The sequence below is a fragment of the Gossypium arboreum genome, chromosome 7 (genome assembly GCF_025698485.1).
Source record: "Gossypium arboreum isolate Shixiya-1 chromosome 7, ASM2569848v2, whole genome shotgun sequence".
Taxonomy (NCBI): Eukaryota; Viridiplantae; Streptophyta; class Magnoliopsida; order Malvales; family Malvaceae; genus Gossypium; species Gossypium arboreum.
The window spans coordinates 76,682,755-76,754,843 of NC_069076.1; the positions used below are offsets into that span (position 1 = coordinate 76,682,755).

Sequence of the window (72,089 nt, forward strand, 5' to 3'; positions counted from 1 at the left end):
GACACCGATCGCATCTGCCGAGCCTCACATTTAAGAAGCGTATCAACAAGACGTTGAAACGGCAATGGAGTAGAAGAGAGAGACGCAATCGAAACAACAACATCAAATTCGGAAGATAAGCCGGTGAGTAAAACAGCCGTCCTCTCTGACTCCGAGATCGGTGAACCAGAAGCTGCAAGCAGAGCACACAGAATTTTGATTTTATCAACATAAGCACGAATGGAAAGGCTACCTTTCTTGAGGGAGTGCAGTTCGTGATGTAGATGTGACTGTTTTGCGCTAGTATCGGCTGCAAACAGACTGCTAGCCATCATCCACACATCACATGCGGATCGAACATCAGTAAACGATGACAAAAAAGAGGAACTGATCGTAGACAATAACCACGAGGTGAGAAGATTATCTTGCTGAGTGAAGATCGTGGCAGATGGATTCGCAACAAGGGAGCCATCGGTGTCATGAACATATCTCGCCGGAGCAGATAAAGTCCCGTCAAGAAACCCGAACAAGTCATAACCAGTAAGAATAAATCGTACCTGCTGCTGCCATTGAAGAAAGGTGCCCTCATCAAGCCTCACCACATCATGCCTAGGGAAGGAAGTAACAATCCGATCACCAGTAAACACCGAGCCACCAGGTTCAACAGAGTCAGAATCCGGAGAATGCGTGATAGCCATGCCCACGGATCACCGAGCGACTGATACCATGATAGAAACTACAAGAAATGTTAAACAATCCAAGAGAAATATCTAAAAGTAAACTCTTTTTTTTAATTCTTTAGCTACCTTCCAGTATACATGCTTAGAGTATTTATACACTAAGGAAAGATCTAACTGCTGAAAACAACCTGTAACAATAAAACTAATTCCATAACCACTTTACTAATATTTAACACGTGCATATTTATACACTATAACACTTCCTAACATCTTAAGAACCAAAGAGGTTGACATTTCCTTCTCCAATAATTGATAAACTCTCTCCGAAAAATCAATGGAAGGAACCCCATCAATAAAATACTTCTTGACAACCTGCTCTGTAAGAGCAAAAGTATCAGCAAAATGCAGACCATCATTCTTTTTGTTTAGATCAAAATTTTCCTTTCCCACTAGCATATCCTTCCAAGATAGCGAAGGCTGAAATATTGGATCCACAACTATCACATCATTAGGAGACGCTTTTGATGCCTTAAATCGAACCTTCTTAGTGCTGGAGTCATCAGGATTAAAGATATCATCTTCATTCCCGTGAGCAATATCAAACGAAGGAGACGAGAGCATTTTTCTATTTTTAATTCTTTTTTATTATTAGTATAAAAGCAAAATTATCGAGTGGAAATAGGTAACAATTTAAATTACTAATTAATAATCCATCATATTAATTATCTTATCCAAGATCTCTCATTTTCCACTCTAATTTGTTTTATTTATTGATTTTAGTTTAATTGATATTATTATTATTCTAAAAATTAAAATAACATTTTTTTCTAATTTAAGAAGTTTAAAAGAATTATAAATAAAAAAAGTAAACTTTATATTAAAAAAATTCTTTTCAAGTGTATAAGGTTTTACCACTAATAACCAGAATTAAATAGGTTTCAAAGGTTATTTAGGAGATATAATTTTATTATTGTATTTGAATGAAGAAAGGAAAGAAAGAAAAATCAATGTCTTTGTGGATTTATTATTTTTCCTATCATAACAATATTTAAAATATTATAAATTTTGTCATAATATTTTATTTCTTGTATATTTTTATAGAACAATGTATTCCTATTTTTTCATACTTTAATGATTTGAATAATTTGACTCATATTGTATAATTTAATTTACCACAAGTCAAAATTTTTATATCAATATATGATGATCAAAATTAATAATTTATTTTGTATAGATTTTAATAATTTGATATATTTATAACATGTTATATTTTAATTAATTTTTGAAAATTTGTATTCATATCACATCTCAATTCATATAATATTTTCTATAATTTATTATAGTAGTTCAATTGAATTAAGTCGTTTTACTTAAACAAGATATCATTGCACACATTAACATAAAATATTATTAGGCCGATCTCAGCCGATTCTAGACTATTTATTAAACTTATAACACTTTTAATGTTGATTAAACAAAATGAGGTTTGAAGTTTTAATTTTTCAATTTTGTCCAAATAGTTGGAGAGGTTTTGATAATGTGATTTAATATAAAGTATAATCCATAACTAAAAGAATGCAATTGTATCTATTTAAAGTAATAAAAATAAAACCAAAACAATCTTATACTGATTCAAAATTTTGAATAATTTTTAATTCTATTACAAAAATAGATTCCATTGTAACTATTACTTAGTAGTTAGTAGTAGAGTAGTGATAATATATTTTCTCATAGATAAGGTTAAGGCGTCTAGTGGTTTAATGGTCGAAAAGTTGCAATTTCTTCATATCCTGCAAGTTTCACACCACAATTATTTCAACTTATGAGTTGTGGCCCCACTATTTTGACTCCATTCATTTCAATTATTCCCTTTTGGCTGCTCCTTCCACTATTTACTTTTTTTACTTTTTTTTTTTAAATTTTTTATGTTGCTGATTGTTTTTAACAATGGTATTTTTTAAGATTTTAATCAGTGTTATTCCCTTAGACATGTAATAAATTTTACTACTAATATCCAACATTTTTTTATGCTTCATCTCTATATTTTTTCAAGGGATTTCAACCCTCTCTGGATCGAGGCTTTGCTATCATTGAAGCACTTTCCCTTGCAAGAGATTATAGTTTTAGATGCACGATGTTATGCTTTTGTGACTAAATTAAACATTTGGTTTAATTTTTTGTATGGATAAATCGTCGACGAGATCCTCCAACATTACTTTTTTTTATCTTGATTGCCCAATGGAGTAGCTCGTGTACTTACTTATTAGTAGGGGCGTAGGAAAAGGGGGCATAGTGGCCTTCCCCCTCCCTTAAATGGTAGATTTATGTTAAAGTATGTAAATAATAGGTTGTTAGTATGTTAACAAAGTCTGGTATATTGTTAGTGGATCAGTTAGCAACAATTAATCATTCCTTGTCATTATATAAATTCTATCTTTGTACTGTTAAAGCATACAATGAATACAAAATAGTCCAGTCTTTCAGTATTTCCTTTTACTTCATTATTTCTCTCTTTTATTCAATTTTATAGAGTTACTTACATTGTAATGACTTATTTTCAGTGAAATCGAAATAGTAATTTTATGACCACAAATCTGAGTTAGAAAGAAAATTTATTTTAATATTGTGGTATGGTCTATATTATGATAGGAAGGTTGCATGAAAATTTTGATAAGAAAAGTTTATTGATTATACGGTTAAATTGATTTAAAAGTATCAAATTAAAAAAATGCATTCCTGGGACTCCGCTCCGGTAAATCAGATTTGTAAATATTTATTATAAATATTTACGAATTTAATTGTGTGTCTAATTAAGTTTTGATTAGGTGAATTTGACTTAATTAAAAGTAATTAAGAAAAGGATTAGATTGAAATAAGTGTGAAAGTTTAATTATAGATTAAAGAAAGTAAAAGGACTAAATAGGAAATATGCCATTATTATAAATTGAGGCGGTTTAACATTGAAAAATCTAAGATATTTTTAATATATATTATATTTACTTAATTAATAAGCATGTTATTATAATATTATATATATATATATATATATATATAAAACAAAAGAAAGAATAGAAATAAGAAAGAAACAGAATCGAAACAGAAAGAGTAGGGAGAAAGAAAGAAGAAAGAAAAAGAAAATTTGGGATTTCTTCAAACTTAAATTGGTAAGTCAATTTAATTACTTTTCTTATAATTTTAAGTTTTATGATCCTAGAACAAAATACTATTAGGTATATATTGAAATTTTGAAAGTTAGTAGATTTTTAAAGTAGTTTATATTGAATTAATGGATGAATTAGAGATTGAATTGATGGAAATTCAAATTAGAATTGGGAAAAAGGATTAAATTGTGAAATAAGTTATAAGTAGAATTTAAGTAAAAATAAGGTATAGATTGTGATAGAAATAGAAATAATTTTAGTTATGGATTAAATTGAAATGTGAGCTAAGGTAAGAAATGATGAACTTATTATATCATACATGTTTATTTTTATTAATTAGTATATGAAAGCCATTTGATTGTTTTTCTCTAATATATAAATGTTATATGTTTTATATGAAATTGAAGAGAAAGAAAAGAAATGAGAGGATCTAATTGAAGAAAAAGGAAAAGAGAAGGCCAAGGAGTGAAGGAAGACATCATCTCAACCTTTTGTTGTAAGTACTACAAGATTTTTAAATTATTTTTATTTAAATGCTTATATTGTAGTATAGAATTATTTAGAAATAAAATGTAATATATATATATATATTTAAATTTGTAAATAAAAAAAATAAAACAATAGATTATGAAACTATGAAATTTGTAAAGAAAATTATAGATGGAGAATATAAGATGGCATATTGTTTGAACATTAAGTAATAATGTTGTGACAAAAGTATATATGTGAAAAAGGTGTGATATTTGTGAATTTTGAAATGTGCACTAAATTGTAATGATGGAGAATGAGAAATTTTTTTTGAAATATTTTTATAAAGTATTTAAATGTATGAAATTCAGTTTTAATGCTCAAGTAGATGGAATTTAGAACTACTAGGATATTAGTGGCATGTCATTAAGGAACCTTAGCGTGCTCTCTGATATGTGCTCTTTGATTATTAGCACGTTAGTGCTCTCTGATTAGCACATCTGTGCTCTTTGTTCATTAGTGCATAATAATGCACCTCTGTATTTATTTCGTATATCTGGTGTACTCTATAAAATCTACTTTGGGCTAAGAATATGAGTTGTGAACAAAAGCGAATCATCAACATGTTAAGGTAAGTTTTATAACTTACAAAAAGATATATTAAATTTTAATTAATATATAGCATAGCTAAAGAAACTTATATGTATGTAAATATGTATTAACGAAATGAGTTTAAAATATTTTATAAGGATTTATTTACCTATTTATTCTTGTAGTGCTTACTAAGCCTTCGCCGGCTTAACGCATTTAATTTTAACGCGTAGGTACAGTTAGACTCGAAGAGGTAGAGTCAGATTAGAAGATCTCTCATCTCATCACATCCTCAAGAGCTTCAAAAGTAGGTACCATATTCTGAATTAAAATGACATGTACATAGGCAGTTCAGATGTATTCCCATGTATTAGGGACTAAAATGTAAACTCTTGAAATTCTATCTATTTTGAGTTACTTGAAGTATTTTTGGTATATATGAAATGAATTAGTGAAACTATAAGTATGTTTGCAAATATGGTTTCTAAATTAAAATAATATGCACAAATGTTTTAATTAAACAATATCTAGCCATAACCGTTTTGGCATCAAATGTAATAGTCTTATACCGAGTCTGTACGATTGCACCGGGTATAGGGTTGTTACATACATGGTATCAGTCGCCGTGATTCTAGAGACCTGATTTTCAGTTTGCTTTCATGACTACCACCGCTTCTCCTGACTCTGCCTCAATCGAGCATGGCTGTCCGGCGTTCACTGGTGCTCAGATCATCAACTCCTTCCCTCGCCATGACACTGTTAAATTGGCTAATGGCAATTTTGTTTAGTGGCAGTAGCATGTTCGTCTGATTATTGAAGGTTACAAACTGACCAGACTTTTAGAGGGCACGTTACGTGCTTTGCCGCATTTTGTGCAGTCGTCGGAGGGATTTCTCATTCCAAATAAGGATGCCTCGGCATTCGTTCAACAAGATCGGTTGCTTGTATCATGGTTACTTTCCACCATTAATCATTTTCTGTTACCTTCGTTTACGGATGCTCGAACGGCCTGTGATGTTTGGAACATGACCATTCGACTATTTGTTGCAGTCACAAGTGCGAAATTATCTCGTATACGTCACAATCTCCATTCTCTTAAGAAAGATAACCTTTCAATCACCGAATATGTAGCAAAAATTCAAAACATATGTGCCTTGATTGAGGCCTCTAGATTTCAAATCTCGGAGGCAGAAAAAGTTGAGGTTGTTATTACAGGCTTACTTCCAGAATTTGATGTTGTTCTTACCTTAGCACCCTTCTCCACTAAAACTCTGTCCTTTTAACATTTAGTGGACATGTTGTTGGAATATGAGACGTGACAAAACCGTGCGGTTCAAGAGCTTCTGATTCAGGTCAACCTTGTGGAGTCCATTCCGACCTCATCGATGGTGGATCTTGATTGTGGTGGCCGTTAGCTGTTTAGTGGTCGTGGCACAGGTTTTCGAAACAGCATTCAATGTTAGATTTGCATCCAATTTGGGCATTTAGCCCAACAGTGTTATTACCATTTTGATCGCGATTATGGTGGCATGTCTGCTCCAAACACGGATCAGACCATGGCATCGTCTAGAAGTGTTGGTCACAGACCGCGCAATGACACACTTGGCGAGCCTAGATAGTAGTCGACTTGTGGTATTCAGGTCTAGCTTGGTGGACAAGGTGGTCCGGTCTCTTTCAGTGGTCCTAGGAGGTGCATCGACCCTTCGATGGTGGCCCCGATGGTATGCCTATCTGGCTTTGCGTGAGTATATCTGTACCATGGTGTGCCTGTGCCGTTTCAGCCTTCTGTTAGGGTTTCTAACCCTTTCTCAATACATACTAATGATGCAGGCCACACGGTTGGGCCCATCGATGAACCAGCCCTACACTGTGCTCATTTTATGTCTTTAATGCCGCCAATTATAGATTCCCAAATTGGGACGCATGATTTTAGGTGCTATGATGCGTCTAGGCCACATAGTTCAGGCCATGGATTTGGGCCTTATATTAGATCGAATGACGTAGACCCAATTGCTAGCCAGAATAATGGGCCAAGTGCAAATCTTGTTGGACTTGAGGCCACTAGTAATACTCTCGTACAAAATCGTGGTGTGCTATGGCGAACTAAACCGAGGGCATATGTAACAGTCTAGTTTAGACCCTAGTAAGAACAGTGATTTCGGGACCACGAATCCGAGTAAAAAAATATTTTAATATTATTTTTGTGTTTAAAGTATGTGAATTGATATGTGAAATTTTAAATGAAACTTTTATCGTTGTGTGCTTGATTTAATAAAAGGACTAAATCGGGTAAAACGTAAAAGTTGCATGCTATTAGTTAAAGGTGTCAATTGGCCTTGGCTTTTTAATATGATGGCCTTAAATGATAAATAGCCCATTTATAAGATAGTGGATGATATTTGGTTTGCCATTTGTGTATATATGAATTTAGTTTAATGGTAAAAGGGTAAAATGTTAAAAAAAAATTCAATTAAATAAATCAAAAGCCATGTGTTTTTGTCTTTTTATGCTATCATCTTTCTCCATAGCCGAATGTGAAAAGAAAAAGATGAGTTTGGAAGCTTTGAATATTCGGCACTTTGAAAGCTTATTTCGGGTATGTGTTTTACTCGGTTTTTTTATAATTTTTATGTTTTTGAGATCGTTGCTTCGAGTACTAGTAAACTCACGCCTTAATTTTTGGATTTAATGAAGAATTTGAGATTTTCCATTGTTTATTATGTGATGAAATTTTTGTTTGATGATGATTAATAAATCTTTGATGTTTGATTTTCATGTTTAATTAAGTGATTTTTTTTGATAAAAATGTGTATTAAGGACTAAATTTAGAAATTTGTAAATTGAGGGGTCAAAACGTGAAATAAATAAAATATATGGGTTGCTAGAGACCTAAGGTAAATTCGGCCTAACGGGGGTTTGATGAAATTTTGAGTAATTTGTGTTATTTTGAAATAGGGATTAAATTGTAAAAATGTGAAATGTTAGGGAATAAAATGAAAAATGCCCAAATTATGTGTCTATAGATAAAATTTAATGAAATATTGAATAAGTGAGTTAATTTTGATATTAATTAGATTGGCAAAAGTGGAATTCGGATTTGGATCGGGGGGAAAATCAAAGTGGTCGATTAGTCGTCTCGTTCCGATTATCGTTGTCCGAGGTAAGTCCTTAAGTAATTAAATTTGATTTGCTGCGCGCTTAAGATTATATAAAATGATAAGTAATTATTTGACCTTTACAAGTTCGATTTGCAATAAGTAAATTGTATTTAGGCTATAAAGCGAATATGAAATGGATGATTTATGTATATAATGTGGCGAATGACTATTAAGTCTTGATGTGAAAGTGTGTAATATGTGTATAAAATTTTATTGTACTTGTTTGTATAAAGTCGAATGTGAATTGAATGGTATATATGTGGTGACCGAATAGCTATTATGAAACAAAGTCAAAGAATGGGATATTTGTATAATAGATGAATTGTGACTATTGTTCCTACTTGATCGAGGTTGTGTGTGAAATAATTTGTGAATATGGCCTATAGCCGAGAATGGTTATTAAAAGTGAAACTGGATAGTGAAAAGATTATGTGTTCCTTGTGTATGATTATTGAACCGAAAGTTAAAGGGTAGGTGTACATTTTGTGCTTATATTCGAATGAAGCAATTGAATTGCTAATGTGATATGTTATGTGAAATGTGTTTACATGTGAATAAATATGCAAGACACTAGAAATGTATCCGGGATAAAGTCCCACAAAGCTTCGTCTTTGAAATGTATCCGCCTAAAGTCCCATGAAGCTTCGTCTTTGAAATGTATCCGAGCTAAAGTCCCGAGCTTTGTCTTTGGTAATACAATTTCGGGTTTTATACTTAGCAGGGCAAGTGCCGATGAATTTGATAAAAGTATACAATTACAAGATCCTACACTAAGTTGACAAATTGAAAGTGCATTACATATTAATTTGGCCAGGTATGTATCATGTACTCATATGCGATTTTGATTTGAATTAAATTATAAATATATAAAGTGATGCATCTGTGAATAAGTGTTATGACTATAAATGTGATCGTGATATATTCGGTAAATGTGTGAAGTTATGTGAAGTGATTCTATGTTTATATTCAAATATAAACACTTGGTCCTTGTGGAAAGGTTTGTGGAAGTATATGATTTTATTTTTAGGTGATTACGATCATGGAAAATTAAATGTGAATATGATATTGTATTTTATTCGTTTCAATTGAACTAAAGCTGATAGTGAAGCATTTTAATGCCTATGTTATATGAGTTCGATCTTGAATGACATTATATACATGTTTAGATAATTTGAATGCAAGGAATGTGTGAAAGAGCAAATTTGTAATAAATCTGCTTGGGACAGCAACAGTAGCGTGATTTTGGAAAATCACCATAAATTGTGTAAATTGAATTAGAAGCTGAATAAATTATGTAATTAAATCTTAATGAGTCTAGTTTCTTATAAAAGAAATCGTGTAAACAAAATAATTGTAGATAATGATATATTTGAAGTGGCGTGAGATAGAGTCAAAATGACTTTGAAATCCCCTGTTTTGTTTTTAGAAAATCATTGTAAATTGTACAATGATGATTATAAGATAAAATTTATATTCTTAGACTCATTAATGAGTCTAGTTTCAAATGAAATAAACGATAACATATTTCGAATTCTGTATAATGAGAAAATTGATTCGTAGTGAAGAGTGGTCAGATTAGTCAAACAGTGAAACAGGGGAAACTTCAATAAAAATCTGGTATTGATTGGTTAAACCAAAAATTTTAAAAATTTTATGGATGGAAGATATATGAGCCTATCTTCAGGGAAAATTAACGGCACTTGATTTGGAGTTTCTTAGCTCCAGTTATAAATAAATTAGTGACTATTGCTCAGGAAGACAGCTTGTAGTGAATTTGTGATTTTGTTGCAAACATGGTTAAAACTAGTTAATGAGATGCTTTTCGTGTTCTTATATCTTATTTGTGATTTTAATATTTGGTTTTAATTGAGTTCAGATTCAAGTGAGGTGAATTTGCTAAAAATGCATTATGTTCATGGATACTTGGCCAAAATGGCAATTATCTAGGAATGATTTCTTGAAAATTTGAAATAATCGATCTATAAGTAAATTAATTGTTTGCATTGCTTAAAACTTACTAAGCATTGAAGCTTACTCCGTGTTCTCTTTTCCATTTCTTATAGGTTTATACTTTAGCTCGAGTTGGAAGAGCCGGAGATATCATCACACTATCGAGTCATTATGTGAGTTGAGAAGATTGTATATCATCATGGTTTAAGGCATGTATAGGATAGACTATAGGTAGAATGATATTTCGACTTTGTATACTTTATAGCCATGCGAAGATGGCTTGCTCATTTTGTTTAGAGAAGCCTTATAATTGAACTAATATGTTGAAATGTTTTAGTTATAACTTGATAGTAGTTAATTTGTTATTAGATATTCGGTTATGTTTTGATAGTGAGTCATTTTGGAAATTTATAAGAGCTCTTATGGAAAATCAATGAGATAGGTTTGCATTGTTGATAATTTATGTCTGGTAAGTATCTTTGACCTTATAGAAGTTTTGTTCAGTCAAGTAATATCTCATAACCTTATTTCGGCAACGGATAAGGGTTAGGAGTGTTACAGCATAGGTTCATGATGTTGATGCCTCACTTGCGTTGGTTTGCCTCGTATTCCTAATGTTAATGCCTCTGATTTTTTTACCACTTCTAGGTCCAATGCCAATGCCAATCAATATGGGTCTAATTTTGATAATGAAAATTCTTATGTTCCTATGCCTGTAGGGACCACATCCTGTTGTCCTGATTTAGGAGCTACACACTATGTCTATCGAGAGGACACGGTTTTGCATGGGTTCATGCCATACTCAGGTACATCTCATTTTTTTATGGTTGATGGAACACCTACAAAAATATCGTGTATTGGGAATTTTAATTTACTTACAATGAGTAAAGTACTTCATTTGTCTAATGTTCCGTGCGTGCCAAATATCCAGAAGAATTTGTTGTCAGTATCTAAGTTTGATAAGGAAAATAATGTGTTTTTTGAATTTCATCCATCGTATTGTGTTGTTAAGGACATCCTGACTTGGGAAATTTTGCTGCGGGGCCACACTTGTAATGGGCTCTATTATTTTTTCACTAGCTACTTCTGACTCTTCTGTCAGTGATCCGTCTGTCCTCAACACTAGCTTTCAGCCCCTCGGTAATGGTGATGATATGTTTGCTTTATGGCATCGCAGACTTGGTCATCTGCCTGCTTCAATTGTTAAAAGTGTTCTTGATAAATATAAAATTGTTTCTAATAAATTGTGCATTGATAATATATGTACTGCATGTCAAAAGTGGAAATCGTATAAACTGTCTTTTTCCTGTTATACTACTGAATATAAAGATTTTTTTAACTTGGTTGTCTCCGACTTATGGGGCCCAACATCAGTTCCATGTAGCAATAATTTGTATTATATTTCATTCATCGACATGTATAGTTGATTTACTTGCATTTATCTCATTCAGCATAAGTCTCAAGTAGAGGAATGTTTTCTTCATTTTCAAAAAATGGTTCAAACTCAGTTTGGGAAATGCATTAAAAGGTTTTAAAGTGGTTGGGCGGTAAGTATCATGCTTTCACGACAGTTCTGAATAATCTTCGGCTACTTCATCATTTATCCTGCCCACATACGTCAAAGCAGAACACAGTAGCTGAGCAAAAACATAGACACATTGTTGAGAATGGGCTTACTCTCTTAGTCCAAGCCAATCTGACTATGGATTATTGGGTTTATGCCTTTTGTAGTGCCGTTCATCTCAAAAATCGTCTACCTATTCCAATTTTGAAAGGGCAGTCTCCTTATCAGATCCTTCATGATCATGAACCTACATATGATCATTTACGGGTATTTGGATACTGCTGTTTTCCGTATCTGCATCCATTTACACGCCACAAGTTGGATTTTTGTTCTCAGTCGTGCACATTTTTGGGATATAGCTCTTAACATAAAGGGTATTATTATCTCACACTAGATGGTAAGGTCATTATTTCTCGACATGTTATCTTTGATGAACGACAGTTTTTGTTTCCTTCATCTACCATAGCTTCAGTTAGTACTAGTTCGGCTGTCTCCATGTATGTTCCTCTTGTTAAATCTATTATTGTCTGTCCTGCTACAACTAGTGAGGAAACCACTGATGTTTTGCCGTCTCATCCTCACTCTAATTCCATACAATCCCTTTCAAGTGATTCTTCAATCGCATTAGGTACTACTCATGGAGATTTTCGACTCTCGGGCTCAACTGATACTGGTGGTTCTTCTGTTCAGGGATCTGCTCCGAATCTGGGCTTCTCGGCTCCTCCGTCTGTTCTACTGGGTAATACTCATAATATGGGTACTAGGTCTAAAGTTGGGATTTTTACACCCAAGGCCCTGAAAATAGAGGCCATTGACTATGAACCATGCACGGTTGAAGAGGCGTTTGTTGATCTAGAATGGAAACTTGCAGTTCAAGTAGAATTTGATACATCTATGGCTAAATCCATTTGGGAACTTGTATCTCTACCCCATGGACGAAAAGTGATAGGGTGTAAGTGGCTCTTCAAGATAAAGAAAAATGCTGATGGAGTAGTTACTCGGCAAAAGCCTAGGCTAGTCTCGAAAGGGTGTTTGGAGGTTCCTGGGTGTGATTTCAAGGAAACGTTTAGCCAGTTGTAAAACCTGTGACTATTCGAACCATATTTATGGTTGTTGTTTCTTGTGGTTGGCAACTTCACCGAGTAGATGTTAATAATGCTTTTTTAAATGGTGATCTCATTGATGAAGTTTTCATGCAACAACCTCTGGGTTATGTTCAGACTGGTCCTACTAGATGCAATTGGTGTGTCAATTGGCAAAGGCATTGTACGGGCTGTGTCAAGCACCACATGTATGGTTTAACAAATTGAAGCAATTTCTTGTGTCTACCAAATTTTTCGTGTCCAAGTCTGATGCATCTCTGTTTGTTCGTGTACTAACCGAATTTTTTATTTATGTTCTGGTTTATATGGATGATATTATTATTATAGGGAGTACGACTGACAATATAAATAGTTTCATTCAGCTGTTACATAATGAGTTTTCCCTAAAGAACATGGGGGATCTTCATTACTTCTTGGGTATTGAAGTCACTCAATCTGCCACTGGAAGTCTACACTTATGCCAACACAAGTACATCAAAGAACTTCTTGATAGGAGTTCCTTGACTAATGCAAAGAGTGTTCATACACCAATGATTAGTTCGTCTACGTTGTCAAAAGATGAGGGCGAGTGTCTTGTTGATCCTACGGAGTATCGCATTCTTGTTGGTGCTCTTCAATATAAAGTACTGACAGGGCTTAATATTGCTTATGCTATAAATTGTGTGTGTCAATTTATGCATGCACCTATTTCAGTTCATTTAGTGGCTTTGAAAAGAATCTTACGGTATTTACGTGGGACTATTGATCGTAGCTTAATTTTTCGTCTATCTGACAGGCTATATCTCGTTGGTTATGCAGATGCCAATTTGGGATTGGATTTTGATGATCGCTAGTTTACGACAAGATTTTGTGTGTATTTCGGTGATAGGCCCATATCGTGGTGTTCGAAAAAGCAACAAGTTGTTTCTCGGTCGACAGCAAAAGTAAAATATCGAAGTTTTGCTGCCACCACCAGTGATATTACATGGTTAGTCTCTCTGCTAATGGAGTTACGGATTCACTCTGCCGATTCCCCTGCTATTTGGTATGACAATTCTAGTGCCGTTGCGGTTGCTGCCAATCTAGTCTTACACTTCAAGTTCAAACATGTTGAACTTGATTTATTTTTTGTCCGTGAAAAGGTAGTTGACGGTTCGCTTGTTGTTGGTGAAGTACCAGCATGTGACCAGATTGCTGACATTTTTACAAAACCATTGTCCGTCTCTTTGTTTACTTGGTTTCGTTCTTTACTTCGGGTCTTACCTATTGAGAAGCTGGGTGAATGTTAAAGTATGTAAATAATAGGTTCTGTTAACAAAGTCTGGTATATTGTTAGTGGATTAGTTAGCAACAGTTAGTCATTCCTTGTCATTTATATAAGTTCTATCTTTGTACTGTTAAAGCATACAATGAATACAAAATAGTTCAATCTTTCAGTATTTCCTTTTACTTCAGTATTTCTCTGTTTTATTCAATTTTATAGAGTTACTTACAATTTATTATTTAGTCTTTTAAAATTTTATGAAATTACATAGTAATTTAATGATAAAATTACACTTTAATCTCCTAAAAAATATAATTAATCTTTAGCTCCTCTAAAATAATTTCTTGGCTTTATCTTGCTGATTGGTCAATTCATGGAGATATTTTTTTTTTGTATTTTTTTATTTGGACTAACCGGATGTCATTCACCAACTTATAATGGATGGTGTCATAGCTTTTTAATTAATGTTTGCTCTTACAAGTTTTTCTTTAAAATAATGTCTATATCATATTTGGTTTTTAAAATATATTTATTTTTCTCACATTGTTACTTAATTTTTCATTCTATATAATTACCTAAACTATCATTTTTATAATTTTTTCATCTAAAACTTAATGATGTTAAAGAAAAAAATAAGGATAAACTATACAGATAGTCATCGAAATATAAAAAATTTTCATTTTAAATACCCAAAATAAAAAGTTTGTAACTTAAACACTCACATTACATATTTTGGTCATATTGGCCACTCTTGTTAAAATAAAAAACGACAAGTTGACGTGGGTTTTTTATTTTATATTTTAATTTTCCACATAATTAAGGCTCCATTTGGTAACCTGTAAAAGCTTTTCCGTAAATGCTTTTCAAGTTTTTCTGATGTTTGGTTTGTTGAAAATGATTTCCTACTGTAAAATATTTTACAAAATATGGGAAAATGATGTCTTTTTTTAGGAAAATTCTTCGCTGGGTCTTGGCTTCCATCTTCAAAAACTCAAAGCTAGCAATCCCCAAAGCATTCTTCTCCACCCAGGCTGTAAAACAGAACCCTATTTCCATCTTTCAAAGCCGCGAAATCTGCCATAATAACCAAGAAGAGCCTTGAAAAGCTAGCGAAAATCTTCAAACAATGTTCCCATTTGCCTACTTTCCTCCACCACCGCCTCATCTACCACCTCTCCATCCGCAAGCTAGCCTATGCCAACCGCCTTGACCTCGTCGACCAGCTCCTCGAGACCCAAAAGCTCAATTCTCAATACACCCTTGCGCTCAAATCCGAAGGTTTTTGGATTCGTCTCATTATGCTTTACTCAAACGCTGGGATGGTTCCACAAGCACTCTAAACGCTCGACGATTTGTCTAGAAACAGGTATTGTAATATATCTGAAAAATCCCTTTGTGCTATTCTCACACTTTATCTAAACAATAGTATGTTTGAGTAAATTCACGATTGTTTCAAGACTCTTCCTAAAAAGCGTGGCGTTAAGCCAAAAGCAGTATCACATAACTTGGTATTAAAAGCATTTGTAAAAGAAAATAAGATTGAATCTGCCTGTGAATGGGTTGAGAAAATGGATGTTAATCCAAATATTAAAAACTTATAACATATTGCTAGGGGCTTACTTGAAGAATAGGGACCAAAATGGATTTGGTGGGCTTATGAAAGAGGTTATAAATAAAAGGATTGAAGGCAATTTGGCTACTTATAATCATAGGATTTCAAAGTTGTACAAGAGTAAGGAATGTACTAGGTCTAAGAAGTTGTTAGATGAGATGGTTTCAAAAGGGTTGAAACCAAATTCAACTAGCTATAATACTATCACTGATGGGTTTTATAGGATAGGGGATTTAGAATTGGCTAAGAAGGTTTTGGATAAGATGCTGAGTGATGGGTATGTTTTGCCTTGTTCTTTTGCTTATTATAGCTTGATTAGGAGTATGGTGAATGAATGAGAGTTGGATATGGCTTTGGAAATAAGCAAGGAAATCATAAAGAGGGAATGGGTTCCACCGTTTGAGGCGATGGAAGGCCTGGTTAAAGGGTTGGTAGAAAGGTCGAGATCATAGAAAGCTAAGCAAGTTGTTGAGAAGATGAAAAAGAGGTTTAAAGGTACTGCTTTAGAATCATAAAGCAAAATTGAAGCTGCTCTTCCTCTATAAATGATATTGAAGCAATAATGAGGTCTGGTTAAAGCTTTGGAGGGTTGCTCTTTCTTCATAGAAGTAAATGCATGGTCGTGCAACTTGATCTTCCTCCATTGAGTTATCACAAGATATGCTCATTTCTATTTGGTGAAATGACATATTATGCTTCTGAATTTTAATAATTTTGTTGCATCTGATAAATCTTGTGATTTTATGTTTTGAGGGGAAAAAATGATTATTTAGTAATAATTATTGGAATCTTATACTGGTTTTGAGTATTTCGTCATATTTGGTTTTTGATTTTAGCTTGATCATATTTTAGGTCTGACAATATGCATAACAATCATATTGCACATGCCTAAACCAAGTATCAGAAAGATGATATTAACCGAATCATTTCAGTGTTGTGTACGGAGGAGGGTCCTAACATTCATCGAATGTCTATTATTTACATGCCATAACCTCTCAAGGTGAAATTGATTCAGCAGCTTTGAATAAGCACAAAAGTTCCTTTTAGAGTTAGAATTTCATTTTTATTTTCAAATTCAATTACGTATGTTTCGAAATAGATAAGGTTAATTTGCCCATTTTCAGTAGAGGGATTGAAATGCATTCCACCCCTAGGGACAGGGGCTTCCCTGATACTTTTTCCAGAGAACCGATAAAAGAACAGCCGAACTAACTAAAAAACCGTTTCACTAGCTTTCATTCAGCAGCATAAATAGTACCCTGATACGTTTGTTTCACTAGCTTTCATTCAGCAGAATAATCAGTTCCTCACCTTTAATTGCTCCCTTCTCCATCGCCTTTTCTAGTGCACTTAATCACCCCTCATCTGTAATTGAAGACTTTGCTCCTCTGCACAGTATTGCCAAAATTAAAACCACATTTACAAGAGATGAAATTACTAAGTATACTTTGATGCTATCATTTATTTGTCTGAAGTTGCAGTTTTCCTATGCAGCTTACCTTATTAGTAGATGCTTTGCCAATGAGTTGTTCCCTAGTGCAACGCAATGGTGCAAATGAGTCCTGCTATGAAAGTCGCGCATATTTATATCAGCACCAAACTGCAGCAGCAGCTCAAGCATCACACAATTCCCACATTGGCATGCCTGATGCAACAATGAACAACCTTGTAGACAGTTCCCCGGGTCATTTGAATCCTTGATTCTCTGACAGTCCAATGGATCATGCTGTCCCTTTCCTCTTTCTGGTTTTCAAGAGACGAGTCTTGTGCATCAACAACATTATGTGGTGTACTATTAGTTATGCCCTTGGACAATGTTGTTGTTATTATGTGGTGTACTACTAATTATGTATTTGGAATAATATTATTAATTTCTAGTATTAATTGTGGTTTGGAGGCTATTTTATAATTATTCAATCCTTGTTTTTTATTTTTTTATAACACAATTACAAATAATTTATTTGACTTGGTTGTTTTCAATTTATGACGGTTAATATTCTAGCTTAATAATTGAGTATTATTATATATTTAATTTGATTTATTTATTTATAAATAAATAAATCATTACAATATATGTAAAAATAATTTAAAATATAAATTTATTAATATATATAAATTTATTAATATATGTAAAAAACTTTTTCAGAAAATATTTTAGAAATTTACCAAACAACAGAAAATATTTTACACAGATTCATCCAAACACTAAAAAGTAAATTATTTTCAAAAAAGTAAATCATTTTCTAGAAACTATTTTCCGGAAAATATTTTACTGGTAAACAAACGGAGCCTAAAGTAAAAATCATGTCAATATTATTCATTAAAGAATTATCAATTTAGTCCCCTAACTTTTAATTTAATTTAAATGAGGTATACAACCCTAAAAAAAATTATGTAATAAAATATCATTTTAGTCCAAAACCAAAAGAATCCGTCTCATGCCTCGTTCATTGTTGGGGTCAATTTCAATTCTCGCCTTTTGTGCTTACTTCACTACCAACTCCATCAATCCCTTAGCAGCAAACATCCATTAATTCAATGACAAAAACGTTGAGGGTAGTCACGACAGTCCTAATAAGCACTCGAAATTGAATGGCTACCATCTCTGACTTCATTGAAATTCATAGCCTTGCTCATTCTCACAAGCAATCCTCCAATAAGAAGTGAATTTTCTGGAAAGTAAGATGAAGCTCAAAGAAGCAAAGCACAACTAATTTGGGAAGAACAAAAAACCTAAGTTGCGAGCAATCCTCGCCCCCCCTCCCCCACTACACACTCTGGCAACCATCAAACTAAAAATTGAAAAGAGCAAATAAAAAATCAAAAAGCCTATATAGCAAAAAAAGAATGAAAAGAAAATCAAGCAAAAAAATGTGAGCAAGAAGCAAAGAAAAAAATTAGAGAAAGAATAAAAAAGGAAAAAAACATAAAGGGAGAACTCATCTTTTAGGGCTTCTCATTTCTTTAAGCATCAGAGTTCTATTCAATAATCCAAACAATAAAGGTAGAGAAAAGGTTGAGGAAAACAACATATCTCGAGCTTGCGGGATCCAATTATGGATGCCTATGGATCAGAGTTTTTAGCATTGAACCTTTGCTTGAGGTTTTGTAAGTTTTGATCATATTTTGGGAAAATCTAAATCAAAGGACGAATAGAAGGTGTGGAGAGACCTGTTGTTTAGTGGTGGTTTTGTGCCTGTCAAAGCACTGATGGTTGAAAGGCTATAGCTAGGGTTAGAAGAAGGAAGAGAAGAAAAAAGGAAAAAAAGAATAAAAAAAAACCCAATTTCAAAAGAAAAATGACATGTCAAATTTTTGTTTGAGATTTTAACAGGAGTGACTAAAAATGATTAAATTATATAACATAAGTGCTTAAATTATAAACTTTTTATATTAATTATCTAAAATGGAAAACATATAATTAGGTGACTTTCTGTGTGGTTTACCCAAAATACAAATGACACATATAGCCAATGAGAACAAGTCATATTGTATTCCTTTACATATAACAATTGATGACGTGAAATCCTTTAAAAATTATCCAAAATTCAAAAGATAAATATAATGTGTAATATATATAATTCAAAAATATATGAAAGTATTGAATTAAAAGAATTCAAAAATTTTATATAAATTATTTTAAAATTATAAAAATATTACATAAATTGTAAATAATTAAAAAAGGAACTAAAATATTTAAAACATATCTAATAAAATTTAAAATCTTTGTATATATATTAAAAATTAAAATAGTCAATTTTCAAAGTACAAAAAATAAAAGAATTAAAAAATATTTCTTATAATTTATAAGTTATAGAAAAATCAAAATTAAAAATGATTTTTCAAAAAATTCAAAATATATATTTAATTTCTAAAAAAGTTTTAAATTAAAAAAACGATTGACCGTCAAAAGTAAGTTAGGTCACATCATCAATGATATATGAAAAAGACAGAGAAAAGTGATGCATTCTCATTGATTGAATGTATATATATATATATATATATATTTATATATTTGTTTACACTACTTAACTTCCAAAATAAAATCTATAACGTGTATGAATAGTTAAAATACCAAATATATATAATAAAAAAAACTTTAAGTACTAGAGTAAAAAAAAAAGTATAATATAGGTGTCAAATCATGATATAAAACATAAGAAAGAATTTACGTAGGAGGACATAGTCAACAATTGGTGTATGAAAGAATAGATAAAATGTGTTTCTCTCGTAAAAGAATTGGCCACAAGGAGTCAAGCCCAAATCCTCTAGCACTAACAAGACAACCAAAGATGGAAGCTCGTTCCAACCTTCGAATCACTAAGCTGAACCTTAGCCAAGAAACAACGGGAAAGTCATGGCTAGTAGTTCACAATGTAATCCAACAAGTACAACAAATGTAATGAAATAAAGAGTTCGCACTGGTATCATTGGGATTAGTGGTGTCTTTTTCTTCTTCCCCCTCTTCATTATTGTTTCCTTCACATCCAAGAATGAAGGCCCAATAAAATTCATACAATTGTATCTTCCTTTAACAGTGTTAAAACGTATATTGTAATTTTAAACGAAAGGTGCATACAATAATTCTCATTTTCAAAAACCCCCCACTTCGCCTAGCCAAATTATCAGAAGAGTTACTTCGAATTAGGTAAGGAAAAATTGTTATGGTGTTCATCATTACCGACTCGTTACCCTCTTACTCGATTGAGACCAACTTGACATCAATAGTGATAGCCTATATAGTTCGCTTACATGAGTTCGCATGTGGTGAATTCGCATCATCATGCAAGCAAATCCACACTTAAGGAGCACATGTTAATATTAGAATAGAGTACATGTTGGCATGCATTAGGGCCTACCTAAGACGTCGCATCCAGAAACCATATCATATAAATAGGAAAATTAACCTCCTTGGGGGAGATACTCACAAAAACACTCAACAAGTTTCATATAATTAAAAATAATTTTAATTAATTTCGGTCAAAGATATATTTAAAGGTGAAAATAAACAGATATCTTTTGTGGGAAGGATATCATATTTTTATTCTAATCCCTTAAATTACTCTAAAAAATTTGGCTATTCAATATAAGAATATTTGAACACAGGCAAGTCTTGATCCATTCTCTATTACTTACTCGAATTTGACTTGTCTAGTAGCAAGTTTTTTTAGAACTCTTTAAGAAGTTTAAAGAGGGTTTTTCGATCATTTCTCTAGGTGGATATGGTAGAGACCAGAACTTGAAGGTTGTGATTATTTTGGTTCGATTGATGTTGAAATCACTTTCTGCCACTAACATTTTCTGGCTCAGATTAATTTAGGTGTACTTCTTTACCATTCTTTTTAACCCGATTTCACTTCTCGCACATAGATTGATGGGTTTTGATCATTGGTATATTTTTTCTGCCGACATACCAGTGTTCCAATGTGAAGTCTATAATTATTTGCCTAGAAACTGTTGGAAACTTAAAGACAAGGCTTGGTCAGTTGGTTGACTACTTGGATGAATAAATATCATCAGCGTGTAAAATATTTCTTATGGCTTGTTTTGAGGGAGAGAGGCTATCAGGAATGCTATACAAGAAACCTAACTACGGATGCATACTATGCTTTATGTGGTGCTGGCTAGGTGACTGCTATGCCTGTAATCCGCTACCACCTTGCGGCCAATGCAACATGGAAGCAGATTGTTCCAAGTGATAAAACACAAACATGCATGCCTAACTTATATTTATACGGGACATTATTTATTTAAAATATTTTACATTTGTATATCAATTAATATGGTAATAACCTATATTACATAAATTTTGATATAAAGTAACTGTAATTTTAATGGACTTAAAACTTGTTTAAAAGTAAGACCAAATTGTTTGGAAAATTTTTCTTTCCCCTAACCTAAAATGCCATTTCCATTTACTTATATTTGGTGTTTGTTCGCAATAAATGAATAAATTGGATGTGATAAAGCGACTTTTCCTCAACTATACAAAAACATCTCCCAAACTACAATTTCTTTTTCCTTTTGTTTACAATGTGTTACAAAAGTCTATCTTCTCTCTCGTGCTATAGGCTTTTCTGTGAACACCGTAACCTAACCGGTGAGAACAGTGCAGTGAGTCGGGCATGATCGGAAAGGTGGTAGTTCTCGGGCCATATCCCCTTCTCCACTTCGCGGGGGAAGAGAATCGCATTCTTTACTGCGAAACCAAAGGCTTCTTTTGTGATGCCTTCCTTCGAGTCCTCTGAGTTGCTATCTTCATCTATATTTTCTGAACATGTACAGTACCAAATTCTCTGCAGTAATAATGTCAACCAGTTATTAACCATTTTAACAGTGACTGTTCAAATCTTTTTACAAGAGAAAATTCGCTTAAATACTACATTATCAAAAATACATCAAATTATGTTGTCAAAACTTATCACCATTTGATAAAGGAAATCTGTAACTGGTAAAAGGCATAAATTAGAGATGCATACTTTAAATTCATCGTAGACTAGAACACCATTTCCATCAACGTCTGCTTGGACCCAAAGATCTTTCATCTCCTGGAAACTTAGTCCATGAGAAAGACTGGTTAACTTTAGCTGTAGATGATTAGGAAACGATGAGAACTTCATCTTTATCACTCCCATCATAATAATCGGATCAAGGAAGTGAATGAAAAATACCTGTTTAAGTGCATCACAGAAATCCGAATATGTTATGTAGTTTCCATTGTTGTCGGCCCTTAGAAAGTCAAAGGCATCTTTTTCATTCAATGAAGCCTTTTGAAGTTGATACTGGAACCAAGAAAATGGAATATTAAGTTTTTAATGTCGAAAGCATGTTAATTCATGATATTCATTTGCAACATAAAAAGGTAAAGAGAACAAATGTCCTCATCATGCTACAAATCATAAGAAACATAAATGTAGGTATGATTTAGAGAGATCAGCAGTGGATTCGAATTCCCAAATCAATCACTTGACAGTTTCATCAACAAGGGAAGCATGGATCGTAGATTAGACAAGTAGTTATAACGCATTAGGTTATAATTTAATCTAGAAAGAAAGAAGTCTGAATAAGTGTAATATGGAAATTGCTGAACTAACCTTTATTATACCGAAAGCTGCTTCAGCCCAACTTATCTTCAATGGTTTTATTGACTTGTTAGGGTTACGAAGCCATATGAAATCAACACCACAGATGTTTCCTCTATGATTTCGATGGCTAACCCACTGCATGATGTACGATGATAGATCCAACACATTTAATCACTACCCACTGCATACTCTAGCAATATAACGGTATATTGATACAAAGATGCTAAAATGTGAAATCAACTGTACTAACCTTGTGATCACTGTCTGTATATTCATGAGCAATATCGTACGATGAAACAAATCCCTGGGACCTGAGGAATTTGTAAACATGCCCACGCTTGCTTCCATTCCAGTCACTACAACACCGAAAACATTATACAAAACATATTAGAGCACGCTCATATGAGGAAATCATGAAACAATAAAACCAAACATTATGCTTACCCGCAGAGCATGACAGGCACCTGGCTGAGTTTGTTTTCTCTCTGATATGTTTCAAGATATTGTAGTATTTTATAAACCTAAGCGAAGAATGCCCTAAAAAGAGGTAAGTAATCGAAACAGAAAATAGGGAGTCATATAAAGACAAATCCTAGAGGAAGATAACATCTACCTGGTGAATTCTTACGATGGATAAACTGGAATCGTGAGGAAATAACAGGTGGGTGTTCACAATAAGAATTTCTTGTTGCATACTATCATCATTATTTTGCAAGAAAGGGATGACCGATTGAACATGTAACAACTGAGCAACACGGTCTCCGAAGTCATTGAAGAGCAACTCTCTATAATTTAAAACCCTAAAGTACTCCTTGTGAATGGCAGTCAGCAAGCCTGTCGTAGAAAAACTAATATAAATTCTCAAGCTTGAGACTAGTAATGAATACTTCGAAAAGTTGTAAAATGAAAACAAAACATCAAGCACCACAGTAACTGAATTAAATCTTTCAGGATAGTCTGTACACATTATTAGGACTGCTAACAGCCTAAAAGATATCCCCATCATCTTCCCCCGGCGTTAGTAGCTGAAAAGAGAGAGAAAAAAGGAAAATATGTGAACTATAAAGGAACCAAGTTCGGCCGTCGAAAGGTGAGAAAAATGGCTATATTTCTGTTTACTATACTCTATAGGAAGCGAGCCAAATGGAAGGCCCAAAGACTGACAGCGAAGAAGTCAGACATGAACCACCAAAATGAAGAATAGCAAGTTGCATCGAACTAATATTACAACAATTTTGTATCCAACTCTCAGATTCTTTAATGACTTTGAGTTTATTTACGCTTAATTTACTAATAGTCAGGAAAACATATAGGAATTTGTAAGCAAAATCTCAAAATTTTGCCTACAACATCAGAAGAAATCAGTTGAAAAACATGTACCATCTCCTCGGTTGTTGGTTCTTGCAAGCTTGAAGGTGTCATAGCCACTAGCACCAAGCCTTTGTTCGTACATTTGTACCAATTCTTCATTTCCAACCCAAAATTCCTATCATTGAACCAAAAAGCACATTAAATGAAAGGCTTATGTTATCATACTTGAAATTAAGGCTCTTAATAGAAGGAAAGAGTCACTTCTTATTGAAAAATTCATACACCGATAGTCAATCTGATGAGAAAGAGAAAGCAAAAGAAAGGGGCACATGAAACCCACCTGGAGACAGATAATGGAAGAGCTTTCATAAAGCAACCAATCTACAATCCTCTCATTTCTAGCTAACCAAAATGCTCTGAAATCACTTTCACGTACGTTCTGATTCTGTTCCATCACCACCCCAAATGAAACAACGAAATTAGCAAAATTTACAAACAAAAAGATGACAATGAAAGAGAAAGTAAAATACAAGGGAAAGGAGAAGAAGAAATCACCTGCTGGTCCAATCGCTTGTAGATAGGTGCCAAGATGTTGAAGGTGGTACAAGAAACGCAAGGCTCCGAAACTGATGAAAATTTACCACTTTTTGTCCTCAAAATCGTTCCTCTAAAAGGTATAGACTCGTTTTCACTTGAATCCACATTAGCAAATTCTGGGTCTTTAAAAAAACTTGCCAACATTACCTTTAAAAAAAATAAAAAATAAAAAACAAATCATTAACAAGATAAAACATTGAAAGAAAAACAAAACCCAATGTAACAAACAACACAACGATTCCAAATTCCAACAGACCATTTCAAGTTATAGCTACTCTGATTGTTGTTTGCCGCAAGCAAGTAGAAGAAAATAAATGATAGAAGGGGCTGTACAAAATGAAAGGCTTTTAAAAAAGGGTGATTTAATTCAACTTTGATTTAGGCCTTGGCCTGGGCTTGTGGACAAGAGTTAGATGCAGGTGCAGTATCATGAATTAATATGGTGGAGATGATTTGATTTTATTCAAGAAAAAGTAGGAGAAATGATTGATCGAATTCAGGGGGAGGAGGATGGTGGTTTTTGTTATGATTTGTTGTTTCTGTTTTTGTGCTTTACTGCAAAAGGGTCCCAATGTTTAAGCTTTATTTTTGGTTTTCCTGGTAAACAGCTGGATATGCCCAAGCTAGATATCCCTTAGGCTGTATCACTTTTTGGGCTATTTTAACTGTCCCTTTTTGTATCTTAACTGTAATTTTAAGAACATTCCACTTTGTTTAATATGGAATTTTATTTTATTCTTGGAAAATTATTTTCTTGTTTGAATAAAAATCGGGTTGAATTTAACAAGAAAGTTAAGTATCATGATATTTTATCATCATGCATTTGAAAAATACATTGAACTCGTCAAACATCCTATTTTTATCAACTTCAATTTTAATTTTTTTTTTTAACAACGTGTTTGCTTCTTTTTTTATTAAGGATATCAGTCGTAGCAGGTTTAAGAAAAATACCAAAAAGAGTTTTTTTTTTTTTTTTTTTATGATTTTCACAAAGAAAAGAAAATTGCACATGCACCTACTCCTTCTTGAAGGCCTTTTTAGCACATGATTGAAAACAATTTCTACATATGACAGGAATACCTTATACAAATATATATCACGGGTAAAAATTAATAGCAAATATATTTAGCAGTTAATATAAAGTTGAAGGTTTATAAATTTTAGCCAGGTTTTATTAATTTAATATATAAAATAATATATTTTACTTTGTAAAAAGTATACAATATAGTTTAAAGAAAAATAGTTAATAACATCTCGGATTAATAGTAAGGTTAATGTTGTAGAATCAAAATTTTTCATATTTGAATTTTATCTACGGGTTTAAATTTTACTATCTGTGGATTCTAACTAGATTTATTTCAATTCTAGTTCAATTGTACTTTGTAGTGAGTTGGTTAATTATAATTGCACAATCATATTTTTCTTGTTCTACTATACTTGTAAACTCTATCAAATTAAGAAATATATCAAAACTTTATATATCAACTTTATTTTATTTTTACTTTTCTTTTTTCTTTTTATTAATTGTTAGTTGTTGTTTGATAAGAAAGAAAATATTTTCGCTCATTAATTACTATTTTATTCATTGTTATTTGAGAAGAAAAACATCTTTTTACCATTAATTACAATTTGAATTAAGTAATATTAAAAGAAAATACTCAAGTTAGGTAATTCAAGTGTTTACTATCTAATTGGAGATGATTTTTTTTAAAGGTAAATTTATTAATTTATTCCATGAATGAAATCATACAATTTAGAAAAAAAAATAGCAAACACTTGTTGTAGATGGTGAAGTTGTAGATGATGAATGACAAACTTCATGAACACAACAAAGGCTTTAACCTTAGCATCAATAGAACATTATAGCACGCTGACAATTAGCTTTGTCACAACTCAAGCACGACATATCTGGAGTGATTGCAAGTACTTAATACAATAAATAAATCAACCCCATATGATCCAAAGCGGCAAATAAAAATCTATAAAAGAATCTAGCATTTACCAAACTAAAGAGGGTAACAACAAAATCATCTCTAAAATTACTTGTAAAACTACTATTATATGCATAAGCAAGACTAAAAAAAAGTGTTACAATAGCAAACAAAAACTTCTAAAACTGAAGATTTATTAAACAATAGAAAAACAAACAAAAAAATATATAAAACTGAAGATAATATGGGGCCAAATCGACATATGAAATAATTTATTAATTTAAAATACTCTCAAAATAGAAACAGATTAAGAAGTTGACAAAGAGCCACTCACTTTTCAAGAAAAACTACTGGTGGTTGTGGAGTTTTAGCAAACGATATGCACTGTCATTTGTTCATCATAACTTGTGAAGACAACAAAGATACTTACAAAATAGATCTGTAAATTGAAAAGAGAGAAGACATGTGTAGTGAATGAGAAGAAGAAAGAAAAAAAAGTTGATTGGTGAGGAAAAAGACGGGCGATAACCAACTCGAAGACTAACACCGTCGCTAAGCAAAACAAAAGATAAAAGCAAATTGCTTGAAAAAAAAATTTTATTTTTAAATTCTTAATACATGACAATTCTTTAACTATGCTTATAGAGTTAAAAAAGTATACTATATACTAACCCATAAAATAGAATAAAGTAATCAACAATATCAATATTTTGGAATGAACCCGACAAATTTCTATCAATATCAATAAGTAGAATCAATATTTACAATAGACATGACTTCACGTGACACTTCAACTAGCTAAAATAGTGGCTCGTTAATATCAATGGTGGATTTAACAAGTTAGTTGGCCACTTGATTACCATCTCGAGATACATGACAGTAGAGGCCCTCCATTTTGCTGTTCTTAAGCGCTACACTTATCTCTAAAATACCCGTATTTGTAAATTCCTTCAAAATTTTATATAACATGAATTATTAACATATCATAACTTTATTTTATTAATTGTGTCTTTTCTTTTTGGTAAAAGGAAATATATTTTTACTGATGAATTACCATTTTTTTATTAATTGTTATTTGGGAAAAAGAGAATATCCTTTTACTCATTAATTACCATTTTAATTAAGCAATGTTAAAAGAAAATAATCGAGTTAGGTAATTCAAAGTGTTAAGCATTTATCTAAAGATAAATTATTATTTTTAAATGAAAATTGCAAATTTCTATTAATATTAACATTAATTACAATAGGCATCATCTATCCAAAATAGTGGCTGGTTAATACCAAGGGTGGATTTAGCAAGTTGGGTGGCCATTTGATTACCATCTCTAGCTACATGATAGAAAAGGCAAGAAATCGAAAGCTTTTATCTCCATTTTGCAATTCCGAAGCACTAAATCTATCTCTGGAATATTAGTTAAAAATAATAGTATAATTTATTTGTAAACTCCTTCAAGAATATACAGATATTTCAATTTTATATAATATGAATTACCAACATATCAAAACTCTATATATCAACTTTATTTTATTTTATTAATTGTTGTTCTTTTTACTCATCAATTACCATTTTACCTTTTTTTTTTTTTATTGATTGTTGTTTGGGAAAACGAAGATATCCTTTTACTCATTAGTTACCATTTTAGTTAAGCAATATTAAAGGAAAATATTTTAAGATAAATTATTTTCTAAAAGAATATTGTAAATCTCTATTAATACCAATAAGAAGTACAATTAATATTTACAATAGGCATGTCTTCCCATGGCACTTCATTTACCCAAAACAATAACTCATTGATACCAAGGGCAAATTTAGCAAGTTGGTGAGCCACTTGATTACCATATCAAGATACATTACAATAAAGACGAGCAATCAAACGCTTCTCCTCCATTTTGCAATTCCTAAGCATTACACCCGTTTTGAAAACATCAATTCCCCCATTCTCGAAACTCCTGATCAAATTCATTGCATCTCCTTTTAGTATCACCTTTCTTAGACCAAGGTCTCCAACAAATTTAAGGGCATTAAAACATGCAAAAGCCTTTGCATTTCCAAATCAAACACACAAGGGAGAAAAACCATGCAAGAACCCAGAATCTTTCCATGGAGATTCCTCACCACAAAGTCAACAGCACCTCGCTTCGCTTCTTGTAAAAGAACTTCATCAAAGTTTAGCTTAACTTAAAGATTAACCTATAGAGACCAACAAACCATACCAAAGCTTTGTTTCAGCACCATGGAAATCTAAGCACCAGAGTATGCTACTTGATAAGCCAAAATGAACCTACATTATTCCTCCACAAAGGCTACAACACCCTTATGTAAATTTCATTTCGATTGAACTAAGCATGGCAATGACAAATTAAGCCCACTTTAAAAAATTTCTCATCAGAAGAACTAATCCATGAGGATAATCAATCTTGCAAGGGAATCCCATCGGTCAACCCCTAATTAAAGGCCAGGCCCAAATAGCGCGAACATGCTCACAATCCCTACATGCATGGAAGGTCGTTTCAGGTTGTGACCCTTTTCGCTTGCGTTCCACCCAATTAGTTAATCTCCTCTTACCCAAGTCCTTCATGGTTGGAAGAGAGTCATGAAAAAGATGCCAACGATGAATTTTTATTTTTGCAGGAACTTTGGCTTTCCGTAACTTCTTATTAGCTCAGAGTTGATTCGATTTTCACGTTCCGCGAAGAGAAAACAAGACAGCAAAAAACAATAGGGTAAGCATATATATATATACTCAGTAAGCTCATAGGTGTTAAAACAGTAAACTTATCTTATTTCATAATTAAACAATTAAAAACAACAAATTTAACTATGTTTCCTGTCACAACATATCACAACCGAAGGTGAGTATTTCATATACAATCGTATAATCCATCCATTCACTAGTACAAATCAATTCAGTATTGTTTCATCTAAATTATCAAATGAAATACATCATTTGCCCAATCAAAACATATGAACACATTTATTTCCGATCGCTATACCGAATTAGACAATACTCTTCCTTCTTAAATCATTAACTCGATGAAATATAATAACAGATACAAATAAAAAGTTAACTAAACCACACCAGTAGGCATCGACATGTTAAGCAGTAGGCATCGTAATGTATATCTCGTACTAGCGCGTAGCTAACCCTATTGTCAAGTCAATTGTATTTTATCCTAAATTAGTCTGAGCTCAATACACATATTAGAACAATTCTTTACATTTCAGTCCTTCTCACCCTTTTGTACCATTTTGAATGCATTTCAAAATACAATTTATATAACAACAACTCATGATTTAAGCATATTCAATACATTTATAAACATAACTACACCATATGAACTTACCAAGTACAAACAACAATATAAGTGTCAGGGACTAATTTGTAATTTTCCTTTTCCTCGATTATATACCGATTAATTCAATTCTTGATCTATACAGTAATTCATTTCAAAATATCAGTGTCAATTACCTTAAAACAATTTGTTTAATGCATATGATATCTTATCACTTTTCATAGTTTCCTTAAATTTCACATTCTATTCAATTTAGTCCTTAAAACCAAAACTATCATGTCTTTCATAATTAAGCCTCATTTCACAATCCGATTTCAAATATATCCTTATATATCCCTCTACAATAAATAATTATAGAAATTTCATGCTAAATCAAAATATTTTCATTTTAGTTCCTAAACTCAAAACGAACCAATTTCACCATACAAATTAGTCCATAATCAAATATAAGCTTATAACCAAGCTATATGACAACAAAAACATCAAAAAAAAATCAATGGAAACATTTCAAAACTTTAACAATTTTACGATTTAGTACCCAGGCTAATTAGATTAAACTACAACGATCTCAAAAACATGAAACGAGCTTGGTTTAGCTTACCATGCAAAGAACTAAAGTTGGTTGAACCTCAAGACTTCCAAAAATGGTGTTTTGTTTGATATTTCAGTAAAGGGACAAAATGGAGATGATGACCTTTGTTTTTCTTATGTTAACATATAACTATAATTATTAAATCATAAATTTAACATATAAAAATAATGGGAGAATGCACTAAGAGAATGCACTAACCGTCCACTAAACCTTTAAAGTGGTTAATTTACCACTTAAAACCTCAAACATTTATTAATTAAGTATCTTAACTAATAAAAATCAATAGCAATTAACTTTTGTGGTTTTTACGATTTAGTCATCGTAGCTTAATTAACCATTCAATTAAAAAATTTATCAAACCAAAATTTAATATAACTCTATAATAGATTAATAAATATTAATAAATAATATTTAATGACTCAATCATCAAAAAATAAGGTTTCGAAACCACTATTGTAAGTACCACTAAAAACGGGTTGTTATAACAACCTTGGGTCCTTTTGAAACAACTATTCCCTTTCCTTTCACTTTGTCCATGGGTCCCTTACGTTGACCGTCTTTTTTAGCATTAAATTTGATACCAGCAGACAAAGAATTAGTATGAGTTTATTTTTAAATAATCTATTGTATGATCCCCCCTATTAGCCCACAATTATTTGATATAATTGTAAAGTGTGATCCATAAAGATTCTCGCTATTCTTATCATTTTTCTTGATATAATTTATTATTTTCCTTTTTTGTTTCTTACCCACAATCATCTAATCATCGAATTTTTTCAACTCCACTCTCCAATCCACAACTAACGTCGATGACACTTCCTTATTATTTGGCTTATAAGCATTAGAATTCCTATCCCTAATAAGGCATGTATCAAACTTAGGAAGGCATTTGTATTCCACTTGTTGTAACATTCCATCAATCCAAACCTTTGAGATTAATGGTTTCTCCAAATCCACAACTACTGTCATTCGTGCAAAATAACCCCTAGAACCATTATTAATGTTCTAGTTAATCTCAACCACCCAGCAAATAGTATTTCTAATAGTAGTTAATTTTTTTTTTTTGTAAAGCGCTCTAGAGAGACCTGGTAAACAAATCCAAACAATTATCCTTCAAAGTAAACTTTGGCTCATAAAAAACATTGAGGACCATGGATCAATTATTCACCATAGGCAATTCAAGGTACTACAATCAAAGCTTTAACGTAATCCTCTTTATCATTAAAGCTAACCATATATTAGTCATTCTCTAAATCCATGAGTTAGAATTATCGATTTCAATTTCCAAATAGCATATGCCTTATTCAAGAGAGCATTAACTTGCACCCTCCTTCCCATCAAATTGATAATCTCTGTAAGGCACTTACTTTTCTCAACCAGAGAATGTACCCTCTTTAAGAAATAGTTAGACAGAATACCATCTATGATTTTCGTAATTACCTCACCATCTTGTAGCCTAACATCATCTTTTTCATGAGCCTTTTTCCCTCGTACTATCTTCTCCAAAGAAAATATCTTTAAACAATGCCTGGTTACCCTCATCAGGTTCACTCATCGAATCACCCATATCAATAGAATCATCCTCTCTCCGTCTCACCTTCTTCGTTACCCTATTGATCCCTGTGCCCATCATCTAGAGAAAACTTGTAATATGCAAAAATATGCATACAAAGGGATTTAAACCCATCTTAATTGCATTAGTAAAACCTTAAATTTACCTCTAAACCAAAGCTTCATTTTTTATGTCGTATTTATCTTTAAAAGGAACTCCCTGCATTTTAGTACCGACACTTAGATAGAACGATTTATATATTTCTGTAGTTTTTTCATGCTTGCCTTTTCCTAGATTAAAATATGTTATTAGTCTTTGTACTTATAGAATTTGAGATTCAGTCTCTATACTTAAAATATATATATTTTTAAAGTTAATCCTCCTACTTTTCCAATTTAAAAACACTAGCCCAATCATCATTGTTGGTGGTGGTCTCTACCAAAATTTGTTAACATACTTATTTTTTGTCAATCATATGTCACATAATATGAAGACAACCTAATTAGTGTGCCAATTTGATAAATTTTGACAAGAAATACTAACAATGTTAGTGCTTAGACTGAGATTTTTAAATCAAAAAAGAAAGAAGACATAAATTTTAAGTTTTTAAGTACAAGGACTAAATCTCAAATTTTGTCCAAGTATAGAGAATAACAACATATTTTAACCTTTTCCTTATCAATTGTGTAACGTTTTATTAGAGAGCTTACAATAATTTTTTTATAAAGTTTATAAGTATAAATACGATTATAAATACATGTTCAAGCAAGTATAAAGGTCAATATAAAATATTAACAAAATAGAATGTATCACATAAGTGAAATTTTATATTATTTTAAAATAATTTAAAATTTAAAATATATAAATAATTTTTAAAAAGTAGTTAGTTCATTCTTAAATTTTAGTTAACTTTCAAATGGGCAATTATTTTTAATATTTATTTATTTAAAATTTAAAAATATTTATTATTCCATTTTTGTTTAGAATTTTAAGTAAGTTAACCAAGCTGATGTGAAGCTATAAATATAAGAATTATCATATGTAAATATTACATAGCATGGACATTGGATGTTGCAAAAGTTTCAACATTCACATAAGAGAGCCATGAATCTCGCAACAACTATTAGAATCATGCAGTAATCAGATACATACTATGCTTTTTTTATATTCAACTTGAAGTTTAGGCCGAATCTCAGAGGTTAGATTGATCACCACAGTGATCGTGGAGAATTTAGTTTAACAAACCAAAAAAAAATTACAGTATTTAAGTTTTGTAAAATGCTTAGAAATAAGTCTTGTTATTACAAAAAAAAATTGTCCAAAAAAAACCATTTACGAAAAGCCCAAATTAAAATCATACCACAATTCTTATAACTGTTTACATTTCAAAACCATTTACCAAAATAACAATCACAAAGAAGACTTTTAAACATGTTTCCTTATCAAGATTGTCCGAGACCCCCAGCATGCCGAGTCCAAGCTTCAGAAAGTGATAATGTACCTGCAAGGGGAAACACTAAGGGGGTGAGCTACATGAGCTCAGTGTGAGTCCAAAAGGAGCTCAGTGTGAGTCCAAAAGGTGACATACAACAGAAATATAGAACAAAAAACCATATAGCAGTTCAATGGCATAGTGTATTTACAGAGATACACAGAAACAGAGGGTAAACTTGGAACCTACGTCCCGACCATACGCAACAATTAAAACACTTGTACTATACGCAGAATCACAACAGGCAAACCCATCAACGGGTTGATACTAAAATACTATCATCACAAACACAATGATAAGAAAATCGAAATTATGCTTACACCTTAATACCTGCAATTAAAATAGTCACGAACGTTAAGACAAGTAGATAGAATACAGACAAATAGACTTTCACCCAGTCACTCAATCAGATGCGTATGAATGCATTCAAGTAGTAAAAACCCACCCATCCAGCCAACACACCTTTCTATCCCCTAATCACACCCCAAAAGAATTATTTAAGCTCACCAATCAAACACACCACAAAGGACCTCGAAAGGCCTATCCAACCCTACACACCATGTATGTGGACCAAGCCACTTAGATAATAATACGCAGTAAAGCTAACGATTTTCCGTACAGTGCATTACGGTAAACCGTTGTACAGACATGATACAGTTAAACTACCAGATCAGAAAATAGTACGTAGCAAAGTTGACGTACATGCGGTATAGTGCGGTAAACCGCTGTACCGATAAGTTACAATTAATCTACCAGATCAGATCAAAATCAGTCTTCATTCTTTTCACAACCAACCAAAAAACTACTTTATACAAGTGTATGTATGCTTACAACTCATAGAAACAATAAACACATCGACAGACAGTCAAATAGAAACAGACATGCACACACCTAGCTAACTGAGTTCAGAATCAGATATCTAGCATAACCGTCACAAATAACACATAAGCCAAAGCCCAAATCAGAATTTTAACTACCCTCATTAAAGCCTAGCTAAGGGTCGAAATACATAGACACATTTTTAGATAAAAAAACATATACAGAACTAAAATTGGTGACTTAGGGCCATACGGCTGTGTGGGGGGTCAACACGCCCATGTGGGAGGAGGCACACGGCCGTGTAGCTAAAGTACACACCTGTGTGAGCCAGGGACATGGTCGTGTGAACAGGCCGTGTAACTTTCTGTCTATTTATGCTAAAATAGAGTACAGGGCAAACACAGCCGTGTGAAGGTCTCACACGCTCGTGTGCCCACCAGACACGACCTTGTGCCCAAAACACACACCTGTGTGGGATCCCTAAATCCCCAAATTAGCCATACCGCAGTGTGGTCAGATCGTGTAAGGCCAATTCACCCAAACCCTAATTCTCAATTACACACGCTCATATAAATATCGACTAAAATCCCCAAATCGTACACACAGTCGTGTGGCACCAAATTTTACTCGAAAACCCTAATTCCTAATGTAAATTGCCCGTGTGGGGGCACACACCCGTGTGACCACCTATGTGTTCATAAAACCAGACCGAAATAGGCTACCAAACGTGCCTTTATTGCCGAAACGATCCTGAATCCTTAATTACTTCAAAATATATCAAAATCACACCCAATTCTAAGCTATTCCACGATAATTACTCCTTTCAAATGGTCGATTCCATAAGCACACAACAATTTCCAATTTCACATAAACAAACCACAATTCGTTAATGAAAATTTAAAAGGTTCGAAACCCACACCTGATTCGCAATCCAGACATTTAGAAACCAATCAACACATAATGACAACCTCTATTCAAACCTGAAGCTTTTCGAAAACCACAACACAACCTTTTTCTAAAAAAAAAAGAAGAAAAAAAAAGAAAAGAGAAGAGAAGAACGTGCCAGAAAAAGCAAAAAGAAAGTAAAACAAAAACTAATAGTAAATAACTAGTTTTAAAAAAAATAAAATTAAAAAAATCTAGGAAATTAATTAATAAAAATATCTCCCCTACCACACACATGAGGACTTGAATTCAAATCCTAGAGGTTCACTAACAAACAACCAACCACCAAACCAGCAGGCCCATTTTAATACTAAAGCACAGAAACAATCCCAAATACACGACCTACTTACTGACTCTTACTTAAAAGCCCCAACTTCTAACCCCAAAAACCAGGGTGGTACAGTTACTTAGGCGTTCCTCATCAGAATTTGAACTGTTGGTGAAGTCTTTATCGCTCCAAGAAACACACAGAGAGTTTTTTTCTTCAAGATGTTTTTACACTCTACTTGAATGTACCCATAACCATGACATTCATGGCACTGGATCCTTTTCTTTTTATCTCTAGTAGCTTCCTTATTGATTACAACTCTGGATTTCCCTTTCAAATCCCTAACTTCGTTTAGCTTTGAACTTCAATGCATTGTTGAAGTTTTGATTCAATAACACTATTTTCTCTTGCAAAGCATCTACAGTAGTGTTTTAATCAATGGGAATTGTTTTTGTCACTTGTAAGGTAATGCTCTATTCTCCTTTGGTTATGTTCCTCTTTTCTTCATTTAAATTAATCTCAAAGGTTTGAAGAGATCCAATCAACTCCTCAATATACAAGGTATCAATCCCCTTTGCTTCCTTAATGGTAGTTTCCTTGATGTTGAACATTTCAGGCAATGATTGAAAAACTTTCCTAACCAACTTTAAATTTGTGTATTCATCTCCAAGGGTAAAAGCCTAATTGGATAGGTCACAATGCTTGGCATAGATTTCGCCAATAGTTTCTCTCTCTTGCATTCTTATATTTTTTTTCAAATTTAGTAATAAGTTTTGATCGTTTGACAATGTTTGTACCTTTATGAGCAATTTGAAGAATATATTAGGCCTCTTTTACACTCTCGCATTTAAAAAAACGTTTGAACTTTTGTCTATCCACACCACAAAATATTCCATTGGAAGCTTTTGAATTAGCACTTTCAAGCCTTCTTCTTTTGTAATCCATTACACCTCAGGTTATGGAGTCTTAATACATATTTCTTTAGTAAAAGGATATTCTCAACCATTAACAACTAATCTTCATGCTCTTTCATCAATGACTTTAATAAACGCAGTCATCCTAACCTTCTAATAGGCATAATTAGTACTGTCAAGCAAAGGGGGACAAGATACTGATGCACATTTCATTTCTGACAAATATCAATATAAGGAAGTCCACTAAATGTGTTTAGTGGAAGGCTCTGATACCAATTGTTGAGTCCAAATTGATATTTGTAGATAAAATCAAATGACACCACAGGAAGTGCTTAACGTAGTTCCAATTGCTTCAAGCATTTAAAATGAAAGTGCAAAAAAATAAAGAATACAAGATGTTTACATAGTTTGATTTCCCTACATCTGCAAAGGCCTTGCCCATAGAGAATGTTCACTATTTTAACACGTCGTAGAACAAGTATTTTCAAACTTCAACACTCATCAGTTTAGACTTCTCACTTTTGTACCTAATATTTAAACATCTCCCCTCTAAGTTTTCCTTTTGAAACTAAAGACTCTAACTAAGTCACACACTTCATTATTACATCTTAATGCACTCACAAAAATGTTCCACAATGAATAGAAATAAATTATTCTCAAAATCAATATAAAACCTATACAAGTCCCTACAATATATAAGTGAATGAGACTTCCTAACATATTATATCTTTCACAATCAATCTCCCTTTGAACCAACAAGATAATTAAAACAAATAATATCTTCAAAACAACATAGGATAAGTCTTGAAATCTTCAAGATATACTATCAACTTTAGCTCAATTTGATCTAGTCCGCAATTTATAAAAAGTTGATTGCCTCAATCCAAATCCAAACAAGTCCCCAAGACATGTTACTAAGTGAAGTTTGGACATCAAAGATAGGCTAACAAATATCTCAAGTACTAAAAGAAATGCAATCCAAAGAAATTTGTTATCAAAATTTGCCAACTCAAATAGAGTTTAGGCACTCCTTGAAAAATGTCTCAACATGTAATATGATATTTTTATATTTTTTTCATTTGTTAATTAGCACTAAAATTATATGACGTGAATTTATAATACAAAATCAAAATTTTAAATAACTAATAAAATATATTATATTATAAATTAATGATATAGAAAATATGAAAATTTAAATAGTTATATCATTTTTAAATAACCATGTTTTGATAAAATCACTATTTCATCATTATATGAAATAAATTAAATTAAATCTTAATTTTTGATTAATTTTATAAAAATATTCAAATATAATTAGCAGTATGTAACTAATGGGTTGGCAAGGACTCAACCCCTAAAATGAAAAATTCTCTATTTAGACCCTTTAAAATTTTTGAAATTTACAATTAGTAAGTATAAAACTACACTTTGACTCCTAAAATAATAAAAATTTGATTTAATTCTTTAAAACTTATAAAAAAATAGACTACTAAAATAGTGAAATTACATTTTAACTATTGTAAAAATTACAATTTAATTTCAACCCCTAAAAGAATTTTCTACCTTAATAATTAAAAATTAATTTTTTTATAAAAAAATAAAAGAACACCACCTTTTTATTAGATTTTGCTTACACTATACTTGGAGTAACATTTAAATAGACGAGTACAATACTAATGATATGCTCTATCACTCTGATGCTTATCGATATTGTGTTTGTCGAGGATTTGAAGCAAAAAAGATGGTATTTGATTTTCTCCAATTGTCGATAAACATTTTAAAACTGGGATGCAATCAAATTTTCTCAACAACCAGAAATGGCCATAACAACCACCGAACCATATATCCCTAATCCAACCACATCGCAAAAGCATGTGTTCCGAAGGGCTGTTCACACATTACTCGAAAAGATTTCGACCTTCCACACCCAAAGGTCGCATGGAACACAAAAGAAAAAAAAAAGCATTAGGCTGAAGGAACAAGTCCTTGATACCCATTTATCATATGTGGATCTCTAATTCATCATGCATAAAAGAAATCTAATCATATATCAATTCTTTGTCTGTTTTGATATCTTTATAATTTTTTTTAAAATGAACAAAAAGAAAATTGACATTATTAATAAAGACCAAAGTTAAAATTTTTTAATATTCAAATTCAAATCTTACTAAATGCAACTGTATTACAAATCCTATCATACAAATCTTTTGAGGCGGGAGGCTAGAGGTTAGTTTAACAATACTTTTGAAAAGTACTGTGAAAAGTTTAGTTTAGAATTTGAGTGTTTAACATTCTGTAAAAAGTACTTTTAAGAAATAAAATATCAATTTTAGACATTTTATTATTAAGTAACAAATATGCATTTAAATAAAATTTAAACTAGTTAATATTATTATATTTTAGTAAGAATATAAAAAATATTATAACTTGTTAATATTTTAATATATGAAATATAAATTTTAAATATTTTTAAATAATAAATTTTAATTACTTATAAAATTTAATTAAAATATATAAACTACGTTTTAGATATTTAAATATAACCATTAAATATTTGTAATTAATATTTAAAAAATATTTTTATTTTTAATTAATAATTTTAATACATTTGTAATTAAGTACAAAAAAATACAATATTATTGAAGGGTGAAAAGTATTAAATACTAAAAGTGTTTTTGAAAGAGTAAAAAATTAAAAATTTTCACTTCTCCTTTTCAACAGTACTTTTTAAAAACACTTCTAAAAAATTAAAAAATTTAATTAAAAATACTTTAGGAACCAGCAGCATTTTTTTCTGCAGAAGAACAAGCCCTAACTCTATGACAAGTGACATCAGAGACGTTGATTGTTCACATTAAGCACCCTAATGAGTGAGGCAGCTTAGGTGAACCAATCTTGACCAAAAAACCCGTGACGAGAGTATCATGAGATTGAAGTGCGGGTGAATATCAGACCAAGTACCTAAAAGAAATATTAATCCCGTACCGAAAAGAAAAGAGTCACGGCAATTGCTATGTATTTATGAAATGCGATTTTTCCTTCTTTTTTTAATTCAACTTTATATTAGCTAAAACATGTAACTGTGTTATACTAACGAAGTAAAAATATGTCCTTGTAAACTCAAAAAAAAAAAAAAAAAAAAAACCAAATGGCAAATACAACCAAACCAAATCGAAATGTACCAGCTTGAATCGATTCAAAATCATCAATTCGTAGACTTTGCTTAAAAGGATTATTATATACTATATTAGAATTATTTTTACTAATTATATATCTAAATAACAAATTAAATAAAAGAATAAAATTCGATTCAATTTGATCAATTATCTGTTATTTGTGATGGAATGCAAACAAACATAACTTAGTGAAGCATAAAACGGCATTAGGAACAAGGATAAGATCATGATGATTACGAGTGCCAAAACTGATCATATATAAAGCAAAGGATGAATGTTTCAATATTGATTTCATTTCCTTACTGCGGATACCCTCCCTCTTCAATGGAAAATTGTTGCATTCCACACAGTGAATGCAAGAATCGAGATTACAAGAAAAACCTCCTTCGGCTAGTGTCCATTTCAGGCTGGCATTCAAAGATGGGAAACAATTAATATCACCAATTATACAGACAGATGGTTTTGTAAGAGGAAAAACAAAGAATCCAACCAACGTTATCATATAGAAAAGTTACCTTGTGAACCCACTCAAATTCTCCGCCTCTTGTATCAAATGTTCCATGCTGTAGACTTACCAACTTTAGTGTAAACCGAGGACCACACTCCTGCATGTTCACACACTTGTTAACCACAACACATATTTCGGGCCAAATAGACTGGTTGTGAATGCCAGATTATCAAAATGGGCAGCAAAGACATTTCAAAAAGAGAAGTTAAAATGATTTATGATACTCCTTAGAAAAAGGGTAAAAGGACTTCCATAAACCAGAGCCAGCAAAATCATTTTTGAATCTCTAAATACAATTGTGATAACAGAAACAGGGAAGGAAACTGACCTGAAGACGAGCTATTACTTTTTCTTTACTGATGCTCTCACCCTTGGTATCCTTTGCCTTTTTACCTTTTGACTCACTCTGTTTGATCTCCTTGGTTTCAAATATATACCTGATTGCATTAATCCAGAATGTATCAGAAAGAAATCTACATAATCATCATTTACTCAACATGCAATAGATTCAGAGGCTAGGGAGGCACACCTATGATGTCGGAAGAATATAAAATCTCGTTGATTGTGGAAGGTTACAACTCGCCGACCTCGAAAATTAGGAGATTGGGGAAAAAGTGACTGAATCAGCCTAAAGAATACAGATAAACAACAAAATCAGAAACTCTCAGACCAAAAAGCCTAATGAGGGAGAATATAAGATTGGAAAGAGAAGGCACATATTTTACAGTGTTGTCAAGGGCACAAGGTGTATGCGGCATTAGAACCCTTATATTGCCTCAGGCACAAGGTGCAAAAAAAGTGCTAGCCTGAGTGAAGTGAAGTAAATATGTACCTAAAAGAATTTTTGCAAGTCTGTGTGTGTATGTATTATATATAAAGCTTAAGATATATGGTAAATTTTGAAGTATGGTCCAGTTTATTTACAAACATGCAATTTATTTATTGATCAGTATGTATCATTGCTTTATGGTCAATGTCTGTTTTTGAATGCTCAAATATTGAGAAGAATATAGTTTGACATGATCCTTACCAGTAAGGGTAGATCAAATGAGAACTGCAAAAAAAGAAATTAAAGGGAAATTCAATCAGGCAGGCTTATATTATGCCTATCGCCTTACATAAAAGCATGCCCAGGCACATCAGGTATGTGCCTAATCAAAAGGGCCTTGCTTGGAAGGGTTTGCACTGTTTTTGTTGAATAATGCTAAGGCACGGGCTCGCCTAGGTGCATGCCTTTACAACACTGTTTTTACTGAAGAATATATTTGTAGTTTGCTAAGCGAAATTTAAACATTTGATTTAGTAATAAACTATAAAAAAGAGCAGTATGCAACCTGCCAATGCGATGGCCCAGGCGAGTTGTGAAGTTATTTAATACTAGCTCAGGCTCGTGACTGGTAGGATTTCCATGATTCTACAAGAGCAAAATGGAGGCAATTCAATGATTATACTAACATCTCCATTCCAAGGAATCCAACATATAAGGCGTGAAAATTAACGTCCAATCCAAATCAGTAAAAAAGAAAACCACAATATTTCATGAATGGTATCTCGCATGAAGTAGAAAGATCAATGTGCTACCTTAATGTCCTTCCTCAAAACCAAACTGGAAAGCTTGAAGTGTGCGGTAGGGCCATCAGGCAATCCAATAATTAGAAGAGCATCTGAATGATATTTAAACCAATTAGTCAGGTATAATTCTCATGAAGATTACAAAGTTGGAGCCACCACATCAAATAATGTACAAGGCCACAATCAAAGAGAAGTTAGTTATGGATAAATTCTTATCGCAAACCTGGTTCTCTTCTGTTGGTGTGAACTACTATAATAGAAGTGAATTCTTTGTTATTTGCATATTCCACAATCTACAAGAAGATGAATACAAAGCTTCAAGATGATAGTCTAAATGCTACTTACAAATCTGATTTTCCAATGTTATCTTATAAAAGAATAGTTCAAGAAAATTATCGTAAGAATCACCTTTTTCAAGTCATATGTTCCTCTTTTATAGTAATGAGAATTTGGGATCACCGAAAGCAATTCTGTGATAAAAGCCGGTCCCCTCTGAAGGCAAAGTTATCCATGCATCAGACTAATTAGCAAGAAAATTCATCTAAAATAAGCTTTGTATTGATGCATAGTTCAATCATTAATGAGAAATAAGTAAGAAACAAGAGCATACAGTGGAATTGAAACGGCAAGTTGTGATTAATATCTTTGGAGTACGATCTTGCTTTAGAACCGCACTGAACTCGTCAGCATCATTACCAGCAAACAACTGGAGTGAAAAAAAAAGATTACAAATTTACTTGTCAGATTTAAGCATTATACATATAATAAAGAATTTTCCAAGAAAATAAAACCAATAAATTAACCTCTTCATCATCAGGCATGCAAACTGTCTCGTCAGCCTCTCTCGTATTTTCAATAGTGCGAGGAATTTGCTTCGGTGGAGGCTGCAAAAATAATTATATGAAAAGATTTCAGAACAGTTCGTTGTTGCTCCATTAATTTTTTTTTTAAAAAAGGAAAGTAGGGGGAAGACCTCTTCTCCGAGCTCGAGAGCGCGTTTAGCGGCGGCGTCGCGAGCTTTAAGCTTCTTGCGTTTGTCGAGCTTCTTTTGGTGCTTGAGTTTGGCGTGTACAGCAGATCTCTTCTCCTTGTTTTTAATGGAGGAAGGAAGTATCTCACTCTTCTCCTTCTTCATCTTTTTAATGTTGTGTTTGCTATCCTCCTCTCCTTCCATCCCTTCGTTTTCGTTCGTCTTTCTTTTTCCGCCCATTCTAATGGCTTCGCCTAGGGTTTCAAATAGCGGTAGGATCCAAAACAGAATCAAATATAGCAGAGTGATGAAGAGGCAGATAGCAGACAACTCAAGCTCACGAGTAAGTTAATTTAGGGTTTCAAATGGCGGCAGCGATGTGTGAAGAGAGACGAGAGCAAGTCCGAATTTTTATTTAAGGGAAAGTTCAAAAAATATATATTTACTTTATAAAAACTTTTTTTTGACGAGAAATACTTTCTTATATTAATTCCTAGAGTAAAAATATTATGGAGGCACTTTGGCAGGAGTCTTATTGTATTTTATCATTAGTTAGATTAAAAATTTCTTTTTGTTAAAAGTTTATGAATTTTATGATTAAAAATTGGTATTTGTACATTAGATATGCTGTACACATAATATATTATGTGTAATTATTTAGTTATTTTTTAAGTATATTAATTTCTAATAAAACAAATAAAAAAATTTTAATAAAAAATTAATTTGTACTTTAATTTAATATATATGAATTAATTTATTTATATTTTAATAGAAAAATAAAATATAATTAGACTCTTATTATAAAAATATCTATGATACTTTTATCCTATATCTACTTATTTTATCTCATATCTATGTTACTTTTATTCTATACCTACAAAATGCAAAGTTAATGATTAACGCTAATCTAATTACAAAATACAATATGACTCTTATTACAAAGACATCTATAATTTTCACTAAAATATATTTTCATATAATAATTCAATACAAATTTAATAATAATGAGATTTAACACTTGACACAATGCATATAAACAATTAATTTTACTATATAATTAAAATAACAATTAACTTTTATATGAATTTTGTTATATATTTTTCATCCACACGAGGTCCTTTAAATTAGTATCATTATAATTTCAATAATTATATATTAATTTATAGTTTTATATTAAAATTGATTTGCTACTCTGAGATGCTTCGCAGCATGGGTTATTTTAATTAATTAAAATATTTTAAAATAAAATTTAAAATATGCTCTTATATTTTAAAATTGTTGCTAAAATTTATTAATATAACAAATAAATATTATTGAATTTTAATAATGTATTATACATTATATTATAATTTAAACTTTATATCGTGAATATCTATCAAATAAAAAAATAAAATTATATTTAAAAAGAAAGAAAAGAGAAATAAATCAACAAAATTAAAAGACATAAAACATGTGCACGCATTAATGCTTTTATGGATATTTTATTTTACATTTATTCATATGATTAATTATGAAGTTAAAGATCTCACAAGTTCTATTAAACAATATGAGTTATTAAATTAAAAGTAATTGATTTATAAATATTTATGATGTTTTAAATCAATAGTAAAATACTTAATTAGGAACTTAATAATTTATTGAATTGATATATTAAATTTTACTCATTTAAAATTATTTTCATTTAATAAAATATTATTAATATTTTTCATTTGAAATTTAATTATTTTATTTAAATAATATTTTAACTAAAATTATTTTTATTTGATAAATTAAAATTAATAAGCTTACTTATATGAAATACCTATAATTTTACTTAAAATTTTAGACAATATATTATTATAGAAAATTAATTATAAGTGAAAATATATTATAAATGATTAAAATAAAACAAAAAAATGGATTATATATAAACAATGTTGTTATGGAAAAAGTTTACTCTACTAAAAAAAAATACAAAATCTTAAAAAAAAAAAATCCATGGATTACTTACTTTTATGCCAAATAACATTAAATTAAGGCAAACGGGATGAAGTCTCAAATTTTAGTCTAAAACAAGAATTAGACCCAACCAACTCCCGTTTCAGGCATTTCTTATTTTGTCATTGTAATTGTTAACTCAGTCAGAAATCGCAATTTCAATCTCTCGCTATGCCATGCGCCATGGAAGAACCCCCATTTCTTCATTCTCCTCTCCTCTCCTCAAAAACCCATCAATCCAATTGGGCAATATCCTCCTTATCGCCTCTCTCGCCAAAACCCTATTGGAATCCGGAACCCGAAACCTCGATCCGAACTCCATCCCCCTTTCCGAGCCACTGGTCCTCCACATCCTCCGCAAAAATTCCCTCGAGCCTTCTAAGAAGCTCGACTTCTTTAACTGGTGTCGCTCTTTTAAACCAAACTTCAAACACTCGGCCGTCACTTACTCCCACATATTCCGGACCCTTTGTCGATCTGGGTTCGTCGAGGAAGTCCCTAATTTGCTGTTTTTGATGAAGGAAGATGGCGTTCTTGTTGATTCTAGTACCTTTAAGTTATTGCTTGATGCTTTTATTCGGTCCGGTAAGTTTGATACTGCCCTTGAAATTCTTGATTATATGGAGGAATCGGGTGCTTGCTTGAATGCTAGTGTTTATGATTCTGTTCTCGTGGCTTTAGCTAGAAAAGGCCAAGTGGGTTTGGCTTTATCTATGTTCTGTAAGCTTTTAGAAGCTTGTAATGGCAATGATAATGGGAATTCTGTTGTTAGTTCGCTTCCTGGATCTGTTGCAATCAACGAGTTGCTTGTTGCTCTCAAAAAAGCTGACATGAGAGCAGAATTCAAACAAATTTTTGATAAATTGAGAGAAAAAAAGGATTTTGAATTAGATACATGTGGTTATAATATATGCATTCATACCTTTGGGTGCTGGGGTGATTTGGCTGCTTCTTTGAGCCTCTTTAAAGAGATGAAACAAAAGGAAAAGAGTTCCAGTTCCTGTTCGTTCGGTCCTGATTTGTGTACCTATAACAGTCTCATACACATACTTTGCTCGGTTGGCAAGGTGAAAGATGCTTTAATTGTGTGGGAGGAGTTAAAAGTGTCTGGCCATGAGCCTGATGTGTTTACATATAGAATTCTTATTCAAGGGTGCTCGAAATCATACAAAATTAATGATGCAATGAAAATATTTAGTGAGATGCAGTATAATGGGTTTGCTCCAGACACCGTTGTGTATAATTCTCTTCTGAATGGATTGTTCAAGGCCAGGAAGTTGATGGAAGCATGTCAGTTATTTGAGAAAATGGTTCAGGACGGTGTAAGGGCCTCTTGTTGGACTTACAATATTATGATAGATGGGTTGTTTAGGAATGGCAGGGCTGAAGCTGCTTACACTCTGTTTTGTGATTTGAAGAAGAAGGGGCAATTTGTGGATGGTGTCACTTACAGCATAGTTGTGTTGCAACTTTGTAGAGAAGGTCAGCTTGAAGAGGCACTACAATTGGTGGAAGAGATGGAAGACAGAGGTTTTCTTGTTGATTTAGTCACTATAACATCACTCTTGGTAGGATTCTATAAACAAGGTAGGTGGGATTGGACGGAGAGGTTGATGAAGCACATTCGTGGTGGCAATCTAGTACCCAATGTTCTCAAGTGGAAAGCAAATATGGAGGCTTTAATGAAAAATCCACCTAAAAATAGAAAGGATTACACTCCTCTATTCCCATCCAGAGGAGATTTTAGTGAGATAAGGAGTTATGCTGGCCAAGCAATGGGCAATAATGTTGATTCTAAAGATTGTGATGAGAAGGATCAGAAGATGCCATTCATTGAAACTGATCAGTGGTCATCATCACCATATATGGATCAATTAGCTAATCAAGTGAAGTCAACTGAACATTCTTCACGGTTGTTTTCGCTGAGGAGGGGGCAAAGAGTTAAAGAAAAGGGGATTGGTTCTTTTGATGTTGATATGGTGAACACGTTCTTATCTATATTTTTGGCCAAGGGGAAACTGAGCTTAGCCTGCAAGTTGTTCGAAGTATTCACTGATATGGGTGTAGATCCTGTTAGCTACACATACAACTCGATTATGAGTTCATTTGTCAAGAAGGGGTATATTAGTGAGGCATGGGGTGTCCTGAATGAAATGGATGAGAAAGTGTGCCCAACAGATGTAGCAACCTACAATCTGATAATTCAAGGCCTGGGGAAGATGGGAAGGGCAGACATTGCAAGTTCAATTCTGGAGAAATTAATGAAGCAGGGTGGTTATCTTGACCTAGTTATGTATAACACCCTGATCAATGCCCTGGGAAAGGCTGGTTACATAAATGAAGCAAGCAAACTTTTCGAACAGATGAGGTCTAGTGGGATAAACCCCGACGTCATCAGCTACAATACACTTATCGAAGTTCATACCAAGGCTGGTCAATTAAAGGATGCATACAGATATTTAAAAATGATGTTGGATGCAGGATGTTCTCCGAACCATGTTACGGATACCATTTTGGATAATCTGGGAAAGGAAATCGACAAACTGAGGCTGCAAAAGGCATCAATCGTGTGCGCTGATAACAACAATGGGGATGATTCCTAAAGAAAGGGAATTGCAAGGATATGGTAATAGTTCAGGCAATGGGAAGATTCTGTTTCGTGGAATTGTTGTAAGTTTGGATTGAAAATTTTCTTTTTCTCTTTCTTTCTTATGAATAGAAAGGTTGTCTTTCAATTACAAGCTTAGAATTTCATGGGAGTTTTTTGTCACATGAATAAAACAACAAGAAGTACAAAATTGGATTTATGCCTTAAAAAATGAATGGAATTGTTTATTTGAATCCAAAGAATCTCATTTACAAGGGTTAAGAATGAGAAATAAGGAACCAAAATCTGTCTCCTTTGAAGAATTAGAAAAGACCACACAATACAGAAAATCCCAGCAAGATCAGCCAGACAATGTGAACCAAAAGCAGCACTTGGCCCGAAAAGGAAGCGCTACCTCCACTCCCAACTTCACAAAATCCTAATTTGGCCACGCGAGTACCGGCGCAGAAGGCATCGGCGCAGCCGCACCAGTATGTGACGCCATTAACGCCGCAAACTGGCTCCGTTCGGAAGCAATTGACTGGGCATGACGCGGGCTTGGTGAATCTTGCACAGACTCCTTCACTCTCATCAACATTGATGAACCCATCGGAAGGTAATTGTAGAAATCCCGAATCATCTGGCACCGACTGCGTTATCGGTGCCCAGATACAAAAGAAGAGGAGGAAGACAGTGAAGATGTGGGGTGGAGTTGCCGTGGAGCACGGCATATGGGCTGCAATTGAAAGGATTTCCTGAAATTAATTTTTGAATCCACCCCTACCGCCATTTGGCTTCCTAATACTGCTAATTTAAAGACATTTAGAGGATTGAAGAGAGACAAAGCAGGCGAAAAACTCGTTTTTCAAACCCTGTTTTTTAGCTTAAAAATAGCTCTCCTTGTTTTCCAAATTTAAACCTCCCTCCACCTGAATTTTTCCCTTTTTTCAACCTACTTTTCAAACCCTGTTTTTTAGTTTAAAAATAGCTCTCCTTGTTTTCCAAATTTAAACCTCCCTCCACCTGTTTCTATATTCCGGATGGCATGCTTTTTCAGCCCTTTGGTTGCTTCTCATCGTTGTTTACCTTATTACTCAATTGCAATTCAATCTTTTTCCTTACAACAAACAAAAATAGCCCCCAAAATGATGATTCTCATTCTCCAAACAAACAAATTCCATATATTCAGCTTCTCCCTCAGACATTTTTACAATCAACTCCCCGAAAAGCTTTTTGACGTTCGAATTTGGGAAGAAAAAGAGAGGGACTTAAAAAGGGGAAAAAACATAAAACGGTAGACTTACTCGCTAAAGGTTTTTAGGAAAAAAAAAATACTATGAAAAGAGGGAATAGAAAAGTTGTGGATAAATTCTAAATGTTGATATGCCCGCCAGACCAGTGTCAAAGTTATATAAATAAATATGAGTTTTTTCAAGTATAATTATAAATCATTTTATTTGGCTCGGATACGTAATGGATGTTTCTTCCTTGCTGAACATTAAACTTGGAAGCTGTAGCTGGTGTCTCCCTAATCCATTGAAGAGAGTTGCAAAACTGCGCCAAGTATCTTCCACCTACATCCACCATCAGGAAACAGATACCAAAGCCTACTGTTCCCTTTAACAACGCAAGATGAACCATGCTCCAAGCTTTCCTATGAGAAACCCGAGGACTAGCCCACTTGCCCCTCCAGATTTTCCTCCCTCTCAAACCTATGCAACCATGAAGAGTCCACAATTTTAACTTCGCATAATGTTTGTGCCGGATCAGCTTGCTTGCCTGAAGAATAGTATTAAGTTTATAGCATGAGCTTACTGAACATTCTCCTCAAGGATTGAATTTCCAGATTATTTTATCTTCACCTCCCAACATGGAAAATCCCTGGGACCCAATTGTTTGATAGATAGAATGATTACCACCCATAGACGAGCAATTCATAATCCACTCTCTTTTGTAAGGACAAAACATGCTCTTGAGAGCTTCATCAAGTTGAACTCCAAAGTTAAGAACAGTTTGTCTATTCTGAAGGAATTAGCGATTGCCATCCTTAATTTGCCAATCAATTCCTTTGATAAGCCCATCCATGCAAACTGCTCCTCCGAACCCAAGTGTCTGATGCTTTGAGTTTAACATAGAACATATGGGAAGATTTCCAATACTTCTCAACAGTGGTATTACAAATAAAAGGACTCTTGTTATTCATAACCCGCAAAGCTTGCGTGAATAGTTTACCTTCCTCACTGCTAATCTTCCTTGAGTCTTGGGCCCACAAAGGCTTTCCCATCCAATAAAGCGGATTTTTCTTTCATTACTGTCCCCTCATTGACTTATCAAGAACATCACAAACACTTTGTGTCGCCTTAAAACACAGCAAGAGGAAAATAGGAAGACTGAATAGAGTTTATTTGATCAAAGTGAGTCTACCACCAGGAGATAAATGGAGATAAAAGCTTTGCTTTCCAGCTTTCTAACTTTCCACGAATCTTATCCATTGAAAGAATTTTCTTCTAGCCCCCAGATGTTCCATATGAAATCCCAAATAGGTTCCTAGCTCCTTAGAAACTTTGGCTTTCATGTTTTTTTTTGAATATCTTCATGAACTTTGAGTGACTGTTGGGACTAACCTTTAGATTAGACTTCATAAGATTAATAATCTATCTCGAAACATTAGAATACTTCCCTAAAATTGATTTCACAACGTAGCATTTTTCAATACTAGCTTGAAAGAAAATGTAACTATCGTCAATGAAGAGCAAATGAGAGATGGGGATACGATTCTTACTGACTTTAACCCTATGGATCAACCCTATGGATCAACGATTGCTCCTTGGCTTGCAACAAATCACAAGATAACACCTTGTGACACAAAATGAAAATATAGGGAGATAAAAAATCTCTCTTAATCCTCCTCTAGGAACAAAGTGTTACATCTAGTACATTACGTGTAGTTTATTCGTCATTTGTACTTATAATTTTTAAAATAGATCAGTTTAATAAATTTTCATTATTCACATTAATATTGTTTGTATTTATCCTTAGTAATTTTTTCAGACAAAGAAAAATATAAGCAAATATTAATTCACTAATTACTTAACATTTAACTAATACTAAGTTAAATTATGTGATCGGATTATAATTTGAGAAAACAATTTATATTAGTAGGTAATATAAAAGGTCCACAGATTGATGAATTGAAATTGAACAAATCAATTAAAGAACTATTATACCGTCTATCAAGTCCAATAAAGGAGATATATTATCTTGAGTATGAAAGCAGTTGACTCCTAAAAGATAGAAACATAAATGTGATTGTCTGAATTGACAATATATTCGAAATGACCCAAATCAAATTAATCATAGATTCATTTATGGATTAATTCACTTGTGATATTCATAGTGCGACTTACCTCAATCTCGAGTAAGTGATTAATTATGTGTGTGTGACTCGTATACTTTTATGTATTAAAAACCCAAGTTCAAATAACTAAAGAGCCAAAAACTGGTATGTTGAGTATATGACTTTTGCATGACATAACTTTATTTACAATAGTGGAATTCATAGTCTGATAAAGGGTTAATGGTATCCTCTCATTGACATTAGTTAACAGATGAAAAAGTAACGTGGCCAAGGGTCATTTGTCTAGGAAAATTGATTTAATTACTATTTGTTAGTAAAAATTTTCATGAGGGTATATGCAATAGTTATCGTGAGGTAAAATAGGGTTATATTGGGTGAACGAATTTAATCTAAAGAGATAAAGTGTAACACCCCATGCTGGACCCAGTCGTCGAGTCCGAGTTACATGATACTACATTTGTTGCCAGAGCAACTACAAACCATTGTGCACCATTCAATCATTCAAACATGTAAGCAAGTGACATTCACATACATAGTATGTTACATAATCATTTTTGGACCCCATACAAGTCTACAAAAGCTATTTTGTCAATCCGAGCTTGAATTAGAACTAAATTGTAAAGTTTTGAAAATCAAGGACCGACGTCGCGACATTATGGCCTCCACGTTGCGACGTCCCCAAATAGTGAATTACGTCTCGACTTTAGGCATCTTGATGTTATGACGTCACTCACTGTTGGTCTAAGTTGCGATGTCGGAGACTCGAGATCGTGACGTTACCCCTATTTTGGCAAATTAACATTTTGGTACCTATTCATTTGCTTTAACCAAAACAATGCCATTACACAACTCACATACCAATTTCACATATACCAAAACATGACAATTTCAAACTAAAGTAGGTTTATAACACTTGCGGAAATAATCATTCAAATAGCCTAAACATCTATGTTCAAAACCTAAACATATTCAAACCATCAAACAAATAACTTGCCATTTATTTCTATATGCAAATCTTAGCATATTAATATGTCATGTGCAAACTTGAAAGCATAATTTAAATAACATCATCCATAGCTTAATCTATACATCATTTGGTACATACACTAAGTTTCACGTGCAACTTAACCTTTAATAAAAATTCAAGCATGCCATTCCATCAAGAAATTGACCATTTCCATAACACCTTATCCCTATATACATGCTACAACCTTAAATCAAAATAAACGTATTACTACTGATTTAGAGATAGTGTGAGCTTCGCACTGGTCCAGCTAGGCGAATTCCACAAGGTAACAATCTACAAAATGAGGAAAACAACTAGAATAAGCATTTAAAATGTTTAGTAAGTTCGAATGGAAATACTATGCTTACCTTGTTCTTATTTAAGCATAAAAGAAAACCGTAGTTTGACATATTGTTGGTTAGAACATGACACCCAAAATATCAACAAGGTGAGCATATAGCAATATCCATGATCATTAGATAATACATGTAACCTTAGCATACCAACTTACATTACTTTCATATACTTATCACAATGGCAGATTTAATCAACAAATGATAAAATCATACCAAGTACACATGATTCAATACAATCACCTTTTTCCATTATCAATCAATAAGATGTATCAATTATAATTAAATCCATTCAATGACATTTAAATTTGATTACCAAGTCTATTTCATTACATTTTCAAGTTTCCAAATTCATTTATACCGTTTCGCCTGATGGAACCCTAGTAAAACGGACACGGATACACGGGTGAACTACACCACACCAAGTCGCTTGTTTGAGCTAAATAAATATATATATCAAGTTACCCATCCGGGCCAAACCTATATCACGACACATCGAGTTACTCGTCCGAGCTAAACCTTTGTCACATAATACCCAAGACTCCACAACGAAAGTTTGATCTCATTAAAATCTGTAATAATCCCTGTACAAGCATGCACAAGACCCTATTGACATGTCAATTGTATCATAACATTTTACTAAGTTCACATGGGCATCATTTACACGTATAAGCATAACAAATCCCAGTATTTATTCTTAATTTATATTGTACCCTATATATGATCGCATGTTTCAATTATATGCCCTGTACACATTCAGACTTTCACATTTATACCCTGAACTATTTCATTATAGCCAAATATCACATAACATTTCAATCCAATCCATGTTAGCCATATATGCAAAATTCACTAATGTTCTAATTGTATTCAAATATATATATATATATATATATATATATATATATATATATGGAATCAAACACAAAACTTCTCATAAAATAAAATAAGATAGTAAGTTCTATATGAACTTACCTATTCAAAATGTGAAAAAGATTGAATACTTTAGGGACTAATCCGGAATTTTAGCTTCTTCCATATTATCTCCTTTTGGTCCAACTCTTGATCTATACAATTATTTTTCTTTATAACAAATCAATACCAGTCACTTTCATACAATGTTATTATACGCATGAATCTATTTAATTTTTTATTTCCCTCATATTTTACGTTTTATTCAATTTAGTCCTTGAACTCGAGATAAATATAACTTTCAATTCCTAGCTTTAGATTAAAATATGATTTCATATATTCTCATTAAGGACCTTATATTTTTTAATTCTAACATAATTTCATGAAAAGTTTTACATTTATTCAATTTGGTCCCTGATGTAATAAAGTTAACAAACAAGCTAAATTGACTTTGCAATCTAGTCATTTTTATAATCTAAGCTTAAAATATATCAATTTCAAGTCTAATTCTTCAAGAAATCAACAGTGACAACTTTCTAAGACTTTAATAGTTTCACAAATTGGTACATGGGCTAGCTAAATCAAACTCCCATGACCTCAAATCTATGAAAATTACCTTGAAAAATTGTTGGCTGAATGTTGAAATAAAGGAAAGTGTTTCTTTTTAGGTTTTTCTTTCTTTAAATAGTTGAAGGTTTATGGAAGATGAAAACATTTCATTATCTTTACTTTATATACTTGTATTAGCTTTAGATTAATTTAATTAACCTTGATTAATCAGTTAATTAAGATATAATTAAACTTAACTTAATCATACTTAAATCTAAGTGGAGAGTGTCATCGTCAAGCACTATCTCCTATTAGAAAATGGTCTATTTATCACTTTAGACCTTTGGCTATTTTCCATTTCAACCCCCAAGCCTTTTGTCAATTAAAAATCTATAGCGATTAAATTTTCACAATTTAGTCTCTAAGCCTAAATTAACTATTTATTTACAAAATTGCTCTACCAAACTTCAATATATTTTTATATTAACCCCTTAAATATTCATATTTAATATTTATGGACTCGATTTACAAAAATAGGATTTCGAAATCATATTTTTCAATACCACTAAAATTCAAGTCGTTACATAAAGGATATCTTATGCGGGTAATACATTTATGACAAGGTCATTAGACAAACACTTATTTAAGTTTCTTTTTTAATGATATATAATAAAGGAGAGTTCAATCATGGTATTTTAGTGAAATGACTCCATATTTCAATATTGTTGTAATTAATTAATGAAGAGTTGAAACTTAATTACAAATTATTTAAGCCATAATCACATATGTTCAATCGATCCCTTTGTTAGCTCAATGTAACCCAAAATTGATTGCATGTAGAACTTATAATATGGAATGAATGAAAATGACAATTAAGAGAAATAGATTGCATGCATCACTATTCGTAATGAACATGTTTCTAGCTAAATACAAAGATAACTTAGAAATTAAATTAATTTCTTTGAATTATTGTTTAATTGATTAAAATTAAATATTTGAAATTGAAATGAGAATTAAATTAATTATTCATAGCAATCTTATTAAAAAGGTGATTAAATATATTTCCTCATATATTCTAATACGGTAAAACGCCACTCTAGTGAAATAAGAATTAAGTTGAGAAAATATTTTATTTAGGTAAATTAATTAATATTTTAGGAAATAAAAAATGTAGTTATTGGATTGATTCAATTATATGTGTTGGTTAAAAATCCAGATAACACATATAATTGTACTTGGTACATGAGACAGTCCTAGAGCCTATCCTATTACATAAGGGGCGACAAACCCCAGTCCCAATAAGGGCTGCCACCGCTCCTAGTGTTTCGTAAATAGGAAACTTTATTTTTTTTCCTATAAATAGGAACTATAAGATAACCTAAATGACACACTAGTTGAGCATCATTACTCTGCCATAAAATAATAAAAATATTTATAAAATAAATTATATTTTCTACAAAGCTAAAAAGTTTTCGATTTCCCATAGAGAGAAATTAATTTTCCCACTGAAAATTAATTGAAAGTGTAACACCTCGTTACCTAACTCGACCGTTGGATCTGATTTACAAGGTGCCACATTCATTGTCGGAGCAATTACGATCAAATTACAACCCATTAAACATTCAAATGTAACTAGAACAAGTGTATAAAACTATACTTAATCATTTGCGGGTCTTATACGAGATTACAAAAGCTCTTTTGTTAACTCGAGATCGAAATAGCACGAAATTGTAAGGATTACAAAGTTTTGAGTCGACATCGTGATGCCAAGGGTTCCTCGTCATTAGGCAACTCTTTGTTGGTACTCGTCATAACCTTGAGCAATGATGCCGCCACATAAACTTTACTCTGTTACTTGTCAATAACATTAAATGTTTGCTATTGCAACGTAACTCACTATTTTCACAAGAATCAACCTGGTACAAGTTTGGATGACATGAAAACATGTTTAAACATCTTCCATACTACCATATCAGACATCTACCAAAGCATACAATACAAATTGTGCAAAATTGGCACTTCCAAGTACCATCAAATTACTAGTTTCTAATATCAACTAATGAATTTGGCTCAAACCGTTCATATTTTCAAAAACCAACCAAAACATATTCAAGACTATATCACTACAACAAAACAGTCCTAAGACGACACTTTTGGGCTGATACTTTCTTAAGTGTTGGGATAGACTTGCCAACATAAGCTTTAGCCAACTCTTTGTATAAAGGTTGGGATATTGATGCCTAAGGCAGCGCTTACATAAGAGTCAGCTTTGTCCAACACTATGCCGACACTTTCCTAAGTGTTGGGATAGACTTGCCAACATACTCTTTGGCCAACTCTTTGTATAAGAGTCGGGATATGTATGCCTAAGGCAACGCTTAAATAAGAGTCAGTTTTGTTCAACACCATGCCGACTTTTTTTATACCTTTCCTAACTATATAAAAGTGTTTTCATATGAAAAGCCTAAGACGACTCTTTTTGGACTATGCCAACCCTTTTTTAGGTTGTTTAAATTTGTATCTTTAAACAAATTTTTTGGGTGTTGACAAAATCTAATCATATCTTGACTTTTTAGGAAGAGTTGGGAAAATATTAACCTATAGCAAATATTTTATCAAACTCAACCTTTTTTGTGTTGCATCTGTTTGCTTATGATTTATCCCAATCTTCTTTTTGTCTGCAAACGTTTGACCTAGCCCAAACTTTTTTGTGTTGTATTTGGCCTAACTCAACAAATTAGATAAAATATAATCTTACACTATCTATTTGTTTAATGCCCAAAATTTCATTAAATTTACACTATCTATTTTTTTAGTACCAAAAATATTATCTTACACTTTTTTTATTATCAATAAATTAAATAAAAGCCCGCCCACTTATCCTCCTAAATCTTAACCCCTTCAATATCTTTTCAGAGCTTAATCTTTTGCTTGCAACCCCTAAGGGATTCAAAATTCAAAATTCTTACTTTTATACGCTGAAAGAAAATGTGAAACCCTTGAAATCTAAATGAAGAGATAGATGGTGATTTTTAAAGTTTCTCAATAAATTAGTTTCATACTAATTACCTTGTTCCTTTCCCTTTTTCCTCCTGAGTCTAAGCCTGAGCCCAAGTCTTCTCATATTCTTTAGCTCAGGTAATTTTCTCTTCCTCCTCTTCGATTGAGCAATAAATATCTATTTTACTTTGTTTTTCTATTTTTGTTTTAACTTTGTTTCATGCCTACCTCTCTGGATGATATGGTAAATAAAAATAATACTGAGAGAGGTAGACCCCACCTTAGGTCGATGTGCTGGAAGAATGACTCTTGCTACTCGTCAAGGTCTCCTCGCTGTTAATGCTCGCCCATCCCAACATTTTATTACTAAGGGCCAGTTTGGCAATGCTTTTGAGAAGTGCTTTTGAGAAGTGCTGTGGAAAAGTGCTTTTAAGAAGTGCTTTTGAAAAATTTAAGTGTTTGGTATTCCTGTCAAAAAGTGCTTTTGAGAAGTAAAATGTCCATTTTAGACATGATATTATAAAGTAACAAATATGTATTTAAATAATATTTAAATTAGTTAATATTATGATATTTTAGCAAAAATATAAAAAATAATTTATTATAACTTATTGTTAATATTTTAATATATAATATTAATTTTAAATATTTCTAAGTAATTAATATTAATTATTTATTAAATTTCATAATTATTTCATAAAATCAAAGAGAGAAGAATGGAAGCAAAAGATAAAACTTACTAGTAGTGAGAAGAGGAACAAACCAGAGGAAAAACAAAGTTCAAACAAAAGAGAAGACAAAAGAGGTAAGGTGAAAAAAATATCTTGTAACGTCTAGAAATAGTAAGGTTAAAAAGGTAAATTAATAGTCAAAAGTGCTTTTTGGCTGAGAAAAGCCAATTTTTCCTGCTTCTGGAACTGGCCAAAAGCACTTAATTTAAGTCAAAAAAAGTTTGCCACTGTTAGCTGTTCTTTGCTGCTTTTGGAGAAAAAACACTTAATTGTGCATAAGTCCATCTCAAATGAAATGAAGAACGGGCCCTAAGGCAAGCCCAAACCTTTGTTTCGTGGACATGATTTAGGATCACATTTTTAATTTCTCTTTTATGCTTAGCCTCTTACATTGATTTATATATTAAGGTTTCTTATTTGGGAATCTCGTTGATATTTCCTAAGGTTTTGGTGCAGCGATTGTTGTCGATGTTAATATGGTAACACTCATTGTAGCGCTTATATCCGACCCAAGAAACATAAATAGAAGTTGCTTTTAGTCGTTTACAATATGGTTATTGGGAGAAATTGTGGGAAAGAAAAACAGAACAATGGCTTAATAGCTAGTATAGATGTTAAGTTTTCAAGTTGAAAGCAAAGCATGATTAATTCAGGATTTTTTGTGTTCCTTTATTGATTATCACTTTTCAATAATTTTGTATTTCTTCATTTTTTTTTCTTTTTAATTCAGGATTTTTTGTGCTCCTTTATTAAGCTTAGATGGATTTGGCACCTCATTACAATGTGAGTTTTATGTTTAATTCTTGTGATTATTACTTTCTTTCTCTATCATTGATTAGAGCTAATGATATTCTAGTAAATCTTTTATATATACATATTTAAATTGCAACTTTGATATAGTTTTAGCTCAAGATTGATGTTAGAATTAATGTGATGAACCAAATTAGCAAATATATAAGTTCGTGTTGATCCTATAGTTTCTTTGTGTTTGTAAATTAGATTTAGCCTATTGATTTTCTTATTAAAAGCATGGTTTGGACTCTGCATTTTCTACAAAAAAATAATTAGGGAAGCAACAACTTTTTGGTCCTCTTATTGCGTTTGTTGGTTAAGGTCGTAGATATATATGTTCACTAGATGTTGCTTAAATGGATTCTATTAGCCAATTGTTTTTCATGCAAATTTTGTTAACTTCCATGTTATGATTTGTTGTAGGTCTGCTTTTTGAGTATGTATCTTCATGAACCTTCTACTTATCTTACCTAAATTTCATGCTTGTCTCAATGTCTTTTTTTTTGGATAAGATATTGATGATATTATGTACTTCTTTTCTTCTTCTTTTTTGTGATGTTGATCACTGTTGGTCTTCCAGGTTATACGGAATGAAGCCTTACTGCTTCTTACATACTTGACTCGTGAAGCTGAGGTGGGCCTTTGTGTTTGTTTATATCTATTCTCTCTTCTACCCTTTAAATTTCATTCTTTTCCTTTTTCAAGTGAACCTTCTTTAAATATGTTTAATTGCCTTTCTAATTAAGAAAATCTTATGATTTTAGGAGATTCAAAAGGTTGTAGTCTTCGAAGGTGCATTTGAAAAAAATTTAGTATCATGAAGGAGGAAAGAGGTTCTGATGGGGGTGTGGTTGTGCAGATGGTTCAGTAGATTTAATGTTGGACCTCAATGAACTTGTTCTGGCTTGTTTGTTGTTAGAGCAATTATTTTATTTTCCTTTTTTTTTTCACTTCTGTACATCCAGTTGAATGCTAGTGGTATACATTTCAGTTAAATGTTAGTGTATTTTGATTATTGGATCGATTGTTGTAGTGAATATTCAACCTTTATTTTAATTGTACTTTTATATTTTTTAGTTGTGTTTAAAACACAATTTTTATCATTATTCACTGTATATGTTTATGAAAATATGATAATATTGAAATAATAAAAAATAGAAATATTTTGTCTTAGACGTGTCTATTCCAACCTTTTAAAGGTTGCCTTAGACGGGTCTATTCCAACCTTTTTAAAGTCGCCTTAGACGTGGGCATGAGCCAACTTTTTAAAGATCGTCATATGTATGCTTTATTTCGACCTTTTTTTTCCGTTGTCTATTTCCACCTATGCTAACATTTTCTAAACATCCAAACTTTCAATAAAGGTCAACTTATGTTGAATTATGTGGACACTTTTTCAAAAGTATTGCAGAACCTATGCCAACTGCACCATAGACAATATTTTTGGAAGTATCGGGGGAAACGTCGGGATGACCTATGCTAACCTTTTTTACATCGTCTTAAATAAAAAAAAGTGTCGTGGTAGGCCTGTTTTGTTGTAGTGTATTCACAACCTTATGGCTTAAAACTAACTAGATAAACACATCCAAACACAAATTCAAAGCATTAACATAAGATAATAACATATACAATTTGACCATTTGACCATTTAACCAAAATACCTAGGTACATGCCACAAGACCAAAATGAAATACATGAGTAGTAAACAATAGTCTGGACGCTGACTCGGATTTGGACGAATACTTGGATCGTCCAACCAACACACCAAACTGGCACCGAAGTGTATCCCGGTGTGTAAGCACATAAACCCGTATACAATCCAATCCTATGACATGCCAACTATATCTGACTCTACCCGAACAATTAATAAGGTAACCAATTATCCAATTCATCATATAGTACAATTTAAATTTCATAATTTCTAATTCATAATCCATTTAATCAATTTATCACATAACATAACATAACATATTTCAACCTAATTCAAAGTCAATTTCATATTTTCATCAATTTACACTATTTTCTATTCTATTCAATTTAGTCTTCTATTCCAATAATCCATAGCAATCTCTCAATCAAAGTATGTCATACTATCAACATATACTCACCCTAACACTCCCATATGTAGGAAAACATGCAAATGCAATCAACAAAATTGACCTTAAAATATAAATGTACAAACTGAGATTTTCATGTGTCACTCGTTGACGATTTTCACTCTTCCTTTCCCTCTAGACTATTCGATGTTGTCGTTAGCTAAGAAAAATCATAAAACACATCACATTATCAAATACCAAATTTTAAAAATTTTGCAAATTATTAAATTTAGCCCCTAAAACCAAGACAAGCATAACTTTCACTTTAGGGCTTTGGATTAAAATATGATTTCACCAAAACCCATTAGAGACCCTCAATTTTCTATCATTACCAACAATTCATGACAGTTTTGCATTTTATTCAATTTGGTTCCTTATGTACGAAACTAAAAATTAAGCTTTAACATTTAGTATTTTTTTATACTAAGCTTAATTTCTAACAATTTAACACCAAAATCATTAAATTCTCAACCATGGTAACTTTCTAAAACTTTAATAGTTTTTAGTACATGGGTTAGCTAAATCAAGCTCCCATGATTTAATTTCCATAAAAATCAAAGAAAAATGGCCTGGGACTTACTTGAAATTAAGTCCAAAAGCTTGGAAAACCTAACAATGGCATCAAGCAACTTTGCTTTTTCACTTGGAATCGATTAGAGAAGAAGAACTTCTCTTTCTTTCCACCAAAGTTCCATTTATATACAAGGATTAAGTTGTAAATTAACCTAATTAACCTTAATTTAATTAAACAAACCTTATTTTACTTAAGTTAATGGTCTCTTAATCATACCTAACATGTAATTTAACATCATATAATTGTTGTTTTTAACCTTTATTTAATTGCAATTTAAGTCCCTAAGCCATTTACTAAATAAAAATCTATAGTGATTGGACTTTACAATTCTGACTATATTGGCTGTCCAAATTCCAATTTATCTATACATTAACTCTGTAAATATCCCTATTTAATATTTGCAGACTTGGTTTACCAAAACGGTGTCCCGAAACTATATTTTTCGACACCATTGGAAATTGGATCATTATAGAAAGTTTTTATTATGTGCATTTGGTTCGTATAGTTTGAGCCTAAACTTAAAGCAAGTCGAGGTTTGACGATACTAGAGAAGATCATTTGGTAGAAAGCTAGGAAACGATCTAAACTGCCTCGCTCAAAGCACATATACTATTTTGGTCTAAAGTTTATTACTATAAATACCTTTACATTCTCACTATGCTACAAACATTATTTTCTAATCTATTTTTTCCAAAACGAAGGGTTTGGACAAGCCTCTATTTAACAAAATATGGAAACGAACATTAAACATACAAAATTGGATTCTCTTGCAATCCACCAATTAGGAAAACACATCTTTCTTAAAATACTGTATAAAAAATGCCAACTAAAGTCATTAGAAAAAGTTTAGTCAATGTTAACACAAAGGCCATGACAAGCGCAAATGTTCACCGCTCTTAATAAGACAATGAACATATTTAGTGGTTTTGGCGTTCAATCTTATAGGCAATTCCTATAACACCTCATACTCAACCTGATCACTAGGCCCAAGTACTAGATGCTACGAGAACTTGTTAAAATTTATAATATATCCATAATTAAATATACATTCAAAACAACTTATTCGCCTAGACCTAATGCCTCTTAAACATACACTAAAAAGATTTTGTAATAATTTCCTATGGCCTTAGTTTCTATGTACAATTTCATTGTTTCAATATAGTTCTACAATTATTAATTTTCATTTAACCCCCGAGACGAGGCCTCTGCAGGTGCCACTCTATATACACGAACAACTTCTACTACGCTATACTGATTTGGTGATGGCTAGCTTGGTCCCTCAATTCACCTTTCTTGTCACGCTTTGTCTTGCGATTAAGTAGTGAAATCTATAAGTTCTAGTAAACTTAGTGAGAATCTGCTAAACAATATAATATAGCTAACTTGAAATAGTACAAAAAGAAATAATGTTTGGGCAAAGAATTCGACTCTTTTTTTTTCATGGCATATCACCGAGTTTACCAAGGTTGTCATGGTCTCTCCACTACCCTTCCAGCTTCTTGCTATCCTGACTCAATCTCAATATGAAACATAGGCAAGATTCTTCATAACATAGATCACTTGATGGGGCAATCTAACTCTGTCATACCCCGACTTCACCTTTTTTCTCATTGTTTGCTGTTTTTGAGGAGTTGCCACCCATTAAGTAGTTAACGGATTATTCTGTCCCTAGTGGACCCTCACCTATGAATCCTTACTGTTCGGGTTCTACTAGATTAACTTTTGCTACTTTCTACTCTTACAATATGTGTCGCCTCTCTAACGGACTCGGTTAACGTATTGTTAGCCCTATTTCACGTCACTTTTGATGAATCCCTTCATTAATCTGGAGATCCACGCCCTTCGGACGCACCTCTCTTATGTATACCTGCAGACTATAGTGTTATTTACGTTTATCTTTCAATCTTAGTCCATGGCGTACCTCTTGTTTGGAGAATTTCCCCTTTTGGGTCTTATATCTTACTTATTGGCGGATCAATCCACATTACCAATTTGACAGATTTCTTGTAATGTTGTAACATCATACTACCATGGTATGACTCAGCATAATCCCCATGTTTAATGTTCTGGTAGACTATATGTGCCCGTATGCCAACGGATTCCTTTAGTTGCTTTAGTTTAGCTAAGATCTTACACCCTTCTTTCATCATATTCCTTTAGTCCTAATAGACCACCCCATGTTTACTGTCTCGGTGGACTATCTATTCTAAGTTTACAGTCTTAAGGGGCTTACTCTACAGATGCCATGGAGTCTTTCATCGATGGTCTTACACCTATCCTAGCATCTTATCAACTGATGCCAAGGAGTCTTTCATCCATGGTCTTACTCTATATACCTAGTTGCCATAATGTCTTTAATTTATGGTCTTACACCTTATATCCTATAGCTTATACATTGCCGCCATGACATCTTTCATACATAGCCTTACGTCATATGTCTTTACATTGTACCATGTTTCCATGACATCTTTCATTTATGGTTTTATGCTATGTACCACATACCAGACCGCCATACCGTCTTTCATCTATGATATTACGCTATATATCATCGTCACAATGTTACCTCGAAAGACCAATCAATATTGTTGTTGCAATAAATACCATTTCAGGGTCTCATTTTACCCGAATCCTCCCCTCATTACCTCATTTACACCACCTAACCTTGATGCTTGAACATCTCAGTGTTCCCTCTGTAAGGCTCAGAGCTTCCCCCAAGGCGGTATCTAATAAGTTTTCTTTTCATTTCCCATCCTAACTTCATTTATCCCATGAGGTTTATCCCCAGTTATCATGAAAGACATGTATATAATAATCATTTATCTTAAGGCAATAGAAATTAGCTTATTGTGATACTACAACCCTATTTATGCACAGACTACTCATGCATTCCCTAGTAAATGCAAGAACATATAATCATTTATCACCTAGGAACAAGGTACAAAAACTCACCTTATTTCCTTATTCATGTCACTGTGGCTTGACCAAATGTTAGTAGCTCCTTAAACCTAGCAACAGCCTCTCAATTTTCACCTTTCTTGACATCCATGCCTACAGTTGCTGCAACATGCAGGGCCTCTCCTTCTCTCGTCCCCCTTCCTATATATACCCTCATGGTGCGATCTTTACAGACCGTCACCACCATACAATCCTAATTATTATGTTCACCACTATGTAACTAGTCGGTCCCAATCTAACCAATTCGGATTAAAAGTCCAACTTTCTCCTAACTAGCCACCAAAGTCTCTAAATTCTCGCTAGTGACCCTAGCTTTCCATTACTATTCAATCAACTCCTCAACCCCTCCTTGTGTTTAGGTATTTTGGAAATTCGGGTGTGACAACTCCCCCACCCTTAAAGAAAATTCTGTCCTCAAAATTTTCGCTTAGGGTAAATTTGAAGTAGTGTCCAGATAATTTTTTCCTTCTTAAAACCACCCAATCTTAACTTAGAGGTTGACACCCCTATTCACCTGGGTAGATTAACATGTTCCCAACTTTTTAAACTACTCCGCTGGAGTGGCAGATTCAAACCTTTCATGAGTAAAGGCCATCCATCAACAAGTAATTTTTTGACCTTCTTGGCGGAGTATTTTAACGTACTCTGCATCAAATTCACGGGACTAGATCCATTTGAGCGTGCATTACTTCTAGCCAATACTTAATAATTGTTTAGCTTTGGCAAACATTCTCGCTTTCCCCCATTTTTTTTACAAATGTCACCTATTGAGCTCGGGGATTTGAATCGTTTGATTTATTTCAACCAAAATTCGCTTGTACATTTGGCTATTTAAATTAAAGTGTGAAGTGAGGAGGTGTATTGCTTGAAACTCTCCCTCTCTTCCTTATTGGTTAAGTTAATCTAAAATTTCCCTCGCCTGTAGTGTCAAAAATAGAGGTTTTGAGACCACAATACCGACAAGTGAGTCTGTAAATAGTAATTATTAATATTTATGAGTTGGTTATAGTGTTTTAGTAAATCTTGATTTGATACTTTTTTTAATTGGATAGTTAAAAATGGTTAAGTAGTTGTCCCTAAGAGTCAAGTGGTTTTCGAAAATGAGGTATCGAAACCTTATTTTCGTAAATAGAGGCCATAAATATTTTTATTAAATATTTACAAAGTTACTATATTGGTGTATTGAAATTTGATCTTGAAATTTTAGTGATTTGATAGTTAATTAAGGTAAAAGGATTAAATTGTAAAAGAGGTAAAAGTTAATCGCTATAGATTTAAAATAGTAAAGGGACTAAAATGGTGATTAAACCATGGTCAAAAAGTCCAAGTAGTGGTGGATATGATCAATCTAATAGCTTTTGGGCTATTGGCTTATTAAGTCTTAATTAGTTTAGGGTTAAATTGAAATTAAGCTTGTTTAGTTAAAATTTTAAAATAATTGAAGGACCAATTATGCAATTAAACCCTCTTTAAATGGTGATTATACCATTCTTATTGGTAATGGGCGGTGAATATTAATTAAAATATAATTTATTATATTTTTTTATAAAAATTATATGATATGTTTAATGTTTTAAACATTAAAAATAAAAGAAAAGAAAGAAGATATTCTTACCATATTCTTTTAAAGAACCAAAACACCATGGAAGTTTAACCAAGCTTTTGACCAAGCTTTCATTTTCATGTGTGATATGTATTTGAATCCCAAACATGGATCAATAATCTAGAAATATTAAAGCAAGAAATAAGTACACATAATTGAGAACAAGAAACTAAGTATTTATTGCGTAAAATAAAAATCAAACGACAAAATCTATTGTAGGGTTCATCTCCCTAGGTATTTAGAAAATTAGTTCATGCTTGAAAATAGAAACATCCAAGATATAGTATAACCAAAGAAATAAAAAAACTCATAATAACTTCCTAAGAAATTAATTGGGAAACTTCAATCTTGACGAAAATTTGTTTCAAAGTTGGCTTCAATGGTGTTTTTTGAGTTGTTTTCTTGAATATTCTCTAACGGCTCACTGCTATCTTCTTATTTTTGTCATATATATGTCTTGGAATGCTCGAAAAACCTAAAAATCACAATTTTCTGCACTTCAGTACACAATACCATGAAAATCACATGGCCTACCACATACTCATGTGGGTCACATGACCATGTGAAATGGTTCAGCCTGTGTAGCCTGTGTAGCTCTTGCAGCTAACTCCGACGCTTTGGTTTTCATTCATTTTTCTCCCAAGTGCTCTATTAAGTATTAAAACATGGATTTAAAGGATTATGAGTTTAAAATTCACAATTAGCATCGAATAATCACCAAAAAAACACATTAAGAATAAGGTTAAAACATGTTACTTTTATCACTTATTAATAAAGGACATTCGTATCCAGGCCAATACTTGCAAAAGGGTTCAACAACCATTCAGTTGTTTTGTTTTCTAATCAATCTTATTGTTAAAGGCCTAAAATAGGAATGCTAAAATTGTAGACCCTTTAACTTAAGAGCATACACGAGTGAAGTCCCTTGATAATTGCACAATATATATGCTCTAAAATATTGGTTAAACTCTTCATTGATCATATTGTCAGTTGGTGAGTGCACGACCAATGTATGCAGCTATGTGAACTTCACTCGACTGTCTTTGAAATCTTTTTAGTCGTCAAGATAATGGCTGAGTAACCTCCCCATTTTTGGCTCGACATCAAATTCAACTATCCCAATGATGACTCATTCAATTGGAATGCGTATGACTAGGGTTACGTCTTTGAACGTGATCATTGCTTCGCAACAGGGGAATTGAGAAGTAAGAGTCTCCAATCTCTACCTTTCCACCAAAACAATGAGCAATGATGGTTGCAACAGAATATGATGCATTTCGACCACCTTAAAAAAAGCTGTTAAATTTAAATGGACTTTTAAGTCGAGCATCCTTTTTGTCAAGTATCAAATGCTTTATGTTACTACGAATTTAGAGGTTTCATTCTTCAACCTAGTACATAAATTAAAAAGTAAAAATAAAATCAATTTTCTAAATTCAATATATACATATTTTAAAACTAAAATTATATAAACGACAAATAAATATATACTTGCTGTAATAAATTAATAAAAATTATCATATCATTGGCTACTTGTGTTATATGATTCACTGTCCTTAATATAGCCATAGTAGAGTTTAAAAGATTGAAATTAAAATGAGTAATACAGATTTGAAGAGTCTTTATACTTAAATTAGAGGCATTTGCTTACTAAGTTGTAATTATCCTAGTGTTATTTAAGTATAAAGACTTTTTTAATATATTTTCAATTTGTTGGGAAATATTTATTTTAATATTTTTAGTGCATTTGATGTATTATATTTTTAAATTTATTTTTATATAAAAAATTAATACAATTGGGCCGGGCTTAGGTAAAATTTTAGGCACATGTCCAACCAGACCCGAAAAATGGGCCAAAATTTTTACTTTGACCCAACCTGGCCCATGATCAAGTCTAGTAAGCACCTAACTATTAGGAAAAAAAAATTTCTGTCATACAATTATGAAAAGTTACAAAATAGTCACCTAACTATTCAATTTTGTCTTTTTTAGTTACCAATGGGCTAGCGTAAAAATAGAAACACCAAAAAATTCAAGATAGTTGAGTTGCTAAAAAAGGCAAAATTGAATAGTTGAGTGACTATTTTGTAACTTTTCATAAGTAGGTGACCAAAAAAAAAATTATTAATAGTTAGGTCACTACTAATGTAGTTTATCTTAAAAAATCCTTAAGAAGTCGAGACCTATGGGAGTCATCTGTAATTAATTATGGTTAGTTGAGTTAAATTGTAAAAACTCAATTTCTAAATAAACTCAAGACCAACGGGTGATTAAGATTAGGTTTATGGTAAATTGTAAAAATTTAATTTTATAAAAACTTAACATGTAGTTCTATCGAGTATATTTATTAAGGTTAAATTTACGATAAATAAACAAAAATTAAATAATTACAAACTCAACATTCATAGATGTCACAGCTCTATACATTATACTTACTAGGGTTAGGTTAACTATACAGGACGAAAACTTAATTACATCTAAATTTGACACTTATAGGTTTCGAATTTTGTACAGTTATTGCATTAAGGTTTTACCCTTAATTGTAAAATTAAATTTCCTATCTCTTAAATTTCATGTGTAACTTAACACCTTCCAGGGGAATTTTAATTATTGCATAATTATTACTTAAAATCTATTAAGACAATAAAAACTTTGTGGCGTAGAAATTTCAATTGAACTCGCCACGAGTGTCGAATTTCTTAATTAAAAAGAAAAATTATATTTTGAATAATAATATTATTAAAATTATTAATATAAAAGTTTTTTTAAAAAAAGCTAGGGAAGAGGCACCCTTGTGTGGTAAATTGATTCACAATATTTTTTAAGAAAATCTTAAAAATGTATTTTAGTTTATAAATTTAGTAAATTCACCTTCACTAAAATATTATAAAAACACTTTATAAAAATAATTTTTCTCACTAAAACTCAAAATTTTCTAATATTTATATTTTTGTCTCAAATTTTTCTTATTTTCCACACTTTCCAAAATTTTTACTAAACTATATTTTAATACTTGAAGTGCCTCTCTTTATTTGATAAGAATTCTTCGTTTCTTTATAAGATTTATTGATTAATCTCAAAAAAATTAAGATTATAACTTTACTTATGATGGATTGCAAAGTTTAATTTAAAATTAAATGATTTTCAGATGTTGATTTTATATGAGATTTCTAACTTCTTGATTTAGTAATAAATTTTAGATTTTGTATTAATACTGATTCTTGATGAAATTAGGATTGATCGTATTTATAAATTTGAATTTCATGACTATTTATTAGAAATATTTAATATTTTTGTTTAGAAATTGATTTTGTAGCGTGAATGTTGTGTTTGTGTTAATCTTGTGTTTGACATATTGCATTTTATGACTATAAAAATACTTGCTGCTTTTTAGTTTTGTGAAAACCTATTAGTGTTTTTTTAAATACAATACCTAGAATTACTCATAATTTTTCTCAACCCTCAAATACAAGTTATATAATCATGAAAAAAATATAAATAACGAATTTATTTTTGTGTCCTCAATCTATCTTATATTTCATATAATTTTTCATAGTAATTATCTTTACTAAGTTGTTATTTTAATAAATGATAAAAATTAAATCCTGAACTTTTAGTATATAAATTTATATAATAAAATTGTTTGATATATTAGTAAATGTAATTGTGTTATTAATATTTGAAAATTATTTATTTCATATTTTTAAAAATATTGATAAGGGTAGATAATTCATCTGTTAACAAATTAGAAAGTGCATGGGTAATTATGAAGTGTACTTTTTTAATATTATTTTAATAATTTTATAATACTATGACATTGATTTATCAAATATTAATATTATTTATTAGTTTATATGAATTTTTCGAAAGTTTTAAAATTTTTTAAAAAAGTTATGTGGAAAAGCGAATATTGTAGGTTATGGCTAATGTAAATAATTTAACATTTTTAAATAAAAAGATGAAAAATAGAAAGAAATAAAATATTAATAAAGAAAGGTTTATGAAATCCAGGGGTAATGGTGAACACCTGTGCATGGGAGGACGACCGGTATCTTTCAGGTTAGAGTGTTGCCATGCGGGAGCCAGGACGTAAGTCCGTTACTACCAAAAAAGCTGTGAGAGAAAGGAAACAACGATCTTTGGACTTGAAACTTTGAATGGTTAATATTGAAATGAATCCTCCTGTTTTTTTTTTTCTTTACTTTTTGCTTCACCATTTCCTTTTCTCTATGAAATGCGACCAAACGTAAAAGAAAACTAAATCACTGTTATTTCCCTACATTGATTCACGCACGCTTTCCTTTACTGTTCCCTTCTTTCCCCTTTACCTGAATTCCCTTTTTTGTTTTCTCATGCAATTTTGCTTCATCCCTTTCGCTTTCCTACTACTCAGTGAGTCTTCCTCTTTCTTTCTTATAGTTAAACATGAAGTAATTCTTTACCTGTTGTTATGCTTTGATCTCTGCTGCTTGCTTCTGTCGTTGATAGCTTTTAATGTTTTTCCCTTTTTACTGAAATTTCCAGCTGTTTTATCTTATTTATCTCTCATGGTACTTGATTGATTTTCTCTAGATGAAGAATTTATTATCCTGTTGTTGTAAATCTGTTCGTTGTCTTCTTTTTGCTGCCTTCTCTTTCTTTTCTTCTTTTCCCTTAACTGGAATGAACTGTGTATTAGATATGTATTTTGCACTGGATTATTGTTGTGAAAGTTTGACTATGTTTATGTTGTTCTTGTTTGATGTGGTAGCTATGCTGCTGGTTTTGATCTAAGTCAAATTAGATTTATAATTGGGATGTCATGTTCTTGCTCTTCTACCCTTTTTTTTCCCCTAAAAAACTTTGTGCTTTGCAGGTACATTTCGTTAGTGAATCAAGTTTTTGCTTCTTGTTTGGCATCTCCATAAGACTATTCTGTAAACCAAATATCCTACTGGTTTCAATGGGCATAACAAAGATTTGCCTTTGGAAATCAGGGGATAATAGTTGTCAGGTTCACATTCCTGGCTCATTAGAAGATGAAGGCAAGGGAAAGGAAGATAACCCTGTATATGGGGCAGACTCGGGTAAGGATCTCGATGACTGTGACTTGGAGGGAATTAACTGTGAACTGTGCATGGTGGAAGGTAAGATTTGTAGTATACCGTATGAACTCTTTGATCTACCTGATTTGAGGGAGATATTGTCATTGGAAACATGAAACTCATGCTTGACAGAGGAAGACAGATTCTGTTTATCAGCCTATCTCCCAGATATGGATGAATGGACCTTTTGGTTGACCATGAAAGAGCTCTTCGGTGGTAGTGATTTGTATTTCGAGAATCCCATGGATGCTTTTTTCAAAAGAGTGAAAGGTGGATTTTATCCTCCCAAGGTTTGTTGTCTCAGAGAGTCCTTGCAGTTTCTTGAGAGGAGAAAATATTACTACACGTTAAGATCTTATCATGACAAAATGGCACAAATGTTCACAGACATGAGAAGGTTGTGGGATGAGTGTAATGTGAGCACTGGTGTTGAAGAAAGACTTTATATGTGGAGAACAAGGGGGAGTTGCAGGGATTCCAATTTGCTTGACCTTAATGCCGTGCCAAGTGATGGATATCTGTTAAATGAGGATGCTAACTCAGATTCAGTCACGTGCCATTTGCCAAGGAGAATGAAGACTTGGGAAACTGTTAGTACAAAAAACATTGTTGCCAGTCCATCTGCCGATGGAATGACTATTATTGCTCCAAACTACAGCACAAAGGGTGTTCTGAAGGTTAACACTTCCGGCAGTAATGCAATTCACAACCACAATCAGAAGTTGGTTGTAGGTGACAAATCGGAACAACGTCTATCAGTGCCAAAGGGTCTGTTGAAAGCAGTAACCAAAGTTCCTTCTGTTCTCCCATTGTTAGAATTAAGTGACCCAAATTCTTATTTAAATAAAATACGATGGAAAATAAAATAAAAGTAAAATCCATATAGAACTAGACTTCTTTTATTTTATTTTAGAATAAGGTTTTAAACCTTATTAAACTCCATCTATTTTATATTGATTAGGATAAGGTGTTTCAATCCTACTAGAATATGGCTTTGCAAGCCTATAAATAGACATAGTCTATTCCTCTTGTATTTGAGTAAAAAATTTTTCGACATAGTGAATTTTCTTCTCCTCTGCCCGTGGTTTTTTTTCCGAAAGGGTTTCCACGTAAAATTTATGTGTTCTTTATTTTATTTATTTTATTCTATTTTATTTTTCACAAATTGGTATCAGAGCTTCCGGGTTATTCATCTCGATCACGGTAATGGCGTCTTTGAAGTATGAAATTCATTGTTGGATCGCAACACCGATTTGCGTTGTGGCAAATTAAGATGCAAGCGTTCTTGCAGATGGATCTAGAGGATGCCCGCTAGGATAGATAAGATGCCTTCGACATTAACAGATGAAGAGAAGAAGCGTAAGGATCGAAAGGCATTAACACAATTACATCTGCATTTGTCCAACGAAATTTTGCAGGATGTGATGAAAGAGAAAACTGCCGCTGCATTATGGAAGAGGCTAGAACAAATATGTATGTCGAAAACTCTAACAAGCAAGTTGCATATGAAGCAGCGTCTTTATGCTCATCGTTTGGAGGAAGGTGCATCTGTACACAAACACTTAACAGTGTTTAAAGAAATTCTCTCAACCTTGGAGGCCATGGAGGTTCAGTATGATAAGGAAGATCTAGGGTTGATTCTATTTTGTTCGTTGCCCCGCCTTATTCAACCTTTAGAGACACGATTTTATATAGCCATGAGTCTCTCACAGTTGATGAGGTTTATGATTCTTTAACCTCGTATGATAAGATGAAGCATCTTGTGGTTAAACCCAACTCTCAGGGAGAGGGTCTCATTGTTCGTGGGAGACAAGACCGGAATGTTGATGATGATCGTGGTAGAACACAGGAACGGAATCCTCGTGGTAAATCTAAGGGTAGATCGAAATCTTCAAACAGAGGTAAAACTTGCAACTTCTGCAAGAAGAAAGGGCACATTAAATCTGAGTGCTATAAGCTACAAAATAAGATTAAAAG

General features: G+C 32.3%; 4 protein-coding genes and 2 long non-coding RNA genes across 8 annotated transcripts; 2 read left to right on the forward strand and 4 right to left on the reverse strand.

Annotated features, from left to right (window-relative positions):
* Positions 1-14,721: 14,721 nt before the first annotated feature.
* Positions 14,722-17,421, forward strand: LOC108459479 (uncharacterized). The gene is made up of 2 exons (XR_001867358.2): positions 14,722-15,263; positions 17,004-17,421. It is a non-coding gene; the product is annotated as an uncharacterized LOC108459479 (long non-coding RNA).
* On the reverse strand, positions 16,570-17,140 carry LOC128295392 (uncharacterized). The gene is made up of 2 exons (XR_008285856.1): positions 17,009-17,140; positions 16,570-16,897 (listed from the first exon to the last, which is right to left on the reverse strand). It is a non-coding gene; the product is annotated as an uncharacterized LOC128295392 (long non-coding RNA).
* A 3,956-nt stretch (positions 17,422-21,377) lies between the features above and the next one.
* On the reverse strand, positions 21,378-25,110 carry LOC108458460 (uncharacterized calcium-binding protein At1g02270-like). 2 transcript variants are annotated; one of them, XM_017757870.2, is made up of 11 exons: positions 24,759-25,110; positions 24,461-24,649; positions 24,246-24,350; positions 23,975-24,080; positions 23,208-23,428; positions 23,039-23,115; positions 22,845-22,950; positions 22,604-22,729; positions 22,181-22,291; positions 21,989-22,057; positions 21,378-21,805 (listed from the first exon to the last, which is right to left on the reverse strand). In XM_017757870.2, exons 1-11 carry the CDS (start codon positions 24,759-24,761, stop codon positions 21,575-21,577), a joined length of 1,344 nt encoding a protein of 447 aa, XP_017613359.1. In that variant the 5' UTR covers positions 24,762-25,110; the 3' UTR covers positions 21,378-21,574. The 2 variants fall into 2 exon arrangements, with proteins under 2 accessions (XP_017613359.1, XP_017613358.1); XM_017757869.2 differs by having other exon boundaries at positions 21,989-22,096.
* Positions 25,111-39,575: 14,465 nt separating this feature from the next.
* LOC108458201 (uncharacterized) lies at positions 39,576-43,014 on the reverse strand. Of its 2 annotated transcripts, XM_017757502.2 has the most exons (12): positions 42,539-43,014; positions 42,369-42,449; positions 42,176-42,271; positions 41,974-42,057; positions 41,789-41,858; positions 41,575-41,657; positions 41,328-41,407; positions 41,024-41,047; positions 40,523-40,621; positions 40,322-40,430; positions 40,001-40,090; positions 39,576-39,892 (listed from the first exon to the last, which is right to left on the reverse strand). In XM_017757502.2, the coding sequence occupies exons 1-12, from the start codon at positions 42,773-42,775 to the stop codon at positions 39,854-39,856; spliced, it is 1,092 nt and encodes a 363-aa protein (XP_017612991.1). In that variant the 5' UTR covers positions 42,776-43,014; the 3' UTR covers positions 39,576-39,853. The 2 variants fall into 2 exon arrangements, with proteins under 2 accessions (XP_017612991.1, XP_017612992.1); XM_017757503.2 differs by lacking the exon at positions 41,024-41,047 and having other exon boundaries at positions 42,539-43,013.
* A 1,476-nt stretch (positions 43,015-44,490) lies between these two features.
* On the forward strand, positions 44,491-47,253 carry LOC108460829 (pentatricopeptide repeat-containing protein At4g01570). The gene has a single exon (XM_017760501.2). The coding sequence runs from the start codon at positions 44,689-44,691 to the stop codon at positions 47,113-47,115; it is 2,427 nt and encodes an 808-aa protein (XP_017615990.1). The 5' UTR covers positions 44,491-44,688; the 3' UTR covers positions 47,116-47,253.
* Positions 47,254-47,315: 62 nt separating this feature from the next.
* On the reverse strand, positions 47,316-47,922 carry LOC108460830 (uncharacterized). Its single transcript, XM_017760502.2, has one exon. It carries the CDS (start codon positions 47,828-47,830, stop codon positions 47,423-47,425), a length of 408 nt encoding a protein of 135 aa, XP_017615991.1. The 5' UTR covers positions 47,831-47,922; the 3' UTR covers positions 47,316-47,422.
* Positions 47,923-72,089: the final 24,167 nt, after the last annotated feature.

Excerpts from the sequence above, each read along its gene's own strand:
- LOC108458460 (XM_017757869.2), bottom strand. Across the intron at positions 24,351-24,460 it reads ACAAGCGATTGGACCAGCAG|AATCAGAACGTACGTGAAAG; the intron begins GTGATTTCTTCT and ends GTGATGGAACAG. Across the intron at positions 22,097-22,180 it reads TCTGTGATGCACTTAAACAG|CTAAAGTTAACCAGTCTTTC; the intron begins GTATTTTTCATT and ends AATCATCTACAG.
- LOC108460830 (XM_017760502.2), bottom strand. The coding sequence starts at position 47,830 with ATGCCGTGCTCCACGGCAACTCCACCCCACATCTTCACTGTCTTCCTC.
- LOC108460829 (XM_017760501.2), top strand. The coding sequence starts at position 44,689 with ATGCGCCATGGAAGAACCCCCATTTCTTCATTCTCCTCTCCTCTCCTC.
- LOC108458201 (XM_017757502.2), bottom strand. The coding sequence starts at position 42,775 with ATGGGCGGAAAAAGAAAGACGAACGAAAACGAAGGGATGGAAGGAGAG. Across the intron at positions 42,272-42,368 it reads GCATGCCTGATGATGAAGAG|TTGTTTGCTGGTAATGATGC; the intron begins GTTAATTTATTG and ends TTTTCACTCCAG. Across the intron at positions 41,408-41,574 it reads TTTTGAGGAAGGACATTAAG|AATCATGGAAATCCTACCAG; the intron begins GTAGCACATTGA and ends TTGCTCTTGTAG.